Below are 72089 nucleotides of genomic sequence, written 5' to 3'. Positions count from 1 at the left end.
ATTGAATCTCCTTGATTATCCATGAGGAATAATGGGAAATAAATGCTAGGACGCTTGCTATCTATCTGCTGATTTCCCAAACAGGGAAATGAGTGAAAAAGATGTCAGACTGGGAAACTATAGGGTGTAAAATTTAAGAGCTGTCATAGAATAGGAAATGGTGCATGCAGTCGCCTCCCGGGAAAAACAATCAGTTCTGATGCAGATATTATAGAAATAAAGCAATCTCCAGCATGACCTCCGGTAAGTGTTTTTTCAAGCAGAACGTGATTTGGTCAGACTGGAAAAGCTAATGGATTCCATCAACCTTTAGTCCAGCCACGTACAGACCTTGATTTACACTGTGAAATGGAGAGAAATGCCTTGGTGTCCCAGACTGGAATTGGGTTGTTATGAGATCCTCAACGCCAAAAGCAAAGACAAACAGCCATTTAAAAGTCCCTCGCTTGGGAATATTAAACCAATCATAATGAAATTGATTCCGCTACTCTGAGCAAATGATTTTAGTTTGCTGGCCTTGGGATACTGCCCATTATAGCACTATGGGATGGAACACACTATCCTGCTGCTCTCACTCTCCTATACAAAAGGGGAAGCAGTAGATGGAAATCTCTAGAATGTGTCAGGACTTTCTAGTTACTCTAGAACATGTCTTAAGGAGCATAATACATCCTCACAAATATATCTCATTATGTGACCAACTGCTATAGATAACATGTATAGTCAGTAATCTGTGTCATATTTATGATCGGTAGATCTGTGCTTGCAGATTGCTGTCCCAAAAAGTTTTTTGGGTTTTACACCTTCAGATCCCTTGACAAGTCAACTATTGGCTAAAGCAGTCAATGTAGATCTGCCACAGGGCTCTAACATTTCACCCCCTGCTTTCCAAAGCAGGAGACCCAAACTCAAGTGCCCAGAACTCTCCACTGGAATCCCATTCAGTACTTAATCTTTCTTTTTCACAGATGTTACTGTGATATTATACTTAAATCTCAAGAGTGGATCAATGGTTCTGTTAGATAGAAAAACAGGGGACATCCCTACTCATTAAAATGTTGATCTCCCTACATATATATATATTTATATCATATCATCATATAAATCATCATATAATCAATTAAAGCTTGATGGTATCCGACGTCCCGCAGCCACAGAAATGCATTCTTTAAGCAACAGTGCACAGTAAAAAAACACGTTTTTATGGTCGAAACTCTCAAATTCGAATTATCCAAACTTTTAATTTGAATTAGAATTTTGAGATTAATCACACTCTGTCCCTTTAACAACTCAAATCTGACTATTTGAGACCTAAAAACTTCAGAGTTCATGTATAAGTCAATGGTCCAGGGATCAATTTGGACATGTTAGTTGCCTTCCTGACATTTGAGTTTTTTTCAGAGAAAAATCTCGAATCGAGTTTAGTCTAATTAGATTCCAGTTTTTGAGTTGGTAAAATTCATCCATGTTTTAGATATTTAATTTTTTGTATAAATAACCCCACAGTCGAATTTCGAGTATATTCAAATTTAATAGATTTTTAAAAAGCTCACATGAATTAGAAATTCGACCTTTTGTAAATGTGCCTCCCCGAGGAGAATAGCAGATGAACACAACAGTTATCTTCTCCAAATGCAGTTGTTTGTTCAGGTACTAGAGATATTATCATTAAAACAAAACATGGATTACCAGGTCTCTTGGTTCTCTCCTGCTTTCAACCTTCATCCCAATCATCTTCAGGTCAGGGGCTCTGTCACAAAAGGCATCCTCTAAAGTAGGGGTCCCCAACATTTTTTACCCATGAACAACATTCAGATGTAAAAGGAATTGGGGAGCAACACAAGCTTGAAAACTGTTCCTGGGAGTGCTGAATAAGATATATTCTTATGAATGATGTGAGCCTTTCATTATTTTAGTACTATGTGGTTCACCTTCAGAGAAAGGCACCGCCAGACCTTCAAACTTTCACAATTCTTAGATAGGACTCTGGAGAACCAGTTGCTGATTCAGTGATTCATTTATTCAAAATTGCACTGCACTGAATCAGCAACTGGTTCTCCAGAGTGCTGAATAAGGCCTGTGATTGGACATTTGGTAACCCTTATATGGACTGTCAGCCGACAGGAGGCTTATTTCGGTAGTGCACCTGTTTTTTATGCAACCAAACCTTGCCTACAAGTCAGTAATTAAAAAATAAGCACCTGCTTTTAGGCCACGGGGAGCAACATCCAAGGGGTCTGAGAGCAATGTGTTGCTCATGAGCCACTGGTTGGGGACACCTGCTCTAAAAGGTTACAAGACCTATTTAGTCCGAGTTCCCTATGCAATGGGTCCCTGTGTCATGGAGTACCACTGGGGCACTGGTTCCATCTTTACTTGTTTTTTGGAGGCTAACAACTAATTGGCCCACTCCTATCTCTCACCACCTACAGTGAGCTCCATAGGTCTGACCTATCCTCTCCTATAAACTAGTTAGGGAATTCTAGAATAACAGTTTCCATGATACATATCTATTAGAAACTTTCTACCCCTTACACTCAGTGGGTACATTGGCTCCTTGTGAACAAGATGGAGAACTAAACCCCCTACAGCTAAAAGCCCCTATTCGCCAACCCTCCTCTGGCCCTCTCCCTGCTTCCTCCCTGCATATTGTTCTACTAGAATATAGTTCCCCGACCTACAGTATATATATATATATATATATATATATATATATATATATATATATATATATATATATATATATATATATATATACAGAGTAGCTCAGTAGAGGTCAGGGGTGCCATGTTTGGTATCTTCAGTATCTTCCAGATACTCTTCTTTATTTTCCATAATTTATGGAGCTTTCCATCTCCAACTGAACATGCGACAAAAGCTAAAGTGTTGGTGCTCACTTCAGGAAGATACCAAAGCTACCGAACATGGTGCTCCTGTGCTCTGCTGTGCTATTTTGTGTGTGTTTAGATAGATAGATAGATAGATAGATAGATAGATAGATAGATAGATAGATAGATAGATAGATAGATAGATAGATAGATAGATAGATAGATAGATAGATAGATAGATGATAGGTTAGTGTTGCTGGAAACTCTGTTTGATTTTTCATTAAAATTTTAATTCAATTATGGACAAAATTTGTGAGTTTATCACCTCAAAAAGCTTGATTTTGTGAGTTTACAAACTCAATTGTATGAGTATACAAGCACAGAAAATCTAAAAACAAATGACTTGAACTTTGCCTAGGACAACTCCCATTGACATCTATATGAACTTGCAAGCTTTTAGATGCTGAAGTTTTACATACGAGTTTTCCAAATTTTTTTGCTTAATAAATACCAAACATTCGAGTTTTTGAAAATATAACTCAAATTTGTGTGGTTTTGTGCCAAGAAATTTGAATTGTGGCAAAAAATTCTAATTTGAACTTTGATAAGGTTCTTGTATCTGTAATTAAGGGGTTTTAAACCCTCCATAAAACTTGGACTTTGTGTTTCTTTCTTCATCCTGATTTATGAATAACAGCATCTGCTGTGTGCCCTACTGATTGTGACTTCTGCTGTGTAATTGCTAATGAACTTAGATGTTCTTCAAAATTTTGTTCCCATATATCCATCCTCCTTGTAACTTACGTGTATCGCCAATGTGCACATCCACATATGGACTGAAGGGGCCCCTGAAATTAACACTTGCATTAGGAAGGTGTTACCTCCAATGATGCTGTATTGTTTGCAAAAAAAAACATGAAGAAGGTCTGAGTTTGAGCCCTTCTATCTTTCCACAGCCTTTGGGGCACCCTAACTCCTAATGCATCAAACAATTGAACGGCTACAAAATATTGGTTTGTGAATGTTAAGGGTGTAGCAAATATAGCAACCCAAAGCAACCAATGAGAAATCTTCTAAATAGTATGCCAGTAAATACTACTAATTGGATGTTACACGTTACTAGAACTGAATAAAGCATCATCCCCTAAGAATAAATTGATTTAGCACCCAGAATATCCACTACATTTTCAGCCTATCCACAATATAAGATACACTGATCTGTAGTTATACTTAATAAGGTGCAGCATTATACACATGTTCATTTCCTTTCCCTTTATGTATCAGATATCAATTCAGAACCATAAATGAGATAGAAATTATTTTCTAATTATTCCCTGTCCCTCGGAGGTCAAAGATAAAGGTAGTTCTTTGAGTACAGATATATGAAATGAAGACCTTAGTTCTACTTACTGAGTTTTGTCTGACCTCTAGCGTGAGAATGTGAGGCCCTGTCTGACTGTCAGTGGGATGCCAGAATTATTTTTAGAGCAAAATATGAGCAATTCATTTGAAAAACCTCTAGCACCATCTGGTGGATAAAAGTATGAAGTGAAATTTAATTTCCTTGGATTGCAACAGATGATAAAAATGACCCTTAGGGTAGGACTACATGGTCGTTTTCGTCGCAATCCGACAAAAATAAGGTAAGTGAATGCATTGTCACATGGTGTCGCAGCGTTGATCCGACGCAACACGACTGTAGAAATCATGGTGCAAAGTGCAAAAAAACAGGTGCAATCCACAATTTTTTCCCCTTCCCCTGCAAGATAAATGAATTGCTGCAGGTCTCTTATATCCATTTCTTAGCATAGAGACCTGCCGCCACCTCTATATTTACATAATATATTTACAGGAGGTTGGAGCAGCGATGGCTGCACCTGCTGCTGCTGTTCTCTGTACTACAATTTTTTTATCCACAGGGAGGTGCAGAGCACAGCCAGCCTATGATTAAGGGTGAAAACACCCAAAATGCGTCAGGTGTAACAGGCTGCATGTTTTTTAATGCCGATAAATAAAGATACATGCATTTAAACATTCAACTGATGTTGCGGAGCTCTGTTCTCATCTCTCCCCCTGGCAGAAATGCTACATGAGCACTAAGGGGCACATTACTGCTCCTTCTATCATTGGTGTGAGCAGGGCTGGATTTACATAGCTGGCACCCGTATTCCCCCGTCCCCTCGCTTTTATTCGCTCAAATTTTCATCTGGACCAGAGCAAAAAGAATTGAAGCACGGGACATTTAAAAAACTATTGTATCTCCTGCACATCCCCAGTGTTTCTGAACAATTGTGGGTGTGGTTGGGCAGCTTGCCGCCCCCTAAAATCCTAGGTCTGGGCCTTGGTGGCCTCTCCACAAATCCGGCCCTGGTTGTGAGTACATATAGTATAGTATTAAGAAGGCTGTATAACAATCATGTCAGGTAAGAAAAAGCTCCAATGAAATCTTGTTGGTTAAAGGATCAGTAACATCAATTTTTTTTATTAAAAAATTCGTTATTGTAGAACAAAAAAAACACAGACATATTAAACTTTTAAATCACTAAGTCTTTATTAAGAAATAACTTACCGAAAGTCTGCTTGTGCTCCTCTTCAGAAAAGGTGACGCAGCGATGATCCATCATGCGGTGCTCGATTTCTTCTCCCTGGCTATCTTCTATAAGGAAAGCAGGGAGGAGAAACCGAGCACCGCACGATGGATTGCCGCCGTGTTGCCTTTTCTGAAGAGGAGCGGAATTTCGGTAAGTTATTTCTTAATAAAGACTTAGCGATTTAAAAGTTTATTGTTCTACAATAATGGATTTTTTAATAAAAAAAATTGAAGTTACTGGTCCTTTAACATTTCAGTATAAACAACTGAATACTTTTATTATGGGGTGTTCTGCAGAATCCAGTCCACGTTCAGCAGGGACCTCAATACTATGAATTTTTCATACTCGAGTTGTAGCGGTACCCAGGATCGAGCTGGGGGCCTGAACTACAGGGCAGACTGCTGAGCTGCAGGGAGACTGCTGGCCTGGTGACGTGGGGCGCCCCGTGGCAGACTGTGGGCCTAGTGTGGCGGCACCACAGCTGGCAGCGACTAACTGTGCTCCAGCGAATACAGTAGAAAAACTGTTTATTTTTATTTATTTATTTATTTAATTTTTTTTTTTTATTTGTACGTTTGTCTGGTTTGTTTTTGTGTTACTATTAGTCACCATGCGTACTCCCTATGACAGACACACTCTGCTTGAAATCGGGAAGAAATGCACAACTTCTACGCCAAATCTGCTGATAGAGATTCTGCAGAGTCTGGGCTTGCTAGCAGCACCGGAGCTCAGAACAAAGACTGGGACTGCGAGATGCTGCTGGCCGAGACGCAAGCGCTGCGCTCGTAAACAAAAGCGAGAAAAGCACGCGGGCGTTAGCATCAGGCTAAAGGCTAACCATCGCTACCGTCAATCCTGCTCTCGAACGTTAGCTCCTTGGACAACAAGATGGATCATCTGTGGCTCCAGCATTCAAGCCAGCGAGAAATAAAGGACTGTTGCATCTTTATTTTCACGGAAACATGGCTAAACACAAACATCGCTGACTCGGTTATCCAGCTAGCCGAGCTAGCCTGCTACCGAGCCGACAGAAAGGCGGTGGCGAGGTGTCGGTTTGTGCATCTATATCAGCAAACTCTAGTGCACGAACTCTGCTGAAGTGACTCGCCACTGCTCACCACAGTTTTTAATCGTCGGCCTTTCTATCTGCCGAGGAAATTTACCACAGTACTAGTGGTATCTGTGTACTTGCTGCCTAGCTCAAATGTTAACCTGGCACTAGGAGAGCTGTACGAGGCTACCAACAAGCTTCAAACAACACACCCGGACGGATTTATCGTTGCTGCTGACGATTTCAACCACGCGAACCTGAAGTCAGTGCTTCCCAAATTCTTTCAACATGTGAATTTTGCTATAAGGGGAGAGAACTGTTTGGACAAAGTCTATACAAACATGCGCGGCTCCTACAAAGCCTGCGTGCATGCCCACATAGGTTCCTCCGACCACCGGACATTGATGTTATCACCCACATACACATCGCTGCTCAAACGCACAAAACCAGACAGAAAAACCATCACAGTCTGGCCGAGTGGAGCTGTGGGAGCACTTCAGGACTGTTTCGACTGCACAGATTGGAACATGTTCAGGGAGGCTGCTACCCACAAAGGCTCCATCAAGTTAGAGGAGTACACAGACTCTGTGACCTGCCACATCAACAAATGTATAGAGGATGTTACCGTCTCCAAAACTGTCACCACGAGAGCCAACAAAAAACCCTGGTTTACAGCAAAGGTTCGTGCATGGCTAAGAGAGAGAGATGCCGCTTTCCGATCAGGGGACAGAGTTGCTCTTAAAATAGCCAGGGCCAACCTCTCTCGAACCATCCGACAAGCAAAGCAGGAATACACACTGAAAATTCAAAATCATTTTGACAACTCAAAAGACTCACGCAACTTATGGCAAGGCATTCAGTACAAGCCTGCGCGGAGCAGCAGCGACGAAGAGGCCACACTCCCAGAGGAACTGAACAAGTTCTACAAACGGTTGAAAAAACGCTGAAAAAAAAGCCTGTGAGGAAAGCCACGACTCCTCTCACCGACCAAGTCATCTGTCTACCCACAGCTAGGGATGTAGCGAACCGCCGATAATGTGTTCGCGAACGCCGTTCGCGAACACCGGCAAAAAATGCGAACAGTTCGCGAACAGTTCGCGAACTTCGAACATCCGAAAATCGTTCGATTCGAACGATCGAAGGATTTTAATCGTTCGATCGAACGATTTTCGTTCGAATCGAATGATTGAAGCCATTCGATCGAATGATTTCATTCAATCCAATGGCTTCGATCGTTCGATTCGAACGAAAATCCTTCGATTTTAGCGATCGAATGGTCGAATGGTCGAACGATTTTGACGCGAACGCCTATTGGCGAACGTCGCGCGACGTTCGCGAACTTGCGGCGGACGCGAACAGCCGATGTTCGCGCGAACAAGTTCGCCGGCGAACAGTCCGCGACATCCCTACCCACAGCCGACGTGAGGCGAACCTTAACCAAGGTCAATCCACGAAAGGCTGTCGGACCAGACAACATTCCTGGTCATGTGCTCAGAGACTGTGCTGATCAGCTGGCTGACGTCTTCACTGACATTTTCAACATATCGCTAAGATAGATGATCACCCCCACATGCTTCAAGTCCACCACCACCATTCCAGTGCCAAATAAATCTTCAGTAACCTGCCTGAATGACTACCGCCCTGTTGCACTAACCCCCGTCATCATGAAATGCTTTGAGAGACTTGTGATGGCACACATCAAGAGCACCCTCCCCCGCTCACTGAACCCACTACAATTTGCATATCAGCCAAACAGGTCAACTGAGGATGCCATATCTTCTGTACTCCACCTCTCACTAACTCATCTGGACAAGAAAGACAGTTATGTGAGAATGCTGTTTATAGACTTTAGCTCAGCATTCAATACCAACATCGCTCAAATCTGAGCGGGAAACTAAGCGAGCTCCCACCCTCCCACAGTGATCTACAGGGGCACCATAGAGAGTGTCCTGACGAGCTGCATCTCCATCTGGTACAGTAGTGCCAGCTCTGCTGACCGGAAAAGTCTACAGCGGACTGTCAGAGGAGCTCACCCATCACTGCAGGACATCTTCCACAAGCGCTGTGCAAGAAAGGCCTGGACTCCACACTCTGCTCCCATCCGGCAGACGCTTTCGCAGCATTAAAGCCCGAACAACCAGGTTGTGCCAAAGCTTTTTTCTCGCGATCAGACTCCTCAACTCACTGCCTGTCCTCCCGCTACATTCCAGACACACCTGAACTGTGAACTTAACTTTGTGAACTGAAAAGATCTGGTTCATGTAGTGCAGTGAAATTGTGGCCACACCCATTTTGCAGTCAGACCCCTAAATACCATGTCCATTTTATAAAATGTGGCAGGTAATGGAAAGTCTGAACACATTTCTGGGAGTTTTAGAGCCATGTTTTGCTAATGAAGGTAAATTGCCCTTTAAGCTGTAAGTCTCATTTCTCCCCTTATATATAAGGAGACGTAGCGTCGGGCCTGGTCGGGTGTGGAGTGTACAGTGTTGGGTTACGGTCGGGTGCAGGTCAATCATTTATCGACCCGCATATTACTACTGAGTATTCTGGGCTCTCTGCCAAAAGCCTCCAATTGAATTACATTTCAGAAACATTGTATCTTTTTCTGGCGTCAGTGCAGGAGATCAAGGAGAAACGTGGGGCTTGGGCTTGTGGGCTGAGCTGTCTAAATCGAGACTGTCCCCCACAAAACTGGGACAGATGGGAAGTATGCACCCCATGCAGCAGAATGGCTAGAACTCGCCCTGATGATAACTTACATAAGAATTGTAAATCAAAGTGATTTTTTTTCAATATTATGTATTGTTGTTTAGGTACAAATAAAAAATTGTTGTATCATATCATTTGTGATACTTATGAGGCTCAATGGAGATTGCAGTGGGGATGGCAAGGGTCCAGTTAAAAAAAATCACAGACTGCGATAAAGAAGAAGAGGTACAGAGTGGTGCACAGAGGCAAAGAGGTAAGTCAGAGGCTTCAACCTAGATCCAGTACTGCAGAGAGGAATGTACAATAGAAAGATGTTACAGTTGTAAGGCAGAGACAGAGGCCTCATTTGCAATACTGGCAAGAGGCCGAATTAAATAGACATGGGGTAGATTGAAGAGGCAGAATATACTTTGGAAAAGCAAAGGCCACAGTGCAAAAGGGAAAGAGGGGTTCAGAGAGAAGGCAGAAATCAGTGAGGAGGCAGGGGATAAAATGAAGGGGAAGTGAATAGAGAAGAAACAGTATGGTATGGGGGTAGTTTGTACAGGGGAAAGCATTATATGTGGGAGACAGGGTAAAATTTAAAAAGAGAAGACACAGTGGGATCTGTGATTGCCTGCTGCTTATTTTCTTGGTCTGATAACTCCACCTCGAGCTGTAGGTCTGGCTCATGTGCACCCAGACCCCATGTGTAAATTGGTGAGATAATGATTCTCACCAATTTGGCCATGCACCAAGAATTTCTTCATTGTATCATATTAATTCCACCAAGTCATTGTACTGATTGATACATTAGATAGATGCAATAAAGAATTTGATGCCTTATTTACAAGTCAGAATCTGTAACTAAAACTGAAACTGGTCTGATAATTATCTTGTAGTCAGGAAGGCATGATACCTTCCTGCATCAAGTAGTAGTTTCACTTGGGCTTAAGGTGGCCATAGACATTACAATTACCATCTCTCTTGCAAAAGTATCTTTCCAGGAAAGATTGTTTATTTTGATACACCTGTGTAGAACTGAATTGTCAGATATACAGATGGAAACAATAGAATTCTACCTGTATCTGACGATTCAGCCCTAACAATGGCTAATGTTTTGATGGACTTCACACAATGAAAATTTTCCAGCCAGCCCGATAGACAAGCCGACCTATATCCAAGACTTCTGCCGATATCGGTCTACTCGTCTACCACCATACACTTACCTAATATCGCACAAAAATTAGTTTTGTACAATATTATCGGTGTGTCTATGACCACCTTTAGGCTAGGGCCAGACAAGACAGAAATCATGGGAGACAGAGGCAAGAGTGAGAAAAAAAGAGGGTACAGTGGGGGAGACACAATGAATAATACGGAGACCACATGTAGGTAGTATAATGCAGAACAAATAGTACAGTGGAGATACAGACGGCAATATGGTGTGTCAGAAGGAATAGCAGGGAAGAGAAAGAGGTAACACAGGGCACAGCTAGATCTGAGCAAGCACAGTGGAGGTCAGGGGCACAGGGAAAGATGAGGGAGATATGACTGAGGGTACAGGGGAGAGGGTAAAAAAGGGAAAGAGTTGAGCCTGAGCATAGTGAGGAATGTGACAGAACAGTAAAGGTCAGAGAGCACAGTGGAAAAGCTAATGGAGATGTTGCATGATGTATAAGACACTGACGTTGAGAAGACAGATCATATAAAAAGCTATTGATGGTCAGGACCCCCTTATCAGTTAAAAAAAACTGTGGTGACGAGGGCCCCGAATAAGTTAAAAACAAATTGGGGCCCCAAAGAATATTTTTTATAAAAACATTGGTGCCAGGGCCCCCCTTACAAGTTAAAAAAAATTGGGGCCCTAAAGAACATCTTTTAAAAAAAAATTGGTGGCAGGGGCCTCCTTTCGTGACTTTGGGTCTTTTCGCCACTTCAGGACTTCAATTTTGGCTGTTTTTGTGACTTCGCTGCTTCTGAAGTTCGGCTCCAGCTATTTTCGTGGCTTTGGGTCTTTGATAAATATACCCCAGAGAGTACAGCTGAGCCTAAATGGCAGATTCATGGGGATAAATTTCTAAGAGCAAAAATTCGCCTGGCAGTAGAGTGCAAATCACTGCTAGCGTCTATCTCCTTCACTAGCAAAGTGATGCCTGGCGGAGTCCCTGAAAACGGTAACGCTGGCGAATCATCGAACAGACTGTTTTGCATCACTGGCTGAACGTCTTGCGCTACTCCAAACTGAGCTTCATGTGAAATAACCTGTACAGCCCAAATATATACATACCCCCCTGCCAATAGCACATTTTCCCAAAAATGAATTTACTATGAATTAAATGTATTTTTATTTTTTTATTCATTCTCACAGGTATAACATCACTATGACGTGGGTTTGGCACTAAAACCTTATTTCCTTGGTGGTCAGGGTTAGATGTGTTCTCATGATAAAGGTCTGTGTTGGGACTGAAACATTGACCATATACAAAATGATTGCTTTATTGTTATAAGTGCTGGATTCTGCTTGAAGGTTTAAATTAAATAATAAATATACCGGTTTATAAGTGTAACATTTCAGTGTTTAGAATGTTGGCTTATTAAATAATATAAACCCTTTTTCCCCATATTTTCATGACCTTTTTATTTAAAAAGTAAATTTACAGTGGAAATGAAAATGCATCAAGTTACCCTTTTTTGAATAATTTACTACTATGGAGTCATGATACTCATATTATTACTGCTATTTTTTTTTCAGGGGAAGGAAGGAATAGTCAGGGAGGAAATCTTCTTCATCCTAAAAAAAATGAGTGTTTGGATCACTTTAGCTGTTAGTTCAGTGTCACCTTTATCACATGGTGTAGGAAGAATGAAGATCTTTTTTATGATTCTTCTCCCTTTGCCAAGGGTATGCAGTGCTTATTAGCTCAGACAGTAGTTTTTATTGCTATTTAGTAGCTGCTTTTTAAAGAAATTATGTGAGAACTGACAAAGGGAACATAAATATTCGCAGAAAATGAACCGCCACCCAAATTTAAGGGGAATGGAAAGGACATCCTCCACAATACACTGAAGTCAGAATTTATCAGTCCTTTTGGCTGAAACCAAGTCCACTCTGAATTGAACCATTTTAACAAATCTTAACAAATCTTAGTTGGAAAAAAGGAAGAATCACCATTGTTTTTCTGTACAGGAAGGAACAACTGGAAAACTGTGCTTCTTTTTTAGAAAGACAGTACAGGTATGGGCGTGAGACTCCAGAAGGCTCCAAATTATTGAGAGGTTGTCTCGTAACGGCTCCAAATAACCCAATTTATTTTTAAATTACTACACTTTTTTCTGTAATAACAAAACAGTACCTTGTACTTGATCCAAACTAAGTTATAATTAATCCTTATTGGAAGCAAATCCAGCCTATTGGATTTATTTAATGTTTACATTATTTTAGGTCCTGTGCATTCTGCATTACAGGTTTCATACCTGTACAATCTGACTTGTTCTCAATCTAATGTGCTCTTTAAAATACCTATGTACCTTTAAAAAAGAGCCGTGTAGCCTGTGCCATGTTTGGTGGAGCCTTTGCTGGCATGTAGTAGACAAGGCTACTGTAAGACGTGCTGGGAGATCTTCCGGCATCCTTATCTCCCGGCGCGTCTCTGCCAGGTTGATGGCCCGCAGTCGCGTCTGGCGCTGTCACCTTCTTCGTAGTGACGCTGACTTCACTTCACCGGTTTCAACGCTGAGCGTCATGACGTCATCATTTGATGTGGGATTTTGAATTCAAATTCCCTTTGAAAAGCCAATTCTCCATTTTGACAGAGCCCAAGCTGGCTTCTGTTTACAAACACCGAAGCGTTTGTATAATTTGGAATTTCCTGTTTTTTTGACTCCAGCCCGTTTTGACTCCGATTCTAGCCGCCTGCATCGATTCTTATTGCCTGTTGCCTGACTAAATCTCTCCCAATTATTGGCGGCACCTCGTTTACAGACTTGTACGTTTTCACTCACTAACTCCGAGTTGGTTCCGCAGCAGAAAGCCCGGACCCCAAAAGGGCATCGGTGAACACCAGAATCCACAGGGGTTCCCTGTGCATCCCACTACTTCCAAGGTTCCTTACAGACTAGTATGTTGCAGTTATAATATTTATAGGACTGTGTCTCCAGTTGAAGGTTCCTAACTTCCTGGTCTGTCTATCCTTTAAATCTGACATTTGCACCAGGACAGTAAGAATTGAGGTGAGTGTTTTACCCATAGCTTCAGTAAGAACAGACATTTCCTAAACATGTTTGGCCAGTATCGGAGGAGAGCAGCTGCCAGTGATATTCTTGTTGTCCCATGAGATTGTACCACATATTTTTGCTATGTCAAGCACTATAAACCACAATGTCTGTCATTAAACTGACATCTCATTACCAATACCTGACTATACATTACTCTTAATTAAAGGCGCAGTCATTTGGGTGACAGCTGGGAATACTGAGAGGTCTCACAGCCAAAGCAGGTGGCCTGGATGACAGCAAATTTAACCTCTTTGTTTCTTTTTGGCATATGAGGTAGTAAGCTGTGGTATTTAATGTGAAAAATATGAATATGGCCCATGTTCTCTATTCAGGCAACACGGATTTACTATCCCAGGGCTGAAATGAGTAAGAGAATTTGTGTAATGTTTATGGGGTGGCTTATCAATTTTATGATCATAATTTTGTAACTAAAAACCCATGTTTTTCTAAATACATGAATATATTCTAAATTTGCAGGGAATGCGCATTGATTAATTTGCCAAATAAGTAGCACTTCCACTGTATTTAACACAGTTTTACTTAGCCTTGGAGTGCACCCACAACCCTCCTCTTTTGTATTAATGTTTATGGGGAAATTGTGTTCCATGGCGTTAATGAACTGCACCTGCACAAAGTGTGTTTTCATTCCATAATTACAATTAAACACAGACTTATTGAACAGAGAGAACACAGGCTTTTTGGTACATAATAACCTCATATTACAATGTGAATTTAAGAGGGCAGGCAAAAGTGCAGGTTATGTGACCCACCAACTGTTCACACTTTTGTTGAAAAGATAAGGGGCAGAACTGCCGCAACTGAAGTAGTGGGCATCAGAACTCTGGGGATTGTTTACATTGTAGTGCTTATTAAAAATAAATAACAATACAAATAAACAGCAGTCAATATACCCAGTTTCTGGGTAATACTCAAGCAAATATAATTGGAATTCTTAGCTTGTGGGTCTGGACAACATAACACCTGCCAGTGCTGTTCTTCAGTATTCCTTTAATACACTGAAATTTGTTCCAGCAACACAATCAGAAAACATGACCACTTTTTTTACGAATGTATGATAGTTCCTTGAGTTGGAAAAGAAATGCTTTACAGAAATATTATGCTGAGTACCTGAAAAGGATACAGGTTGCATCAACAGAAGGACTGAGTCCAGTTGTAATCCATTCTAGGGATGCACCAAAGATATTCAAATTACATAATCTTAGGTGTGTCTAGTTTCCAGTGCTGTAAGTGTCTGTAGGAAAAACGAACAACAGATGCGGCTGATTGGCATGCTGCCCTGAAAAATGTGGCACCCTGAAAAATGTTCCACCCTAGGCCTAGGTCTTTGTGGCCTTTCCACAACTCCGGCCTTGGTTATACAGACTTGAAAATGTTGTTTCATGGTACTTCTTTTTCATTAACTAATGTTGCTTGAATCTAAAAATAAAAATTGTATTTTGTAGCAGGGAGGGAAAATGTTTTAACCTTATCCTAAATAACTCCCAACTCCTGTCCTCCAGCCTTGAATGTACTTCCTACCATCCTGCCCTCATCGATGTGTTCTCAAAAAAATGGAAAATTCATGGAGGTTTGGCAAGCATGAACACAAGTAACAATAACGAACCATTAAAGAATGATTTGAGATTCCAGTGGCCCTCATTAAACATTTCCTATTGTTCAGAGTGAGACATCTACTTACTCTTTGGAAACATCTTCATTCCTCCTCTGTCATTCCCTGCTAATTAAGATCATAAAGCATTTTGCAAGTAGAGGGCTAGCCAGGAAGACAAGGTTCTTAATCATGTGCTAATGACACGCTCCTGGCAATAATTACAAGATAACAGTGTTTGCAGTCCGTAATCAGAACAATTCAGCTAATTAAATGAGGCAAACATTATACTTCCTGCAGCCATACAGCAATAGGGACATTACACCTTCATGCTCACCTTCTTATGTCAACCTAGGGGTGTGGAATATAAAGTCAAAATGTTCAACCTTGTTTTACAATTCCTACTGAAAGTGAGAGTGCCATATTGCATGCCTGGTGTAGTGCCAGGACTGCACATGCTGTTACACATTCACAAAGTGCCTGTGCAATATCCATTGGGTTTCGGCGTTTGTATTATGTTGAGAAGTAGATCGACAAGAACAAAAAGATGTGGAGGTAGAGTAAAGCCCTAATTAAATATTTATGAATCAGGGAGATGGCACTGCAATCTTCACAGAGGGTAAATGAAAAACAATAAAATAAAAATTGAATACTTAAAGGCATAGTTCACCTTTAAGTTAGAATTTAGTATGTTACAGAATGCAGATTCTTTCCATTTTTTCAATGTCTTCATTTTTCTTGTAGTTTTTGAATTATTTGCTTTCTTATTCTTACTATTTCTAGCTTTCAGTAGGGGATCTCTGACCCCAGTAGTCAAAAACGATTGCTCTGTGAGGCTACAATTTTATTTCATTGCTTTTTCTAGGGGCTGGAACTAAGGGTAGGCAGAAGAGGCATGTGCCTAGGTTGCAGTGGCAGGGGGACACAAGGCACATACCTCTTTTGCTGCCTGCCCGTACTCCAGGCCTTGTTCCTCCTCCATTCGCAGGTTATTCTTTGCACTACCAAACACCACTAGGTCATCAGCACGAGTTCTTAATCACGTGCGCATGCACAGTGGACTGGTCACTGGCATGTGTATGGCAGGGGCTGGCCCGCCTCTGCTTTTTCTTATTAATTATCTTTCAACTCAGCCCTATTTTTATTCCAGTCTCTCATTCAACCACTGCCTGGTTCCTATGGTAATCTGGACTTGAAATTTCCAAACTGGAGAGCTGCTGAATAAAATACTTAAATATTCAAAAATAGACAATAGAGTTAAGACAGAACAGCAATCTCTGTATCATACTAGACGTTAATTTTAAGGTGAACAACCCCTTAAAAAAAATAAACAGGATTGGTGTAAAAAATTGGGAGTACAGGATTTCAGAAAAGGCTGAAAGTCAGGAAGTGTATATATGTCACGTTCAGAAAGCAAACATTCAAATCCAGAATGCCACTTATTTGGTTTGGTTGTGGAATTTCTAATCTTTAAGGGCATGAGTTCTACTAATTGACTTGGTGGTGTGTCTATTAACCTAGCCTGGTAACCAGTCAGCAGATAACTTTAATTGATCTGTATTCTAAAAGGAAACATCAACAATGAGACCAGAAGAATTGTGAGAAGATTTTGGTTCACATTCTTCTAGGATTTCAAGCTCAGCAAGGCCCCCTATTTTATAATCATTGGGAAAGAGGTATCAGTTGAACATTCTTTTTTTACTTTTTTTGGTGAGAAGCCTGGAGGCCTTTGTTAACCTTACTCTGATACTGGATTACTATTTGTAAAAACCTTACAAACTGGTGTTTACATTTTACATTGACTATACAACTATTGAACGCAGAAGATGATAGCTTTATATTATTATAAAAATGCCCCATAAAGAAAAGAAACTCTCAAAAATGCCTCATGCCCAGAAGAAAGTCTTGCCCACAGTGATCAGTTTTGTCTATATTACATACATTGATCCAAGAGTTTACACAATGTTATCAATATCTTCAGTAGAGAGTCTGCCTTTAATAAATAAAAAACTCAAACAAGTGTCTATTTCAATCTACTGATATCATACAGTACATTTAACAGAGCAGCTATTTCTGGCTAAAGTACAAACCAAGACTCCGATATACAGTCTCCAACCCCAACTTAATTGGTGTCAAACTAAAGCAATGCTTCCTGTTCCTAATAATGTACAAGTGTTTATTGTTGGAGCACGAAGTGTGATGAGAAAGTTTGGAAAAAGGAAAGATGAATTTTGTGTATTTTTGCTTTAATTGGGTAGTTAATGTACTTACACACACACAAGCGTTATTTCCCTGCCATTCAAATGAAAACACATGAATGCCAAAAAAACGACACCTCAACTCTTCTTTATTATTCCAATTTACTCAAAAAGTCTTTTTTTCGTACTTATTTAAAAAATAAAATAATCATTTACACAGTTTTACATGGGGAGGAAGATGAACTGGTTCTGCAGGAAGTTCTTGGCACTGCTGTTGGACATGATCACAAATATGGAAATAGTAAGCATTTTAGCTTGCAAAAAAAATACAAACATACTTAAATTACAATTTAACAAACCAAAAATATTGCCAGAAATGTCTAAATTGCAATTTATTTAAATTAGTGAGTAGAGACTAAATTGAGGTAAATTTGCATAATGTGCATTTTTGTCATTATAACTGTTACTAGTGAAAAAGATCACTCACCACTTGCCTTCTCCTAATGCACCAATACCAAGGGCGTGAATTAGCTTTAATGTTCCTCTTACCTTCCTGTACACATCTATCAATCACACCTCTTAACTCCTTCCAAGAGTGACAACACGGCATATACCCATATATATCATAACTACATGATGTTTATCTGCAGCAACAAAAAACAACCTATAACACAAACAATACCTAGCATCTCTCCAGAAGGGGTAACAAGCTTAGACACAAAGAACTGACATACTTCTCAGTGTTAAAACAGTGATGTGAAGAGCAATGGACCCAAACATATACACAGACACAAGTTATATATTTAGCACCATTTGGCAAAACCCAAAGTAGACACCTTGTACATAAACATTAAGGAAACATACAGTACTAACTTGCATATTAAGTTGACCATATGTGTTCAGGTTTGATCATAGAGGTTGGTGGATTTTAAGTTGACCATATGTGTTCAAGTTTGATCATAGAGGTTGGTGGATTTTAATCATTCATTGATCAGTTTTGACCAGCCATCCTATCACATGAAACCTCCTCATCAGCCCAAATGAACAGAACAATAAAATGTGGCCAACCCCATGTATGGTGACACCACGTAATATCTGGATGTTCTGTCCAAGGGATGATGAGATGGATACCTTTAAAGGAGAACCATGCATAAAAAAATTAGTCTAGAAATGCAACACATTAAAATTTTGACTTCTGTACCAGCTCAAGGCAACCACAGCCCTTTAGCAGTAAAGACTGGTGCCTCCAATGATGCCACGGTAGCTCATCATTCTCTTTTCTTTGGGCAGCTGTCAGTTGCCTAAGCTTAGGGACTGACTACCAATACACAGTATAAATATATAATACAAAATTCACAATAGATGGCTAATTAGTAATTAATTTTGAGGCATCTCAAAAACCACATGCATCAGAATGTAATAATCAGCCCTGTAGCATTACTTTTATGACAAAACAAAAAAAAACTATTTTCTGCTTGATAATTTCAGACAACGCCTAAGCTTAGCTTCTCAGCAACTGCTCAGACCACACTGAACATGTGCAGTGCCTTTAACACTCAGAAAATGGTCTAATACAATCCAAGATGGAAAGCTGCTGTAAGTAACTGAACACCTATATTGGTACAGAAAGCTCAGTATGATAAATACAGTATGTTTAGCCCTGTCCATTTTTAGGCTTTAGTTCTCCTTCAAGGTTGTCCTGTGTATAGGTATATACAATATTTAAATAAAAAAGAGGTTAATTTGCTTCCTATGAGAAAATAAGCCCCCGAAATTGTATAATTTTAACGAAAATGCAGCCTGTCTGGACAATTAATTCACTGGCTGGTTGGCTGGATTAATACAAGGAAGTGCAGGCCTTTGTAGTCCTGGGTTTGTCAATAACCATATATAGCCCATATATATATATATATATATATATATTATCACTGAATGGCGCCATTGCCGTTGCTGTTTTTCTGCTTTAGCTGAATAGACAGTTTGATTAGCCAAGGCGCCTAAGTTTGAACCAAAGCATGCACCAAATGACCACAGACGTTGATTAGAAACTGATGAAATTGTCTCATTCATTGTTGTGTGATTGTAACCAAGGTAAACTCGGCACCCATTGGTGCTTTTCATGGAATGGCATAAAATGTTGCTTTTTGGACCCCTAGATGAATGATAATTGTAGTACCCCATTATCTACTTGATATCTGCCCTATACACACACAAGAAATGAGGCCACATGCAGTTTCCACATTTATAAACACAAAGGACAATAGCTAGCCAGAAAGAAAGACACTTACTTGAGAGAGAAACACAACATTACACAAACATGAAATTGTCATCTTTCATATTGATAATGCTACACGGAACACACAGACAATAGATACCTGCTTTTTGTTATTATGCCTTTCACAGTTACAAGCTGCATCTAACAATGGCAAACATACCATGATAGTGACAAGTGAAATTTTTCGCCAAGTTTCATCGAGAAAATCCCACTCATAGACTGTGACGGGTGAAAAAATTTGCTGCGTGTCAAATGCACTTCAATGCATTTCGTGAATTTTCAGCGAAGCAAAACAGGTCAGATTCGCCCATCACTAACATGAACATACGGACAGGTAATATAGAGACATAAAAGGACGACACTTTTCTCTCACACTTACACACAGTAGACACGTATTACTGTTTACACAGAGAAAAATGTACCTTAAAGGGGACCCGTCACCCAAACAAAATTTTTCCAAATCCTATTTTATCATGATAGTCAAGCAAAATGAACTTTAATTACACTGTATACATTATTTAAATATTTTTTCCATCAGTCTGGGAACTCATAATTATAGTAACCAGAAAGAAGCCATTTTGTGGACACTGTTATTAAGGCAAGCCTTGTATCATCTCAGAATCTTGTTTGTGCACCAGGGGACAGGGACCCAATGTCCATCCCCATGCCCTGGTTACACAATTAAATCGTTAAGAGAGCTGGGGGAATGTGGAGAGAGCAGTGACATCTAGGAAGTGCTGAATGGAAAGTGAAAGTAATTGTTTGCCCTGCCTCTATGCCACGGGCATAGAGGCGGGGAAGGCAATATTTGATTGACAGCTGATATTTTTAAATGAGTTTACAACAGCTATGAATGCTTTAATAAAAAAAAAGAAATTGACTTTCATGTTTAATTTAAAAAGGACTTTTATTATACAGATTTTTATGTCTGGGTGACGGGTCCACTTTAAACAGGCCTCATTTATCTGTGATCGGCTTTTGTCCAAATTCAGGTGAGCAAAGAAAGAATGTTTATACTTATCTTTCTGCTTATAAACATTATATATTTAACATTATATATTTATATATCACTCCCGCCATCACAGTAATCCTGCGGTATTAAACTGAACGTTTATCAAGTAGATGTTTTAATGTTGGAAATGTAGGGACCTTTTAGATGTAATGGAATTCATTTAGAAATACACTTTTTGATTGTAATATAAATAGAGGCCTTTAATGCCAACACTTTGTACAAAAAGACACAAAATGCCATTAACAGTATTTACTATTTATATTTTGGTCTGTACTGGACTATTTTGGAATTTGGAATATTTCTGCCCGGATGTGTCCAGTAGGAAAGGTAAAAGGAGTATATGAATATTATACATGACAACAAACACATTACTATTCATTTCTTTCTGTTTCTTCAAGTGAAGGAAGAAGCCATAAATGCTGGAGAGCTTCGTTAATACATTTCCTGCTCTTCGGGAAAACACACAGTATTGCTTGATATCAGACATGAAAGTTGGTGTCGCTTGTTAGTTTACACCACCTGCTTTGCAGGCAGCCAGTAGGTGATCCCCTGTTGTCTCTAATCTGGGTACATCTTCTTAATGGAAATAGAATTAAAGAGGTGGGCCTTGATAACCAATAATGTAGAGAAGGGTAAAATGGCATTTGGTGACTGAGAATGTTTCACTGGAAACCTCAGAACCTCCTGTTCTTGCTTCCTCCCATGGTCGTGCCAGAGCTTTTTTATTTTTTAGGTCCTGCAAACCCCCTTTGTATATGAAAGGACCATGTTGGGGAAGCATGGTGTATTTGGAGAACTAGTCCCTGCAATAAGTACAGGTTTATTCCCATGATATTCTCAGTTTGTCTCCAGGGTCCTTTAAGAGAATTTGATGGGGAAAGTGGGTTCCTTAACCTTTGATGGTGCCTGGTTCAGTCAGAGATGCTGGAGCATAAGCAGAGGCTGCCAAACATGCTGCTGCCTCACAGAACCCTGGGAGACCAGCTGGTCCAGGGAGCCCAGGTCTTCCCGGCTCTCCTGATGCCCCTTGTGAGCCTCTATCTCCATCCTTTCCATCAACAGCATGACCGGGAATACCAGGGAGACCTGAAGGAGAAGAATTTGAATGAATAGTCTGTGAGCTAAGAGGAGAGGTCCTCCAAACAGCGGAAGGCCAGGTTAACATGACTGAAAAACGTACATGTAACCCATTCCCTGGATCTGTCAAAGGAAAAAGTTTACCCTAGATTAAAAGCTAACATGCATAATAGTTTGCCATCTATATTTTGATATGGGGCCACTGGTTCAAGTCCAAACCATTTTTTTACTAAATATCATGTATAATAAATTATTTGCACTGGGAGTCTGCTGCCCTTGAATAACCCCTTTATCATGTTATCTTTTTATTAGTTAAGAAAAGTTCAAAGAAAATCTTACCTGGAATTCCAGGAGGTCCAGGTAAACCTTGGTGCCCACGTCCTGTCTCTCCTCGGTCACCTTTTTCTCCTCTCTTGCCTACAATGAGAGAGGAATGTTACTGACCTTGATCTTGGAGTAACATTATACATTAACAATATGTAGGCAAAATAAGCTTCAATTAATAAATATATATATATATCTTCATAGGGATCATTCATGTCTGCAAGTGCAATAAGAAAAGTGCAATTTTGAGCAGAATTCAGGCACAATGTTGCAGGCATTTTGTTGTAATTCAGACACACCATCCACAGAAGTCCATTTGGATTGAGTGCGTGGAAATTTGCTGGACTGCAGCTGCTCTTACGGTCTTAAATTACCCCTCATGTCTTGAGGTGCTTAGGAAAAAGTATAAACAAATGGCTACTACCAGCATTAGTAGTATTTAATAGTATGTTATTGCAATGCCTTGGATTCCAGTTTGGAAATTATGAACTCTAATTCTGTAATAAATGACCCTGGTGGTCTAGTGGGAGGAGGTCTGCAGGGACTGCCGCTCCTCTAAAAGTCTGGTTCCTTAGGGCGCGCGGCTTCCTTATTTATTGGCGCATGCACACTGGCTTGTTGACTCCAGTGCGCAGTGGCGTGAAAAGTATTTAAGAGACATTTTGGATTTTTGCATTGCCCGTTATAGGAGCTTTCCTCGTGAGTTTCCTGGTGCCTCTGTGCTGTATAGCTTCTGTGATCTGATTTCTGTTGTGACCCCTGCCTGTTTTTGGACGATTCTGACTTTTGTATCCTGACCCTGCCTGGTAACTGACTCTTCTATTCCGTATCCCTCCTGATTGATCTTCTGGTTTGACCCGTGCCTGTCTGATTCTGCTTGTACTCTGCCTGCCCCGACCCAGCCTGATTTGACTTTGCTTTCTGTCTACGCCTTGTACTGCGACCTTCTGCCCAAAAGGCTTCTGCTTTACCGTCGTGCCCCTTTGCTTGTTCAGAACCCTTCGCTTGGCACCTCTCTGGCGGCATCTGATTAGCCGAGGGCTCCTTCTGAGGTGAAAGGCGGCTGTGAAAGGCGGAAGCAAGAGCCGAGAACAGGGTGCTTAGCATTGGTTCTGAATTTAGGGTGCCGACCGTGACAAATTCCTTTTGTGGAGATTGCATTTAAAAGACCTGTAATGCTTTAAAGTAATTTATGCATTTGTAAAAAATGCCCTACTTTATTTGGGACAGGTTTTTATTCTGTAGTTCTGTAGAGAACCATGAAGACATGTTTATCTTCCCATGTAAGGTCAGTGCCACACAGGACAGGTGAATTTACCAGACCAGAAATGAAGAAAATTGTGCCCCTTTAGTGCTCACTCACCAAACACTTGTGTCATTGCTGCGCTTTGTACCTTGTGGTGGATTCAAAATGTAGCTCAAGGTGCACAGTTCATGTTGGCTGTCCTTAGTGCTTACAATTTAATAATATTAGTAGTGGAGACAGGCTGCCTCTGTTCTTTCACCAACTTATTAACTAGCACCATTGGAACTACGTATATGCTATGTAAATATGGGTCCTACCCTAAAGCTGACCCCCATGGCTACAAAAGCAGCTTATTGATATAAACTGTATCAGTGCTTCTCAAGCAAATACACAATTTTTTTCCAGTGCATGGTAAGGCTATGGTCAGACCAGGTGGTTTCACGGCTTGCAGATAAAAGCAGCCTGACCTACTGATGCTAAAGACTGCATTTTATCCTTATGTGTCTGCACCCGGACCAACAACATGCCTGCAGATGCAGAAACAACACAGAGTGGAGGTGTGTGGTCAAGCAGTTTCTAGGCCTGTGCTAATCCTCAGGCTAAAAAACAGCCTGGTCTAAACAGAGCCTTACATCACTATATATTTAGTGGAATGCAAAGAACCTTTCCATTTTTTTGTGATACTGGTTCTCTAGTCTGGGTATTAGAGCTTTTGTGAGATATGTTCAAAATGTAAGTACTAAATGGGCATGTGGTTTACCTTGAAATATATATTAGATGGATGAATAAAAATATGTAACCCTTTTATTTGCTATGGTGTGAAGGGCTTAACGTGAATCACAGTTTAACAGAGGACAATATAATGAGAGACATACTAGTTGCTCACTGTAAATGATGTTGACTATGTATATACAGAACATATGTGTGGCTATGAGGCTGCAGTATGGAACCTGTGAATTTGTGAGATTTGCACATACACTATTTTAGAGGTCCCCATGCTTAAATATTTATAATAACTGACTAGAATATATCTGCAGTGATCTCTTTATATTACATTTTAATCGTGGCAATAAATATATAATTCTAATAGCGTAGCGATAAAATACTTGTTTGATGTTTGTAGTTGTATAATAATATTTGATCATCTAAAGCAGTGTACAACTTGAAAAATGCACCTGATTTTAAGCACCAAAGCCTTTCATGCAGCGGTGTGGTTTATTTGATTACTGGGGGTTTTTTTTCAACACAGCTTCATAAATATCTCCTTAATATGTTATAGATGGTCCTATTCTAAACAGCATTTATATTTTTAATGGATATAGAATTATTAGCCTTGCAATTATGCCTTATTCCAGCATGCACTTTAAAAGTTCTGGTGGTTCCTGGGGTCACTGACCCTGGTAATCAAAAGCAGATTGGCTGTGAGGCTACACTTGTTATTGTTATTACTGTGGTATTGCTTATCTTTCTGTTTTTTCTGTTACTGTTTCCTCCACCTAATTATCTTTCTGACTTCCAATTTACTGCTTGGTTCTCATGGTAATTATGTGTTAGCAACCAGAAAGCAGCCTTTGTACAATAATGCTTTATCTGAACTTACCCCTCTAATAAGTCTGTTTGGGTCTAAAGAAAAAAGCATAACTACAAAGTCCACATTTTGTACCTGAATGTGCCAAATGGTGTAGCCAATTAGAGACAACACAACACACCTAGAGACACATTAATCAAAGGTCGACTTTTGAATTCATGTGAGTTTTTTAAAACTACCATAAATTCGAAATTCAACCAAGCAAAATTCATTAATAAAATCAAATTTTCTCAGCTCGGATGAATTGAATCGACCCGAAAACTCGAATCGAAATTCGATTCAAATTAGAAAAAACAAATTTAATAAACTTGTCGAATGTCCGAAAGGCTGCAAACGTCACCAAATTGCTCCCTAAACCTCTCCCATTCACTTATACAGTAATTCAGCAGGTTTTAGGTGACGAATAGTCGAATTCGAGCTCTTAAAGGGCCAGAGTATGATAAATCTAGAAATTCGAATTTGAATTAAAACTCGAATGGAGTTTAGATAATTCACAATTCGAATTGAGAGTTTTGACCAGAAACAAAATTGGAAATCGAATTTTCACTTCGACCCTTAATAAATCTGCCCCCTAGATTTTAGGAGTACTTCATTTAGGTGACTATAATATCATTATAGCAGCATTCTCCTCAAGCTTACACTTACCTTTGGGCCCAGTGTTTCCAACTTGACCCATTACACCCACAATGCCTGGAATACCACGTGGACCAACGTGTCCATGTGGACCTTGTTCTCCTGGTGGTCCGGGTGGGCCAGGTGGTCCAGGGGGTCCCATGACACCAGCTCCACCAATGGCTGCACGCTTAGCACTGACAGCAACAGCTGCAAGATTTTCTGTGAGGCCAAAATGGAGCTTGAGTTAAGCAAGTGTTGGAGCTATAGCACTGAAGATGCTCAAGGCAGTGTTTACTAATTAAATCAAATCTAAAACTATCCAAACTAATGCAACTTAATCTGTAAAATACAGCTATATGCTGTTAAAAAATCACTGCACTGTATTACAAACACAACATATCTTGGATTTTTTCAATACCTATTACTATGGAATAAAATAATCACAGCTCTGTGCATCTTCCTGAAGAAGTATTCTATACACAGCAATGCATTACATAACTGACTACACCTCACTACTCCCAGAAATGCAGCTGGTCAGTCTTTTGCCGCAATCTAATGTTATTCATGACTTCAGTAGTTAATGTGTTTCTTCATACTGCACAATGTTATCTTCTCCATATTACCCAGCAGGCAATTCATGCCTGAATAAGCACAATATCCCACTGCTTTATTATTCATTATATCTTACCTTGCAACATTTTCATAACCACTTCGACAATGTGCTGGTCACTAGGATCCCGACCCTGAAGATGGAAAAAGTGTTCACAAGCAAAGGATCAGTGGTAAAATGATACTTGTGGGCCCTAGAGCATAACTATACTTATGTATATTCCATGGAATAACCACTCCCAACCACACACACACAAAAACATACTGATCCCCTTAAGTGTCTTAGCTTTGCTCTTTGAGAAGATGGCACTATAGGGATATTAAAAAAAATATATGCTTTGTATGGCTTCCACTGTAAAACAAGGAAACTCCCAAACTGTATCTGAGTTACAAGTCATTGCTTGGTAAACTTGAACAATTATTTCAATACACTTTCACTGGTATGTATAAAGATCACAGATTCCTCACTGCCTTGCAATAACCTTATAAATTATGGTAGGGGCTATATTATCTTTTATAATCTACAAGAGCAATTAAGGGCACACTGAGAGAACAAAACTGATAGAATAACCGATATAGGTATAAGAGCAGCAACAATATACTGTATATTGTCAATGGGAAACCATATGCATTGCTTTGCATTTCCAAAGTGGCCCAAAGTTTCCTTGCAACTTGTATGTTTTTCCACCAGCAATGTACATTATACAATGTACATTATAGTCATTGTTGAGTGGGCTGTTGGGGTACTGGTTGGGCCTCTATGTACTTGAAATTGATTAATGGGAAAAAGTATATTGCTATACTGTATATAACAAACATCTATTCTTATGTAACCTTAAGGGTGAAGACACACAGAGCTTCTTGTAGCAGCTACTTGTTGTGACTACAAAATGCTGAAAAAATACCCTGCCATAGACACTACTGAGAATTGCCTCTGCTAAAACACATGAAATGGCTTAGCAAAGCCAATTATCCCTATTGTCTATTTTGTAGCCATCACAAGTAGCTGCTACTAGTAGCTCTTTGCGTCTTTCCCCATACATAATAATTATCTGAATGAAAAGCATGAAACAGGAGGGTGATTTAGACAAGCTGTTTGTTGACAATGTCTTCAGATCTACTGATCACCAGCTAAAGGTCTACTGGTAGATCTACTTTTTGGGCACCCTTGCCTTAAAGTAACAATGCCCATGTGGAGGTTAGGTATCAACTTCACTGTACTCTCTTATCTAAAAATAGAGACTTACCGGCACTCCTTGACTTCCTGGCATCCCAGGAACACCTCTCTCTCCATTGTGTCCTCTTCTCCCTGGTGAACCAGGAAGGCCTTGTATTCCAGGCATACCTGGATCTCCAGTTGGTCCAGTGTAACCCAGTTCTCCAGGCACACCTTGCTAGGGGTAGATATAGAGAAGGTTAAAGCTGCAGTGTTTTTTAATTAGTGGAGAAAAGGGTTACTGCATATTTATTTTAAAACAATATCATGATAACAAATACTACATCTTATTGCAAAACCTAAACCTAGCCCTAATAACACAGAGAAACTGATCAGCCAGACACCCAATGCATGATTTTAGTATCCTTTCCTGACTTGTTCTCAGCTACGTTTGAACCTGTAACCTGGTACTGCAGCCTTCTGCCTTTACCTCAATCCTGCATTGGCTTTCTTTGTATTAAAGTCTGCCTATTCTATGTTTAAACTCCAGTTTCTTCCTGATATTATTTTGTATTTGTAAACCTACATAAAGGATCAATAAATAAGTGTACAATCAATAGTAATAAGCTTACCTGTCCCTTTGGTCCTGGTTCCCCAGATTCACCCTAAACATAAAAAGGAAAAACTTTGTTTTAGTTAGTGCTTCCATTTAAAAAACAGAGGAGCATAGGGACACAAAAAATTGTACCACTTTCCAGTTAAATAGATATTATTTTAAAAAATATTTCAGGTACACATTTCCCACAATGCACTCATTTTTTTAGTAGCATGTTTGCATGAAGTGTAAAAAGTATTTCCCATAATTCATAATCTTCTCACCTTCTCTCCCTTGTCACCGGCCAATCCTTCAACTCCTGGATCTCCCTATAATAAAGCATTTGATTATAAGACGAATATACAGTGGTATAATGTGGTAGCCCCATTTTACAAGTACATGCACATCTTTATAGCTGGATAAAGTATGTACTTACATCTGGTGTGTACTTACATCTGGCAGTATGTTATTTTATATTCTTCACTTCTGTGGTGTACCTAACTCCAAGATGCAAAGCTTTGTTCCAGCCAGAGTAACCCATATCAACCCATCGACAGGTACCATTTATGGGTTTGCTGTTGCCGTGGGTTACTAGAACTGGAGAAATCTTTGCATCTTTCATTACAAATCACCGCAGTGCTAACAAGATGCAGTATACTTACCACGTCTCCTTTTCCTCCAACTTTGCCAGGGAAACCCTAAAAACATCAGAGAAAACATTTAGTTGATTGGCAGTTCACAATCTTGTTTATTGGTAGATAAGTGAATTAAACAGGTTAGTGTTGTTCATTGTAACCCTCTTCTACCTTGATGCAAGAGGTATATTTATATAATGGCAGCCACTCAGTGGCAACCCTACTAGTATCAGGGTGCATATGAATTTTATTTCCCAAAAATGTATGGATGTAATGAATGCATCCTCTGCACTCAATGCACCAGCCAGGTTGAGGGTGACAGTTCTGCAATATTTGGAAGGCTGTAAGTTCCTCTACCTACAAATAAAGCACTATTCAAACAATGTGATGCATGTAGGGATAGTTAACTTTTATCATGATGTAGAGAGTGATATTCTGAGACAATTTCCAATTGGTTTTCATTTTTTTGCATTTGTGGTTTTTTAGTTGTTTTGTGTTTTATTTAGCAGCATTCCAGTTTGCAATTTTCTGGTTGCTAGGGACCAAATTATCCTAGAAACCATGCACTGATGTAAATAAGAGACTGGAATGTGAATAGGAGAGGCTAAGCATAGAAAGATGAGCAATAAAAAGTAGCAAATTTGTCGCCTTATAGAGCATTTGTTTTACAGATGGGATCAATGACCCTCATTTTAAAGCTGGAAAGAGTCAGAAGAAAAGGGGAAATAATGAAAAAACAATAAAAAAAATAAATTGTGAAAACCAATTGGATATATGCTTAGAATTAGCCATTCTATAGCATACTAAAAGTTAACTTAAAGGTAAAACACCCCTTTAACATCTGCTCCAGTCAAAAACATGCTAGAGGAAGTGATTCTGCCTCATCCACATGATGTCTGGGAGCATGGGTGTAACAACTTTTCTGCATTGTAATGCTTGCCATTTCTTTTAAAAAAAACATCAGCTCTCGTATTTTATTAATTTCTGCTTATGTCACTGGTTATTTAGCAACATATTTCTTCAGTGAATAGGAGAAGTGAACTGATTCACAATAAACAGAACATTTTCAGAACACACCATCCTACACTGAATACAGCAACATGATGCTGGCCTGAATGGCTTGGATTGGCTCAAACACTTCAATATCACAACCCTTTGAAACTAAACTGGATAATATCAGAGATGTTGACTTTACACACTGGTGCTCAGACATGGTCTTCAAACCAATCCTAAATAGGAAAATTGTATGCATACTCAAATACAGGTGAGCTGTACAAGTCTGGGAGTTCTAGCACAATATGTGTATAGCAGGTCAAGTTTATTATTTTTGTCTTTGTGGGGACAGGAATGGAAACTTTCTTCTACAGTTCAAAAATATTTCTACATGAGAAACTAATTATCAAGGATTACATTCATTTAAAGAAGTCTCTGTTCTTACCTTGCTTCCTTTTACTCCGGGAAGCCCCTGAGGGCCTGGGATACCTGGAGGGCCCTGTTCACCCTTTGTACCCTGGAAAATAAAAACTAAATTATTTATTCTATGTTTTTTTTTAGAGTAAATGAAAGTCAGACAAAGCTCAAATGTTGCACTACTACCCGAGAACAGGAAAAATTTCCCTCCCTTCCCCTAATTATCTTATACAAATTAGGATTCGGTTCCACCGGGCAGAAGGATTCAGTGCATCCCTAATATATATATATATATATATATATATATATATATATATATATATATATATATATATATATATATATATATATATATATATATATATATATATATATATATATATATATATATATATATATAATGAAAATGTTCTTAAACTCTTAGAGAGCAGAGCTGGTTTTAAGGTGCATTGATGATACTTTTAACTACAAATTATAGATTATCCTTATCCAACACTTATCATAGCACAGAAGAGCATCAAAATATACTGAGTCTTTAGAGGAATTTCCCAGGCATGTAGCTACTTTCTGGTCAGACCAAAAATTCAAAAATATTACATACCTAAGCAAAACAATTCAACACATTGGGGAGTGGATTACCACTAGATTTTTAATGTGAAATCTTAAGAATATTCTAAAATCATGACAGTTCCTCTGGTTCAAAGTGTGTGCTTTTTTTACCCATTGAGTCTACTTTAACTCTTGGTACTGGACCAAATATTATCATACTCCAAATTTTGTCATAACTACATTTATTCTCTAATGTTACAATTCAGACTTTATGACTTCCAGGCATCAGCCAAATGTATCTTGGTAAATCTGGGCCTATATGTATAAGTAAGAGTCAGTCTGTGTACTCCATATATTATGTACTGTGCACATACAAGATATACGAAATTAACCTCAATTTGCATCTATGCATATAGCTTGTGTTCAGCTACATTCCCATTTACCTACACAAGTGACTAAAGTCACTAAAGTAATTATTTAGATTCATAAACTGTTAATACATGCACACACAGTATGGATCAAACAATGAAGATATTTGCACACAAAGTAGACAGTTTACTTACAACTTTCCCTTGAAGTCCAACTGGTCCAACTGGTCCTCTCTCACCACGATCTCCCTGCAAGTAGCATACTTTTAGTATCATTAACTACATCTTCAAGGATACAAAAAGTCAAAAACACTTAAAAGCATGCCCCAAATAAACTGTAATTTAGATCCTGTCACAAGAGTATTTATCTAATATGAACAGGTGATACAGCAATTTAAGGGGGACAGCTCAAGAATGTTAGAGTATTATTTTTTAATAATTAATAATATTTTCATTAAAAAATAAGCTTTGGTAGCATAGCTTTACAACAGAGATCTGAGATACAGTATAGTGGTACCTGACAGCAACAGCAATGCCCAGTATATAGTCAGAGGAACCAAGAGCCTAAGGCCTACAGATAAATCAGTTGTGCTTTTAACAGTCATTTACCTTGGCGCCTGCAATACCTCGGGGGCCAACTTCTCCAGGGGGTCCTCTCTCTCCCTGAAACACAGAATAGACTTTTCCCAATTAGAAAAAGTTTAAAAACATCCCACAACAGAGTTAGACTTTAAAATATGGGAAAGAAAGCGATATTGCAAAATAGTTAAAAAACAGGATATTACTAACCTGCTTTCCAGGTGAACCTGTAAATCCTGGTTCTCCTCGAGAGCCTGGCTCACCCTACAGGAAAGTTACCCAAAGATTAAAACATTCTTGTGATAATATTTATTGCATATTCAGGTCAGTACAGCCTATTATGTTGCATTCCACTACAGATGATCTCTGGTGGCAAAATATGATTAACTCGTCTTTTATTCTTCTATGGGTTGACAAACAATTTTGTGGACGGAGACAGTTTTCATTGCAAAACAATACATTGTAGTAAACATACCTTTTCACCAACAGCACCTTTAGTTCCAGGTTGGCCAGGCAAACCCTTAAAAAGTAGAAAATATATTGATGATCAATATTTAATCGTGCAAGAACTATAATTACATTTTCAAGGTATTAAAAGGGTTTGCCAGATGCAGAGACAAATAAAATACTTACAGCTAATCCTTGGTGACCGGGACCACCAGGTGTTCCATTTTGGCCAGGACTACCCTAATGTCAGAAAGAAGATGCAAAATGACAAACATTTCACAGAACTTTAAACTATGGAAATATTTAGAAAATCAACAGCTACAACAAGATGGTATTATGATGCAGATTTAAAGAAGGAGAGTCCAAAAGGTGATGACAGACTAAGACCCTAAAAATGACATTGCATAGAGTCAGTTACCTTCAGTCCAGCAAGGCCTGGGGTACCATCTTTGCCATCAATTCCAGGAAGGCCCTGCAGACAAATTCACAGGTTCACAGTTCATTTTATTTTGCATTTAATTATACATACCCTAGCTCTACTTTCCACTTTCAGTCATATTCATCCAGTTATGAAATAGTTTCATTTAAACACATCTGGGAAACTTACATTGTTGCCTTTTGGTCCAATGGCTCCAATCTGTCCAATGACTCCACGAGCTCCCTAAAATATAGATGGCGTATTTATTGAGGGAAAGGAGATGTGGGTTAATGATTCATATACAGTATAAATATATATTAATATAATATATATTAATATATATATAAATATATCTTAATTTATGGCTCTTGAATTACATTCATATAACTTCCATCATCCTTTTGAAAGCAAGCAAAACTACACCAGACTCCTATGATCTTGAATGATAGTCCCACAGGGACACTGGGATACAGGTAGGAGATTTTGCGTATTATACATAATGCACTGGATCTCTAAAGCTGAATTTTTTTATATAGACAACCCCAAGAAAGATATGAGTACATAGTTTAATTTATTTTGTAGTTTTGACTAGATGCTACTTTTGCAGAGCTCAGACTAAATTACGCAACATTTTTAAATACATAGTAGACAGTGAAAGATAAGCATTGACGTGACACATGATATTACATATTTACATATAAGTATGGTACTAGCACCTAATTTTTTTGTAAAATCTATTTGTAACATACAGTAGGTTTAAATCGAATGCTGGCAATTAGAAATATGTTATTTATATATACATTTATAACTGTGATGCCCACACAACAGCATTATGAATGACATTGTAGCCTTTCACATAATTTGGTCCCCATGGACATGGAATCTTAATGTCCTTTTATAGACCTTTTATAGACCAGGGATCAGCTAAAAGACCTTGAACTGGCACAACAGAAAGTGGAGAGACTGTTACTGTAACTTGCTCTGGGACTGAAGAGACCCCCAAGGGCACAAATAATAAGAGCTTTTACCATTGGTTAAAAGAAATGTAACAGGATAGAGCCAAGTCTCAAGTTAACATGCAGTGATAAAGGGTTAGCTAATGGGTAGAATTAAGAAATTTGTGGTGACTGGAGACATAGGAGTTTATAGGGCATGAGGAGGATTATCTCCACCTAACTTTTCAACACTGATTATGAACCTCTAGCTAATGTCCCCGGTTGGTGGACACTTTATGATAAATCAGTTATTTGGTTGTAAAATGATTTGGTTTGCTTATAACAAAAATATAAGGTTGTTAAAAAAGAGCAGCCACTCTGCACAGCTGCACTAAATACGTTACTAGTACATCACCAAGTGTTTCTTACTGAGAGACACAGAAAGCAATGACTTGTAGAATGTGGAGTGAGGACAAACATAATTTTAGCAACTGTAAATAGGAAAACATATGGGATGATTCAATAATCAAATATTTTACAGACAAAGAAATGCCAGCTAAAAATGGCAGATCATGAAAGTGGCTTCATAATAAGACACAAAATACTGTGGCATATTTAAATTTGGTGGTTAACAGCTTTTTTCTTAATATTTGTTGGGTTTATTAATTGTATTCAGCTGTATAAAGCCATGACTTTTTTATAGTCTTGTTATTTCACTCTTTTAATCTTAGCAGGACATCTAGTGATCAGAAATGGCTTTGCAGAGTCCTAGAGGATTCTCGATGTGCGGAAGAATTAATGTCTAAAAGGGTTCCCAGATTAAAAACCACACAAGCACATTTGCCACTGCATCCTTTAGTTGTAAAGAAAATATGCTTGGCAATGTCAGTAATAATCAGTGCTAACATTGTTGTTGCAGAATGGGTTTTCATTATATGAGACAAATTGTTTCTGCCACAGCAGGTGCCACACAGTGGGAAAAGTTCCCCTAGAGAAAAATACTGGTAAAAGGAGCAAATTAAGGTTACAGTGTACGAATCAGTTTGATGATCAGAGTAAAGTAACAAAAATAAGCAGGGCAGCCAGGGGGCTATATGTAAGGGCAGGATTTCTCACATAAAGCCTCATATGAAGTAGGTCATATCAAATCATATATAAAATAATTCAAAATCTTAAAAACGAAATAGAAGTTGTAAAAGTTAATTATTTGGGGCCTGCTTTTATGTCCTCATAAAACTTTTATAACTGCAGGTATGGGACCTTTTATACAGAATGCTTCATACCTTAGGTGTCCTAGAAGATCATGTAAACATTAAATAAAACCAATAGGTTGGTTTTGCTTCCAATAAGGATTACTTATATCTTAGTCTGGATCAAGTACAAGGTACTGTTTTATTATCACAGAGAAAATGTCAAAAATGTTGATTACTTGGCTAAAATGGGGGTCTATGGGAGCCATCGTGTAATTCTGGATAATGGGTTTCTGGATAAAGGGTCCTATTTACTTTTTGAAAGGCTTGTAATATTTTTTCATTTGACCTACTGATAAAAGGACACAAAATGAGGACACAAAAAAGTCTCTGTTGCTTGTGCCTTACATTTATATGGCAGACTGATTATTATATACACAAACCTAAGCGATAAGCGATAATCAATAAGAACATTTAACTAAGCAGGCATTGACCCAAACTACATAATTTGTGATGCAAATATAACAGGTTTATAGCAGTGTCGGACTGGGACACCAGGGGCCAATCCAAAAAATTTTACACCAGGGGCCCACTCAATACTATTATTCTTCCTCTCCTCAGTCCTCACTCAGCCTCTATAGTCTCTTTTCTTTACACACTATAATACTATAATCGATTATTCCATCAATTTAGCCTTTTTGTTCTCATAGAAATAGGGAATGGCCATGAAATAGGCCAAATGTTTAGCAGCATGAGGGCCCACTGACACCTGGGCCCACCGCGAGTTTTACTGGTATCCTGGTGGGCCAGTCCAACACTGGTTTATAGCATACCAAAGAAGGAAAGCTTGGATTATATTGTGATAAAGTGTATCATCCTTTAGGGTAGCTGTAAATGGGATGTAGAAACTTATTGGGTGTGTACTATACTCACTTTCAAATAGCTGATATCATATTATGTGCAATATTGCTTGACATGAGAAATGTGTAGCCTCTGATTGTTCACTCTTCTTTCTCACTATTCTCTACACACTATACATATTTTAAAATAAAATGCGGATGTCCCATTTAGTCACTAGATTCTTAATTGCAATTGTTCTATGGGTTCCCTTTCAAATACTAAATAATGGTAGCTGCACCTAAACCCAGTTAAATGCATATGTAGGCATCTAGTAAACTCAATCTTTATATGTAGGCATCTAGTATAATCAATCTTTATAGTGAGTGGGTATTAGGAATTAGGTTTAGCAGCTTCAGTGACTTAACAACTTACATGAGATACACTGCATCCATCAAAATGCTGAAACCAATGGGTTTTTCATACACTTTTACAGGATCATGATATACTTTCAGTTACACACTATAAGCACTGGGCACAAGTTCATATGTGTTAAATATACTGACCCGGTCTCCTTTTTCACCTGGAGGTCCAGGAGGCCCTTTAGGACCCTCTTCACCCTGAAAAAAGATATAAAGAGTTGAGAGGTGAAATGTTAAGCAGGTTTATCCTCATTAGTCCATACTTATAAGCACCAAAACTTTAGTATACCTGTCTAATTAAAGCTAAACTAGTGGGGACACATTAATGAGGATTCAGGAATCTGTATGTGAAACCTACAATTGTAACACAGAAATAACACTGCCCCTTGTCTTTTTCTATAGTGCATCTGTGTCACAGGCTTTAAAAGCCTTTTAGAATCTATAAGGTAATATAATACAGGTCTTAGAGATAAAGTAGTTCAAATCTACTCTTATTATAGTTAAATTTAACCTATACTTACCGGCTTTCCTGCGGCTCCAACTGATCCAATCATTCCTTTGTATCCAACAGGGCCCTAAGAAATGAATAGAGAAAGAGTAACACACTGTAAAATAATATTAATAAATGATATTTTTTCTACAAGATTTATGTTCCTACAGTGTGGAAATGAGAGATGCTCTATGGTTCCTATTATTTTAAAGAATCAGTTGAATGTTGTGTCAGCTCAAAGTTAGCAATATAAATATGCTTGGAGGTTGGTAATGAAACCCAATTATTTGGCACCAGATTATCAAAAGGCTATTTTGGCTAAAGAGGAAGCATCGCACACCTGATTTTACAGATTTAAACTGTACTTCATCCTATCCCTGCAGCTGTTCCCATGGTGAGCTCTAACACCCCTCCACAAGCTTTGGCTGAAGGGGAGCACCAAAACTGTAAAACATTAAGCTGATTTATCAACAGAATGTACACTCCACCCCCCATGCATTTGACTTTCCTTGTTCAGGTACAGGTTTGGGACCTGTTATCCAGATTTCTTGGGACCTGGGTTTTTCCACATAATGGATCTCTTCATAATTTGCATCTCCATACCTTCTAAATCTAAACATTAATTAAACCCAAATAGGCTGGTTTTGCTTTCAATAAGGATCAATTATATCTTAGTTTGTTCAAGGTTCAAGGTACTGTCTTTTTATTACAGAGAAAAAAGCAAATCATTTTTAAAAATGTGGATTATTTGTATAATATGAAGTCTATGGGAGATGGGCTTTCTGCATTTTGGAGCTTTCTGGATAACAGGTTTCCGGATAATGGATCCCATTCCTGTATTGCATTTGGGTGCATCACCTACCGAATTTTTCTCTCCACCTTCAAAATTTTTTTTACACCACCCTATATTTCTAGTAGTATATTTTGTGTCTGTATTCATGTTAGTTTCAGCGATGGGTGCACCAATGAAATGTGGCCCCATTTAAATGAAATGTTGCATTGTTCTCTTGCTATGTAAGGAAAAAAATACTATAGTCCAGAAAGCATAGTGCTACTTCCATCCAGCGCCTACTGTTTTCATTGGGGATCAATACAAGTGTAACATTTTGGGGACCGTGTGCCATACTAGACAATATTATTATTTCTTTGTCAAGCAATGACTGTTTCCATGACAGCTGTACCTACTAAAATGTCTGCTCTGACTGCCATTGAAATACCAAAGCAAGCGTATCTCTCAGATCATTTGTATTATTAAATACCTGAGTTCTATAGAATATCTTAAGCTGAATAAAATGATTTTTTTCTGAAAGATATTCAAATCATGTTACAGCCCTTTAGCATCTGGCACATACAGTGCTTTACAATGGCATTTTTCTTAATTTTTCTTTTAATATAAGTTTTATTTAGAATATTTTCCAGCTTACATGGACAGCAACTATGTGCCAATGAAATGCAGAACTTAAAATAACTGGTATAGAGCATTATAGTTCAAGCTGCTTCTGTTTTTTTCATTCCCTCTCTGGTGCTCTAGTGTGCAAGAGGATATACAATGGGTGCTGTCATATACAGGTTCATTTACAGTGGGTGTGCAAGCTGCAAACAACTTGTGCATTATATGTGCTCCTGCCTTGCACATGATGAACTACACGTCAGGTATGGGTACATCTGGGGACACCCCATATAAAGCTATAGTATGCAGTGCTTGGAGGTACTCTTTTGTTGTTTACCTAAAAATTAACTTTTTTTTCCTTCAAATTTGCACATTGCACCCCCATTGTAAATGACACCAGACATAAGGAAGCACAGTATTTAAAATCTGCCCAAAGCAGGTGTTAAATTGGTTCGAAAAACACCTTAATTTCAGTTGCGTTGTCTTCAGATTGTTCACCAGAAATAAATACTTTTTTTCAATTTCTTTTAAAGTTTTAACTTTTACTTTTCCAGAGTTTAATTTTATTCTCAGGTGTTTCAGTCAGGCAGCTCAGTGATCCAGGTGCAGATACTGAACTGTTACAATTTAGTACATTTAGTTGATACATTTCTCATCTGTGGCATATTAGCAACTATTGTATCAGTTATAACAGATACCTTTAATGAAACTCAGAATCAGGGATTCTTCTTAGCAGGTCCAGTCCAATGTATCAACTAATGTATCAAGTAGTAATAATTTAGAACAGTTTGCAGAGTTGGTGACCCCTCCCCAAACTGCTTAAGAAAGGCATTATAAGCATGTGAAAGATTCAACTTTAGACTTCAATGTTAGAAAAATGGTCACAAAAACAAAATAGAGAGTATGTCTTTATTTCTGGTGATCTGAAAAACTGAACTGAAAAAAATGTTGGAAGGTAAACAACCCCTCTGGTATACAGCTCCCTTGCGCAATACAGGTTAGGAATTGCTCTGCCGTGGTTACAAGTCCCATTACATAAATATAAATATACAAGGTACTCAAATAAGTGAGATATATTAAAATATAAATAAATATATTTTTAAATTTTAACACCTGCTAAATTGTTATTGACATTATGGGTACTGAGGCACAGTTAGTACTCTGTGAATATTCATTATTCATATTGTCCCAAAAGCATGCATAGTATTTTTCATTTCAATCTATAGAAACTGCACCCTCTTTACTTGGGTAATTCTGCACTTAAAGAGCCCAATTTCTGGTTGGCCATCCCAGGTAACTTCCAGGGCGCAGATAGGTTCTCACCATGTCTCATGACACTCCAACAAGTAGTATAGGGCCAATAAGTCATATTATATTATGCCATTATATTGTGGCAAACAGATTTTCATGATTAATGATGATTCAGCCAGGTAAATTTACAATGCCCTATCTGTTGGATGGCTGCAAATGCTAAGAATTTCAGTTTGAACTCAGTTTTAGCTGCTGAGGTGGAAAGTGACTCTCATAAAACTTTATGAAATACCGTTACAATACTTCTAATGCCATTTACTTACAGTTTCACCCTTAGGTCCTTCCAATCCTGGGAAGCCACGGATTCCTTGAGGGCCCTGTATGGTAGAAGAGAGCAAATTTACATTCTGCAACCTCTGAAATTGCCATTTTCCCAAAGTCACCTGAGACTGGCTAATAAATATTCATAAACTTGCTTTCAAAATTGCATTATCAGGATCATTTTTTAAATAAATATAGTATTTCAGTGATCATTTAGAATTATTGTCTGAAATTTGAATCGCATGCAAAACCAGCTCTTTCTGTGTCTTTTAACACGTTTTCTATCATAAGTTATCAGGGTCATTTTTATGTATGTGAGGTTCTGTTGCTTGAAATTAAGAATCTAAATGGAAACAGGGTAGCAGTGAAACATACAGTAAGGTTTCCTCTAGTGACATCCAGTTTACTACAGGAGACTTACCAGCTAAAAATAACATATTTGTGGTTTATCAACTTTAATATGAGAAATAAAAATGGGACATCATTAGTATCTAATGCTATAAAATGTTACACACTCTGTGCAAAGCAGGAAGTCTACTGATAACTGCAGAGTTCACAATAAATGTTTATACGTAAATATAATGAGGATTTTTGTGTGGATTTATCTGTGTATTATGTGGATTTATCTGTACTTTACCGGTGGTCCTGGAATTCCTTGCTCTCCAGAAATCCCAACATCTCCCTTTTGACCCTGAAGACAAGGAATACAAAACACAGCTTAATGAGCTTGTTGTTCACTTATTTTTTACTAATTGAAAACTGCAAATAATAAATGAGACTAAATTCATAATTACTATTTTTAATAAAGTATTGCCACTTCTGAAATATCAGGGGCTTAGCACAGGCAAAGCAATAAAGAACAGTTGGCTTTAGGGTGTATATTATACTGAAAATAATTATGGATGCACTGAATTTACTATTTTGGATTCCGCAGAACCCCTGAATCCTTCGCGAAAGATTCAGCCAAATACCGAAACTAATCCGAATCCAAATTTGCATATGCAAATTAGGCGTGGAAAGGGGAAACATTTTTTACTTCCTTGTTTTGTGACAAAAAGTCACGCAAATTCCCTCTCTGCCCCTAATTTGCATATGCAAATTAAGATTCGGATTCGGTTCTGCCAGGCAGAAGGATTCGACCGAATCCGAATCCTGCCGAAAAAGGCCGAATCTTGGCCGAATCCCGAATTCGGTGCATCCCTAAAAATAATTCAGTTATTTAGGTTTGCAGTTGATCACCTTTAGCAGTGTAGTTGATCTGGAGCTCAGACATCCATTTTCTATCTTGATATAAAATGTATCACCCAATATATATCATTATCCACAAAATCATAAGCATTCTTGTGGCATTCAGTCATATCAGAGGCCATATATTTAACATGCAGAGAAAACCTGGCACTGGGAAAAGGTTCTGGTCCAGTATTATAGCATATGTTTTATCCGGTGACATAAATCATTATTACTGGACCCCACAGCAAAAATAATTTGAGGGGCCCCCAAACTCTCCGGAGCTTGTCCTGTTTTACCAATATATATTAAAATTACTCATTAATTAGGGCCTCATGGGGGCCCCTATACCTCATGGCCCCCCCAGCAGCCACAGGGTCTGCTTCCTCTGTAGTTACGCCCCTGGTTTCATCCTACCGAAACATTCTTTATTACTTAAAATGTTTTAACATTTTATACTTTCAAAAAGCAATTGAAAATATTTTCATATCTCTGGTCAAATGTCAGTTTGCACAACGATGTTAATATAATCCAAAAGCACTGTCTTAAAGAGACAATTATGGGAAAACAATCAAAAATTAAGAATACAGGCAGTCCCAGGGTTACGTACGAGATAGGGTCTGTAGGTTTGTTCTTAAGTAGAATTTGTATGTAAGTTGAAACATATACTGTACATTACTTATTAAATGCAACAAGACAGATGTTTGTCTTAACATAGTATTTATTTTTACCTTTTTGTGCTCTGCAGTAGACAACACATGTCAGAGGGGATTGGGAAAGGTGGTTTATTAAAGCTAAATTCTAATAAAGGCCAAGCAAACCACAGTAAGTTACTGTAATAGCCTCTGTTTGTAAGTATTAGTTGTATGTAAGTCGGGTGTATGTAACTCAAGGACTCCCTGTATAATGAAACCCCATTTTATAACACATGATGTCACATGATGTATCAGCTGATAGTTGTGTAAATTCAGCATCCCATATTATTCCTACCGTGGTCCCCTGTACTCCTGATTCTCCCAAAGGACCTGGACGACCCTTATGTCCCTGGAATCAAAAATAAATTTATTAGAAACATCTCTTAATTATTTGATTTTATTGTTCTTTTTCCTTACTTTTCTTACACTGGATGGCAAAAAGTAGGAGCCACAAAGAAAATTCCACTACACCAGCAATTATTTTAGCAAAGGCAAAGCTTTTCCTGTTTTACTGAAACAAATCTTTAAATATTGTTTATAAAAAATCTTTAATATGATCAATATGAATGTGTTGTATTCGAATACTAGCCAGGCTCACCTTCACCCCCTGTAATCCTTGTGGTCCTTTAGGTCCTGCTGGGCAATTTGTTGGACACTAAAGCACAAAGAGAAATAGTAAGAGTAGATTATTATGGATTATTAGCATAGAGAACAATATTTTACTCTACTTAAAACTGAACAGCCTGCTAAACAAATATAAAATTCAGCCCTTAAAGATACCATTGGGTGCATTTCTGCCTGAGGCAAGGCTATTACTGTGCCTCATTGCAGAAGTACTCCTGATAGGATATGTGCATATATTTGTAAATAAAGATAAATTAAATAAAGAAAGCACTTTGCCTCATAGCAGAACTCCTTATATGTTTAATGTATATACTGTATCTGTTAAGACAGATAGATTCAATAATAATAATAATTATAATAATAATACACCCCATACTGTGAAAGGATATTAGAAGTCACCAAACAATTCCGTCACCATATACTATTCCCCACACACTGATTGCCTTCAAGGGACTCTGATATGGGTATATTAGAACCAGTGTTCGCAGGTCAAAAAGTTATAGTAAAAATATCAGTCATGATAAATTCTCACAATTGATGCCTATGGGAGAAGTTTCCTTGATCTTTTTTTATGGGACAAATTGCCAGCATAATAGTAAATGGCAGGAAAATGTACATTATAGTTGTCACATGTAAAAAAAGAAACTGCAAAAGAAATGAAAAAGATAGAAGTGTTTTACAGATCTTTGATTGATCTGCCCTATACTGTGTAGAATTGTCCCAAAAGTGTACTTAGAGGCTTTATGGTTGGATATTTGCTTGTGTCAAGCCAGAATGTCCATTTATTCACTATAAATGGTGAATAATTGTAATGCTTGTACATTAATCTTGACTGTAAAATTAAAACTTGCATAGGGTATAACCAACCAACTTACTTGGCTGCACTTTCCATTTTACAAGCTCTAAAATATGGTTACAATAATATATCTATACATATAAATATATCTTTAAAGAGCTTTTTCTCTAACTTTTGCCTTTTTTTCTTTCCCTTTTATACTCATCTCAACCATTTCTTTTTCTATCTTCCTTTCTTCCTTCAGCTCTTCACTTCTCTCTCCTTCACCTTCTCTCTTTTCTTTCGTGTTTTCTTCCCCTTTCTCTTGTTTCTCCCATCTCCCCTTTTTCATAGCTTTGTCCTTCTCTTCCCTTCTCTTCCCTTTACTTTTCTCTCCATTTTACTGCTCTTTTGTGATTTTTTTGGTCTTTTTTGTGCTTTTAACTTCTTTCTGCTCAGTATCTTTAAGTGCTTTCTTACCATTTTATCTCTGCTTTCACTTTCTTACAGTGTCATCTTTTTGGGACCTTGCTTTCTTATTGTCTCACTTCAATATTTTAAACTATTAACTAATATATAACCCTATACCTGGCCAAACACTGTAACATTTTCTAAATGGAGATGTGCAATCATTTGACTCAATGATTGGATCATTGGCCTGGGAAAACCCATCAGGACAGGCAGACCATTTGGATGGCCCCATATATGCACCAATAAGCTGCTAATTTGATTTGAAGGGGGCCAAGTTTTTATTTTATTTTATGACCACCTCTACTGGATTGGAGGTAGGAGTGGGGGAAGAAGCAACATGTAGGCATAGCTACCTCACAGTGGGGAGAAGGAGTGGGCAGAATGATTATTGTGGATGATAATTGGATAGGCATGGCTACCAGGCCCACAGCAAATGTTGCAGCATCTTTTTTTTAGCAGTAAGTTGGAAATTGCTAGCTACATGTATATGTGTGTGGTGTGTCTGTAATTGGAATTTTGAGTTGGTGGAAGAATTCTAACTGTGCAGAGGCGTAAATCTGAGGAGTATAAATTTCGATTTATTTAATGTGCTGATGAGCTTTTGTTGGGGAGCTAAAGCAAATAACACTTGTTGTCTCCCAGTTCCAGCATTGTGTCCCTGTTTAGCTGGCTCTCCTAGTAAGCTCTATCACCAGCTGATTAAAACCAAAATGGTCGATGAATTACACATGTGAATCTTAATAAAAATGCAAAAACATATGTGAGGGCTCAAACAACTGAACAAAGCATTGTTAATAAGAAAATATGTCTGAGTTGTATCCATAAAACCTGATACGATACAGGCCCAAAGTAAAAATAAAAATGGAATTGTCCTAGACTAGTGATTGGGAAGAAGATCCTCTGTGCTCTGGTAGGCCTGTCTGACCCTCTATGATATGCACAAGGGGTTATATAAAATTTAGCAGACCTAACTTTATATTGAGTTGATGTAACAAGAAAGGCTGATGTATTTTACATTAGAAAATTACTGCATGTCTTGTAATTACCTTTTTGGTAGTTTCCAAAAACCATCACATATTTTTGGTGATGCTGCTTGCTAGATTTGACCTCAGTTTCCACCTTACAGCTTTGGCCTTCCAAATTATCAGCTGATTAATTATTTTAATTACTGCAAATAGGATTCTAATGTGTAGGACTGCAATCAGCATAAATAAAACACAGCCTTTTGTAAAAGGTTATTAGAGGAGCTGGCCCCGAAAATCCACTGTGCTTGTGGGCCAGATCTGCTCTGGTTTAGAGTTAATTAGTGCCTGTGTAATGCTGTGCAGTGTACTCACCAGGAAATCTGCGCTGCCTTCCAAGCCCTGGATGTTTCCTGAAGGTCCCTGAAATTCAAATTAAAAATTAGACCTTGCACAGCATCCCAATTACTGACTTTGCTGGAAGAATCCCTTGCTGTGCTCACTAAGCATCTTATTACTTCTCTCCGCTCTGTGCTCAACAATAAATTCCCCTAATTACAAAGCATCAGCATTTACTGCTAATTCTAGGATTTAGGAACTATGCAGATGCAGTGTTACAGAGCATTGCAGGGTTTACAGCAGAGAATATAGAGAGGGGGAGATATCACAGAAACTGAAATTACATTACAGTAATGCTAAAAGTTCTCTCTCATGAATATTTATATATTTATATATATATATATATATATATATATATATATATTACATATTTAGCAACAAAAAACGCACTCGAGGACTTGTCAAGTGGAAAAATTAAATTGCTGTTATTTTTTCAACGTTTCGGCAACATCACTTGGGCCGTCTTCAGGAAGTGATGGAAGATTCTTTTTCCTGCTAAAAAGTCTTAATTTAGGTAGTTTTTCCCCTTTTCCCACTTTACTAAACTAGTAAGTTCTGAGGATATAAAATGACTGTGTATATCTAATTATTGGTTTGCAGATAGAAGTAGTAGAGTCAAATTAATCATTATGTAAGCTGGGGCACCATTGTTGCAAAATGAAGATGTTTTTTTAAACAGACAGAATTGGGAATGTACAGTGTCCATGTTTGGAAATTCTCCTGTGTCAGGATCAGACGTCAATCATCACTCACTAATTGGTTACCAGATCAAAAAAAATACAGGGCCAAATATAATGATAGCATTGATAACATTTAATATAAAACAAAAAAATTGTGGCCAATACAGCATAAGAAAGCTTTTTTTTAATCACAATAGAACCCCCATTTTATATTTTTCAGGGGACCAGGAAAAAATTATTTATAATCTGGGAAAATGTAAAATCAGCGAAATGTGTTAATGTAACTTTTACTGAAAGGATATAAGCACAGGAGTTGGTTTTACTTTGAGATACAATATTTACTGTGTTAACAAGGGTTAAACATTGCAGTGTTAATGTTACACTATGGGGGCATGTGCAAGGCACATATGCATAAGCAATAAGTGATTGGTGCAGGACTGTATAAGGGGCAGACTAATTGGAATTGACCATTTACAGGCAGAACCATGGCAAAATATACATCTGGTTAGTATTCTAAACCTCTTTATTTCACAAATAAAAACATTCATAGAGGGAAAAAAAAATTTAGGTAAAATTCGGGAAAACATTACTTAAAATCAGGGAAATGCATCCAAATGAAATGTATTATAAATTGGTGGGACCACAAATAAACAATGTAAAATGTGGGAAAACTTAAAATCAGGGCACTTTAAATCAAGGTTTCACTGTATCTTGGTAATGCTGTGGTGCTGTGCTGTTTTACTGTAAATTCTTCTAACTGCAGTCTGTGTCTGATTAAACTATATATATATATATATATATATATATATATATATATATATATATATATATATTTATATATATTTTTAATTTATAATTTTAAAGAAATAAATTGGAAACCCAAAGTAAGCACTGTTGCCTTCTAGCACTTCGGTCCTAGGTTCAACTCCAGCCAATCTGCACAACGTTTGCATGCACACCCCAAGTCTATGTGCATTTCTTCTGCTACCATTTTCATCAGAAACATACAAGCAGGTTAACTGGTTCCAGATAAAATGATACACAGTGATTTAACTGGGACAGGGACTGGTGTAATCTCAACAAAGTGCTATGCAAATGAATACATAAAGAATATTATTCAGCATAGGAAATGGGTCTGCATTTTTTTTTTCAGATAATGTTAGTATATCACTATATTTACCAGTTAACCTGACACAGACTGCAATTTAAATATTTTAGTTATGTATGAGTTGAAATGAAAATCTGACCATGCAGAAGACCACAAGAACTAAACTTGGACACTATAGTTAGTAACATATAGGAAATAAAACAATTTACACAATTTAATTTTGAAATAAATCATGCCATGGCATATTGGACTGATATTTATACAGATGGAATGATCAGTCAAATCACTCTGCAGAAGTGCTTGTAGAATAGATTGTGCCATTTCAAGTACTGACCCCATTCAAACACTTTGGTGCACTAACACTGGAGGCTGATTTGCATTATTAATCATGTTAGGTGTCAACTCACGCACAGGTGTTTGACAACTAAGTTAGGAACAGAACAAATATCTGTGCAATTGTTTTAAAATGTAAAAAAAGTACATCTAAGTGTATTTAGCATAACCCAGTTTAGAAGAAGATCTCTTACCAATTGTATTTTATACTTACTGGTTTACCAGGTGGTCCTGGGGGCCCAGCAGCTCCAGCTTGTCCACGTATACCCTGTAAAAACAAACAAAAAAAATTTAAAAAAGACAGCAGAGCTTTTTTCCTAGGTTACTAAGACTAAGAAAGAGTTTAATACTTGATCATATACCATGATCAGAAATGAGTTACATATTCCATAATTATATTTCACTATCACTATTTGGAACTTGAAACAACAGCATTAGTGATAGGTAGTTTATTACGATGCATACGGACTAATGTACAATTTGGGCCACATTCGCCTTATGACTTTACCAGAGGATATATGTTTGAAGTTGTGTATCACTGTAAGTGAACATTGGAGTTGAAGGCCAGCAGGATAAATTTATTAGGGTTGGCTCTATGCTCTGGTGTCATCTTTGTTGCTGGCATGTGAATGGAGGCCCACCAAAACAAACACTTGTTATTATGCAGTATTTCGATGAATATACTTTCATGTTAATCTATATTAATCTAAGGGTACTGCTTTGTACTTTTACGTATTAGGATGCAAGAGTTGCTCATCTGAGCGATTACAAAGAACTCTCATTTACCACATTTTTCATGAAAGCATAATGGAGACCCTAAGTTCCAGTGTTCAATAACTGTATTTGCATCCCCCATATCAGCATCTTTATTGTTTGGTGTGTGCGTGAATTACTTTTATGCCTAATGAGGTCTGGTTTGTTTCATTTTAGATTCTCTGTAGGACTGCATACTTATTTTCATCTTGGCCAGAAGGAGATTTATTACTAAGGGGATTATTTATCAAAACTTTGGTTGATGTTTTTTCCTGATTCAAAAAACATGAACGCATATTGTGTTTTTACTATATATTGTTCGCTTGGAAAAGGATAGTGCTGGTATTAATGCATTTTTCTCTGCAACTGTTCTGTTCGCATTTGTAATGTAGCAATCACCCAGGTTTTCATCCTGTATGCTTTCCAGCTTGTGTAAATTATTATTTATAATTTCTCCCCATATAACTGATAATAACCAATTGTATCCATCATTAAATACCCCACCACCTTGTTGCCCTTTATGTTTATTTGTCAGCCTCCACCCCCTTTATACATGTGGATATGGCATGTCTGCACAAGTAAGTAGGTCACACTTCAGGGGTGGTGGTTTGCCAGACAGGAAGGCTTTGGCACCAATGCTCCCAGCTAAGTAATATTTGAATGTTTACTCATTAATACAAGTGGGTATATTCCTATGTAAAATGATCATTATAAGTTCATGAGAACTGGGCATAATTTTTATACTACTGATGAACAGCTGTTAGAGAGAGGCTTTGCATGCAAATGTGTAATTATGCTAACATGAGCTGATTACTATTCTTTTAAAGCGTATTTAAATGCACTTGAGCAAAAAAAAAGTTAGATTACTATTAATATGATAGTATAATCCTACAGTAGCTTAGTGTGCAGCACAAAAAGTGTTACCTTTTCCCTTAATAAAACATGTTTCATCTGAATACTGTATCCACTGCATCTGTGGACTTGCTAACAACTTTATTGTCCAGTGAGGGCTTTTATTATTATGGGATTGCACAAAACAGCCACTATAGAACACAAACCTTCAGTATTCCTAACTTAAGTCACCCGCCTATGTCTCTGTCCTCTGAGTTTAAACAAATGTATTCCTTATAATTTTGTAAGTTTTGTGACAATAGGTATAGTCTCATGTAGCACATGGATTGCATACCTTGGGACCTGTAGCTCCTATTTCTCCAGGAAGACCAACTGGTCCACTGTTACCCTGAAGGTTAAAAAAGTGCAATGAATTTTCAAGCAATCAGAAGTTAGACTGTGAATAAATAGTAGAATCTTAGTACAAATATTTTTTTCCACTTACTGGGAGTCCAGCAATTCCAGGACCCTGTAAGAATGACAATTTGCATTATGATGTGATGATAACATGCAGATATACAGTACAAAGGTTGGAGAGTAATGCAAAGGAGTGGGGCAAGTTTGAAGACAGAGGAGGCATGGAAAAACATTTTCTTCAAAACAATTCCACGAACTAGTACCAGAAAGTTGGTTTCTGGTCTCTTGTATCCCTAAGTACACTATTAAAAAAAATATAAAATATAAGTATACTTACTTGTTTTCCCTGTGGTCCAGGCAGCCCAGGCTGTCCCTGTGTAATAAAGGTTTCACTGATTTATTAATATGATCAGTTATACAAAACATATATTACATGAGCCTTTATTTGTTTGAGCACATGAATTGTTATTTCAATTTACAAATGCCAAATGTCACAAGAGAAACTGCTGCCATGACAACAAGGCCATCTCGTCTAGGGGTGTAAAATATAGGCTTATGTATTTAACCTTAGATAAAAGAAAATGACATTGGCAAAACACACAGGGGTAGATTTATCAAAGAGTGAAGTTAGAGATCTCCACAGTCTGCAGAGTGAAATACCGCCTCTCTACATTCATTTCTATGGGATTTTTAAAGGCATATTTATCAAAGGGTGATAGTGAAAGTGTGTCCAACTTGGGGGCAGATTTACTCAGGGGCAGATTAACTCAGTGGCAAACATTCGCCAGTGTCTGCTTCGCACCCATCGAAACACTTCGCCAGGTGAAAATTCTCTCAGACAATGCTAATTCACTGGAATGCGGAGTTGCGTTATGGCCGTCGAATGCTGGCGACGTTTCGCTGGCATAACTTTGGCAATGCAAGCAATTGAAAGCAAAGATGGGCTAGCGTTCATTTCTGCCTAGCGCAACAGAAGATTGAGGAAGATCTATGCACTCCAGTGGACTTTGCCTGGTCTGAGCTGGCGAAGGCAAGTCTGGCGAAAGAGGTAATGTTCAGTAAAATCCGCATTTCACTGAATTTGCGGAGTAACGTCCATTCGCCAGAGCAAATTGTTGCCTGGCGATAGATGCTGAATGACTGCTAGTGTCTATCTCTTTCGCTCGCGAAGTGACGCCTGCGCCTGTTAGTAAATTGGCAATGTCCCTGTGGGCTGTGACGCTAGCGAATTGACGCTAGCGAATTGACGCTAGCGTTAACCACTTCGCCCTCGAGTAAATCTGCCCCGTGGAAGCAGTGGAATGGTGACTTAAGGGTAATGGGAATGCAATGAATTTAAAAGACTAGGTAAGATGAGGAAACAAAGGAGTAAGCAAAATGATAGACCTGAAGGTCTTCGCTGACAAAAACAATTTCTTTAACATAGCAGCACTTACTTTTGTGCCTGGACGCCCTGCAGGGCCTGGGTCTCCTTTAGCTCCTATCAGACCCTTTAAGAAAAGGAGCTTCCATTAGTTTTGTTTGTGAACATTGAGTATGTTTTATCAACTAAAGGTCAGTACAGCATAACATACAATACCAAACATATACTAAACTTCTTGTACTTTTAAAGGCATCCCATCGATTAATTTTGCTTTTGTGCATCACAGATAAGAACTATTATTATGTATTAGGCTTTTACAAAATAATTATTTCATACTTCAAGCACCGAGTTAATAGCTAAAATATCCAATAAAATGTGGGCAATGACAATATCTTGCATTTATTGTCTATTTATTTTTATTTAACACATTTTACATGCCCAGTAATGATACGTAACGTGCATGTTAATGGGAATGGACAAGCATATCATTGGTGTGCAATGTTTCCACTCTCCTCTTGAATAATAACAGGTGTATGCAGCCACATTAGCATTTTAATAAAGTCAACAGCATGTTTCACAAAAATCATTTTCATAATATATTGTTATTTTTATACATAACTCTTGCCTAATTCAAGTAGGTAAAAACCAGGAGTTAATGACTTTATAATTATTTTTGTAATTTTGCTGGTGTTAACTTGAAAGATCAGCTGAAAATAAAATTTTTAGCCATTAAATTGTAATTACTGTTTAATGCATTTTTGTGAGTATACTTCAAGTGCAAAGCAAGGGATAAGATATTTTGCTCTCACACATACCTAAATGAAGCTTAAGTAAAGGAAGAGGAAACATCATTTTTATGGAGTAGTTCACCTTAAAATTAACAGCCTTATTCTATAACAATTATTAATGAGTCTTCATTTTTTTGTGTGGGTTTTTTGGAACATTTACTTTTTTGCTCTGAAGCTCAGGCTTGGAAGTAAAACTGCTATCTGGTTTACCGTAGCAACCAGCCAGCAGTTTGGAAGCTACAATGTAATATTATTATGTAAGACTAGAAAATAATGATAATCATTTAATATAAGCAATAAAACAGAACCCTCAAAGTGGATTCGTTTTTGGTTGCCTGGGTCAGTGACCCAGATGTTCAACAACTTTCATAGTGAAAATAATAGGCAATTTTTCAAACACTCACATCAATACCAGCTTCACCAGGAGGTCCGTCTGGTCCAGGAAGGCCAGGATCACCTTTAGCACCCTGAAATTGGGAAGAAAATGTTGAGGTGTAGAGTGGAAGGATAATAGGGAGTGACAGGGAAGGTGAAGTATATTAAAGTATTCTTAAAATGCATTGCGAATGGAGTTGTAAGATGGATATATTGAGAGGGAACCAAGATTAACAATAGGCAAGCAAAAATTGATGATTGGATAGAATGAGAAGGAATGGTCAGAATATGAAATATATCTCTCATTAAGCTATTCCTTTTGTTGACAGCAAAAATAATGGCTACGCCTAACAAGTCCTAGAACAATAATTTATGGAAACACAATAAAAGCACAGTTTCAGTTTAGATATCTAAATCTAAATTATATACTATCTAATACATAGCAAAATAGTTCACTGACTAACTTTACCTTTTTTTAATTAAAACAATGAATGAGCGATGCAGAGGGGTTAAACTTTATATTAGTTGCTACTTACCGCTGGTCCAATGCCTGGAGGCCCTCGATCACCCTGCAGAGAAGAATATCAAATTTAACAATTCTCTTAATTGTTCCTGATTTGCTTTCAGAATAGCAGTACACTTCATTTCCTCAATAGCAATTAATAAAGGTTGCAGGGCAAAAAAATGTGATTATTTAAGACAAACTTAGAGCAAGAGTAGTAAGAGCAATGCTTAGTACTTGATGGAACAAAGAAGTGAGCAGCTGAGCACACAGTACCCAATGTATTTGTAGGGCTCACTGCAGGAAGGCTTAGTTTATTGTTTTTCTTTGCAAATGTGCACTTTTACATATGAAAATGGCATAGCAATTGTTGCATTCTGTGGAATACATATAGCTGAATAGCTGAGCATGTCTCTTGGCAAGATCATTGATTCCTAAAGCTCATTTGCACTTACAACTCAGCTGATTGAAGACACGGGGGTTATGTAATAAAATGCACTAAGTTTGCCCAGGAGCAAACATCTTATTGGTTGCTATAGGTTACTGCTCCTGAGCAAACATAGTGCCTTTTATTACATATGGGGGTTGTAGACTGCCTTTTATCTGGCTAATTTGCGCTTTACCATAAATGTCACCTCCCATGTGTTTGGATGGGGAATATTTGTCTGTCAGGATTTTCCCAGTAATAACATTACTGATCATTAACTGATCAATAGCTGATTACTGATCAGATTACAGCGAGCATCTTAATGGTATGGCACTACCCGTGATAGCATACAGCAAGTATCTATGCTTTCTTGTTATACTCATTACTAGGGATGCACCGAATACACTATTTTGGATTCAGCCGAATCCCCGAATCCTTCTTGGAAGGTTCGGCCGAATACCGAACCGAATCCGAATCCTAATTTGCATATGCAAAAAAAGTCACGCAATTTCTCTCCCCGACCCTAATTTGCATATGCAAATTAGGATTCGGATTCGGTTCGGCCTGGCACAAGGATTCGACCGAATCCGAATCCTGCTGAACAAGGCCGAATCCTGGACGAATCCCGAACCAAATCCTGGATTCGGTGCATCCCTACACATTACAGTGATAAAAAAGCTGCACAAATTGTCAGGTATTTTGATCTAGCATGTTCAACAATTTGTAGTTGCACCTCCACCCAATTAACACTGCTGCAATTGTTGTGCAGACTGCATAGATGTCATTCAATGTAAGCATAAGAGTCAAAGAAAAATTAAAAGACATACACAAAATTAAAACGACCAACAGTGGTGATAGCTTTCCTATTCTGACAAGGATAGGGTTAACCCCCTGGAAGTGTTGATGCACTGGTGGTTATAATAAAGGGAGTAAATGTCCTACTTGAATAAAGGCTCTTACAGATGAACGTTTTTGCTGCATTTTCCAGAGGTGGATTTTTCATGTTTCACCACAGGGGAATGCAGTAGTTTAACACAAACTGTTCATTGCATGGAAAATACCACATCAAGGTTACTACTTTAAATAAAGATCATATAAAAACCCATATGCAATATGGTTGATGACTAAACAGCACAAATGTATTCTGTAGTCTCGTGCAGTATCATATGGCCTTCAGATTTTATGTATGTTTCTTTAAAGGATGAGTTGGTAACAATTACATTTTTCTTCCCTTTGGCTAAAACATTCCCAGAACACCAACAACAACCCAACCAATAAACCCTCATACGTTTAATAAGTACATTATAAATATAAAGAGAAGGAATATTATATGTAAACAAGCTATTCTAATTTTAGGTTTCTTTATGGACAAACAACATAGTTTGCAATCTTTTTTAGCATCTAACTTTTACCCATTAATAAGTCAATAGACTTATTTATATACAGTATAACTATAAAATGGACTGCCTGTTACAACATGCAACTCATTCATTAACATCTGGTAGACCACACAGCCTATTTTGTTTTGTCTTGCATAAATACCATGGAGCCATAAACTCTAAACCAGCCAAATTCTGAATTTGGTACCATCAAATGTATATAATATTTAAACAAAGATACAAAGCTAGTTTTGTTTCTATATATATATATATATATATATATATATATATATATATATATATATATATATATATATAGCCGTATACACTGAGCTCATGAATAAAAAGGGTTTATACTGCCAGTTTAAATGGTGTATACTGTCACCTTAATAGTGCATCAACAACTTGAATTCACTTGCGGAATATGTATACAGGGGAGACATCACAAGTGATCCATTTTGTAGTTTCTCTTGATGACATTTAAGGAATAGTTCAGTGTGAAATTAAAAACTGTGTAAATAGATAGGCTGTGCAAAATAAAAAAATGTGTCTAATATAGTTAGTTAGACAAAAATTTAATATATAAAGGCTGGAGTGAACAGATGTCTAATAAAACAACCAGAATCTGAACATTTCTGTTCAGTGAGTTTCCAATTGATCCTCAGCATTCAGCTCAGATTCAAAAGCAACAGATATGACCCATGTGGTCCCCCTTCAAGTCTCTGATTGGTTACTGCCTGGTAGCCAGTCAGTGTAAACCAAGAGAGCTGAAAAGCAGGAAGTAGTGTTCAGACTGACATGTTATACATCAAATCACTCCAGCCTTTATACATTACATTTTTGGCTAACTAACTTTATTAGAAACATTTTATATTTTGCACAGCCTACCCATTTACCCAGTTTTTATTTTTACACTGAACAATTCCTTTAAGGGAATGTTGGGTGTTTCAGCAATATGACCATTGTTCCTTGAAGCTGGAAATCAAAATATATTGATGCAGTATTCCGACTTTGAATGGTAAGTAAGTAATACATAATAGATATTCCGGGTTATCTTTATAAAGATGTTCAAAAATGTTTCTTAGTTACAATCACTGTTCAGTGAGCTACATCTAATACTACTCAGGATTATGAATTAAAAGCTACAAGGCCATCAGCTTTGGCTACTAACTAGCAGGTAGTATTATGGTCACCTGTTTAATAACTGGTAGCAATGGGTTACTGCACCAGGGAGAAAGGTTGATGGTATCCCTGTTCCAGGTAGAGGTATTTGTAATATTGGGGCTCATTGATATAGGTCTCCTTGTGCTAAATAACTGCTCCTAAAATTCGCTGATTTAATTACTATATACAGTACTTTATATACTTCATTAGTCTCTTAGACTTCACTCTCCTTTATCTGTATTTGGTTGCACAACAAATCCTACTCATTATTGCTTGTTAATTGCTTTTCATGTAAAGCAATGTAACAATACTAACATTATAATTTACAGATGTTTTATGGGGGAACGCAAATGAACTCAGTTTATTATGGGTCTCCACTAAATTCTCTTAAACCAGTAGTCCTCCTGTTAGCTTTCTTGAAATGCTCATCCACAGTTTCAATTTACACTATAGTCAATTATAAATGAAAAGAATTAGCAAAATTATTTTGGTGTATCTGGAGGATTTCAGGAGGGTTAAAGGGGTGGTTCAACTTTAAGGTAACTTTTATTATGTTATAAAATGGCCAATGCTAAGCAAATTTCAATTTGTTTTATTTTTTTTATAGTTTTATAGTTTTTCTTTTTTTTCTGACTCTTTGCAGCTTTCAAATGGGCGTCGCTGACTAGCTTCTAAAAAACAAATGCTCTGTAAGGCTACAAATGTATTGTTATGGTTACTTTTTTTACCGATCCTTTTATTCAGGCCCTCTCCTGTTAGTCCAGTCTCTTATTCAAATCAATGCATGGTTGCCAGGGTAATTTGGAAAATTACCCTGGCCAGAGTTAAACAAGTTAGGGAACACCATATGGGGTTTACCTTGACTTGGTATGGTGGCTTATCAACTTTATGATCATAACTTTGTAACTAAAAACCCATGTTTTGTGAACACATGCAATTGCATTTATACTGAATTGCTTATGAGACAGGGGACCAGGGAATGTGCATTAAGTAGCACTTCCATCATACTCAAATATACTTTAACTTAGCCTTTTGAGTGCTCCCACAACCCCCCCCCCTTTTTGTATATTGTAGGGTAATTTGGACCCTAGTTACCAGATCGGTTAAGATGCAAATTGAAGAGCTGCTGAATAAAAAGCTAAATAACTCAAAAAAAACCCCACAAATAATAAAAAATGAAAACCAATCGCAAATTGTCTCAGAATCTCACTCTCTACATCATTCTAAAAGTTAACTTATAGGTGAACAACTCCTTATAATAGGAGGACATTATTTACTGTATTGAAACAATATATTTTAGAGAAGAGGACTTTCACCAGAGAGAAAACTCTATCTAGAAATTCCGTACAATACGATCTGTGGGCAGATTAATCCGGAGCATGACCTAGCAGCTTTCACCGATAAAAATTCTATAAAAATAACATTAATATATGTATATTCCATCTAGTATAACTATACATTAATTTATTGATTCATTCGTCTGCAATATTAATGCAGTATGTAGTAATTCATTATAAAAATGTTTGCTTTCTTTTAAAGAAAGACTTTTTAAGGTGATTTACTTTAAAAAAAAATATACATGCTTTAAACAAAGCAGGGCACTTATACAAAACATTGCAGCTTCTGTAGATACACTTGTAAACCAGGAAAGATGTCTTAATGCTTGCTGTATATTGGGTTTGTTTGAAAGTAAGCTACATGACCAAAGAATATATTTTATGGAAATAAACAATTTGATTATTTACTTTTCTATTCTACGTAGTGCACAATTCTGCAAAGCATGTTGGGACCAGTGATAGAATGTAAGTACTGTATATCAGTGGGTGTCTGACATTTTCAGTTCAGGCCCATCCTGGAGTTCCAATATTTGGTCTATGACCCCCTCACAACAAGGTTACATATATAAAAATATTGGAGCATCATTCTGGCATAGTTTTGAAAATGTCTATGGCAGCAAATAATATTCAAATTAGCATCCTCCCCAATTTTCACCCTAAATTGCTCAACAGAGCTTCCAGTCCCCCACAAAAGTGGCCACCTGACAGTACAGGAACCTGAAAATGAACATGATATGAAAATCTAAATGAAGGCAAATGCATCATACGTGCGTCTGCTTCCAATATTAATATATATGGGAAACAATGCACATAAAGCACCTATAACAGTTGATTCCAATTTTTCTATGAAGGGACTTAGATAAGGAGGATGAAGTTTAGGCAGAGACTGAGATAAAACTGCCAAAGAAAAGATGATGGGGACATAAATGGAATAGTAGGAATAGTAGGAAATACTTATACATAACAGGAGGGGAACCAGTGACATCACACATCCTGAATAAGTAAAAAAAAAATAGAACATGTTTCTAAACAGCTAGTGACACAATATGCAATATAATTATTCCACCAGTGTTCCATAACCTTTTTGACATGATAAAATAAAGTTGTGGATTCAGTATTGATTTGATTAGTATTATACTATATTAGTGTTTTAATTGTAGGTCTTTTTTTTCTTGTGTCCTCAAGCAAACACTGGTTTTCACTTTGTTTTGCAATTCCATGTTTTGCCTTTTTATTAAAAAAAATCTTGCCACCTAAACCATACTAAAATTTTACATTTCCTTTAAGAACACAATAGCAATATACAAATCGATAAGACCTATAATTGCATTCTTACACAGCGGACCATAATTATCAAGAGCATATGGTACCACTATATTGAACACAGTACCATAATATGGATATAAAGTTGACAACAATGTTAAGCAACAAGGATGGGATGATATTACACAATATAAAGCACAGATCAACTAAAAATATAGATCATAAAGTAAATTTTTTGCAGCTGTTATAATTAAGGGGGTTATTTATCAAAGGTCGAATTTTAGCGCTATGAGAGCTTTTTTAAACCTTGAATGAACTCACAAAGCTTAAATAGAAAACACTCGAATCAGCAAGTTAGGGGTTAACAACCCAAAAACTTGAATTGATCAAGTTTTCTGTGAAAAAAAAACTTTAATCGATCGGATTCATCGAAACACACCAGAGAAAACTCGAACATCGTCAAGGCTATTAACATCTTCATATGGTGCACGGGACCTCTGCCAATGACTCCTACAAGACATCAACAGGTTTTAGATGCTGTATTTTTTCATTTCAGTTGGTTTCAGATACTTCACCAGAAATAAAAACGTTTTCCAATTACCTTCTATTTTATCTGTGTGACCGTTTTTCTAGTATTGAAGTGTAAAGTTTTATTTTCCACATTCTAAAGCAGCTCTGGGAGGGAGGGTCAACGACCTTGTAAACTGTTCTAAATTGATATATTTAGTTGATACATTTCTTATCTTTGTTGCTGTTGAGCAGAATCCTTGAATTTCATTACAGGCAGCTGTTAAAATTGATACAACAGTTGCTAATACTCCAGAGATGCTGCTGAAAAATGCATCAACTAATGTAGCGAATTGTAACAGTTCAGAATCTGCACTTGAATTACTGAGCTATCAGACTCAAACAACAGAGACATGGACATTAAACTTTAAACACAGATTTTGAAAAAACTGTAAAAAATAAAAAATGGAAAGTAATTGAAAAAAGTCTTTATTTCTCAGGAACAATCTGAAATCAATGTAACTGAGAAAAAAGTGTTTGGAAGGTGAACAACCCCTTTAAACCCAGGAAATTGATTTTTGACTCAAAAATACCCTTAAAAACTCTTACATGGAAAACACAACTCTTTGATAAATAACCCCCTAAGTGAGCAGACACGGATACTAATTATTTTGGCAGACGCTGGCTTCCTGCTCACATAAGGGCAAATTCACTAAGCAGCAAAAAATGCACTAGCAACGCTTTCGCCGCACTTCGCCGCACTTCGTCAGGCGAATTTTCACCAGGGTGCCGCTAATTCACTAAAATCCGTAGTTGCGCTCAGGGAGGCAAACGGTAGCGAATTTGCACAATCGTTAATTCGTCAAGCAAAGCGAAGTTACGCTAGCGATGCCTAATTTGCATACGGCGTCAAGTTAAAGTTGAATGGACATATATGTCAGCAAATACATTACACTACACAAGCCTGGGAAACCTTCATAAAATAAAAAGGAGTTGTTATTTTGCCCTACACATGTGCCCACTGTATAGTTTAGGTGCCATATGTTAGGAAATGTAGGGGGGAAGGAGGGTACCCCCAAAAAATTTACAATCTTTTTCAGCCTATCACCCTTAAAAAAGGAAAAAACGCCAGTGTTTTTTGGGACTTAGAAAAAATTTCAACTATTTTTGAAGCAATCCCTATCTACTCTATTGCACTTCGCCTGGTTTGAGGTGGCGAAGGCAAGTCTGGCGCAAGAGGTAACATTCAGTAAAATGCGCAAGTTAGTGAATTAGCGTAGTTACGTCCCATTCGCCATAGCGCAACTTCGTCTGGCGTAAGGGTGCGAAGTAGCGCTAGAGTAGGTCTACTTCGCCAGCGAATTTACGCCAGCGCCCGTTAGTGAATTGGCGAAGTTATGAAATGACGTCACGCTGGCGAATTTGCGCCAGCGTTAGTCACTTCGCCCTTTAGTGAATCTGCCCCATAGAGTTCATTTTAAACAAATGTTTAAAATTTCAAAGAATTATTTACTTTTTCTGTGTTATAATTACACAGTAGCTTGTACTTGATCCCAACTAACATATAATTAATGCTTATTGTAAAAACAATCCTATTGGGTTCATTTAATGTTTCAATTATTTTTAGTAGACTTATGGCTGGAGATCCAAGTGACAGAATGATCCCTTATTTAGAAAACCCAAGGTTCCAAGAATTCTGTATAACAAGTCCCATACCTATCTGCTTGCATCCTGCAACATATACCTGTACCTGGTAAGACTGATTACAGTACTGTTTTTTAATCAATTATAAGAAAGGTATTAGTAGTATAAAAGCACTCCTTATTAAAAAAATTATTCTGATAAATGACACAGGCATCACTTTAGCTATATCTGCCAATTGTGCATGGTTGCTAGGGTAATGTGAACCATAGCAACCAGACTGCTGAAATTGCAAACTAGAGAGCTGCTGTAAAAAAAGCAAAATAATGAAAAAAAACTGCAAATAATAAAAAATAAAAAAACAATTGCAAATTATCTCAGAATATCACTCTCTATATCATATTAAACGTGCACAGGTACACAACCCCTTTGAATACCTTGATGATTGTCAAGGAAATGGGCCTGACAGACAGGAAACATTTGATAAATAGGGAAATATAAAATTGCCCCTTTATCTTCTGTACAGTACAATTGCAGAGCTAACAGCATAAAGTCATGTATTTATAAAAATGGCATCCAATAATCAAATCAGTTAAACTTCAGTTATCTATAATGCAGATTTTGGGAGAATTTTATTATTTTGCCATTAGAAAAAAAGACACTCATTCCATTGTTAACAACTGGGTACAGGTGCAACAAATGCCTACAAATATTAATAGGTATGGGACCTATTATCAAGATTGCTCGGGACCAGGGGTTTTCCGGATCAGAGATCTTTCTGTAACTTGGATCTCCAAAGCTTAAGTTTGCTAAAAAAGTACTGTTTCACAGATGGCATGTTCCTGCAAGATCTATAATAACCTATGGCTGTTATCCGCAGGCCAATAAACATATATATGCACAAAGAGTGGCTTGGGCTTTTAGTTTAAGGCAGAGCAAATTTCACTTTAGAAACTTCTAGTCCTCTAGTTATTTTGGCTGATTAGTCAACATTCCTGTATTTTGAATAATTGGACAATTAGGCCAAACAACCAGATCTTGTGTGATTTGATCACAATGCATGGATCAGTTTATCTGGCCTTGGGGCTGAACAATTGGACCGAAAAGGAGACAGAAGTCGCGATTCTGCCACTGCTAAGTTAGTCAAGCATCCAAGAAAATTCACTGGCACCCAGGTGATGCTAGCAGGATAAACCTTGCTAATTTATTATGGGGCACATTTACTAAGCGTCGAATATCGAGGGTTAAATAACCCTTGATATTCGACCCTCGAAGTAAAATCCTTCGACTTCGAATATCGAAGTCGAAGGATTTACCGCAAATACTTTGATGAAACGATTTAAGGAAAAATCATTCAAATCAAACGATTCAAAGGATTTTAATCCATCGATCGAAGGATTTTCCTTCGATCAAAAAAAGCTTAGAAAACTTATGGGGAAGGTCCCCATAGGCTACCATTGTAGCTCGGTAGGTTTTAGATGGCGAAGTAGGTAGTCGAAGTTTTTATAAAGAGACAGTACCCAAAAAAAAACTTCGAATCCTTCACTCGATCTTAGTAAATGTGCCCCCAAGTGTATTGCAGCATGCAACGTTTCGTGGGTTACCCCCTATATCAAGCATCGCTTGAATAAGGAGACATATTGCACTAGTTGTCTCCTTTGCATTTTAGAGCTGGAGGTAAGAAATTGCATCCTTCCAGTGCATCACAGATTTTTAAGCATTCTATTTAAAGGAACAATTCAGTGTGAAAATAAAAATGGGGTAAATAAATAGCTTGTGCAAAACTTAGGCAAAAATTTCATGTATAAAGGCTGGAGTGACTGGATGTCTAACATAATAGGACATAACTGTTCAGTGAGTTTGCAATTGATGCTTAACATGCAGGTCATATTCAAAAGCAAATGGTTATGACCCATGTGGCCCCCCTCAGATAACCGAATGGTTACTGCCTGGTAACCAATCAGTGGAAACCAAGAGAATTATAAAAGAGAATTAAAGAAAAGTTGATTGCACACATTTTGATTAAAGGGGAACTATAATGAATCATGAGATTTTCTAAATATGATCAATTAAAAATTTTGTACCGTAACTGAAATAATCAAGTTTATCTTCCCTATCCCTCTCTCACAGTGCCGGGCCATGCTGGCCGGGCGCCCCAGGCAACCCAGCCAGCCGTGACGTGGTAGGGATGGGCAAATTTTTTCACCTTGTTTTGCCGCAGAAATGACGGCCATAGACTTGTATAGCATCTCGTGTCAAAAAAAAAGATGTGCGTCAAATTAATTTCGCCGCAAGATACAATTTTTGCCGCCCATAGATTTGGGCGTCAGCAACATTTTGCCGGTGGCGAAGCACGCATTCGCACTGACCGCACACATAGGAAGTGCGCGCGCACTGACTGCACACATAGGAGGCACGCACATGCGTACTAACCGGTTGACCTCTGCAGGTACGCTCTCCCCCTCATGTTCGAGCGCATGCGCACAAACAGGAGCATGGACTGGAGAAGAGCAGCACACACTCAGCTGGACTAGGGGTAGGTAGCAGTGAAAGGTACGTGCCTGGCTCCCCGCAAGCTTTGCGCCCTAGGCACTTGCCGACTCTGCCTACCCCTAGTTCCGGCTCTGCTCTCTCAGCATCTGTTTCTCTTCATTCTGTCTTCATGCAGAAGTTGGGTGTTAGATATGTATTAGAGCTCACTCTAATCACCATCCCTTAAAATCACCAGAAATCCTATCTCTCTACATGCAGCATATGTGCAAAAGGCAGTTATTTTGTTAGATTTTGTTTGTACTGAAATTCATTATTTGAGTGAGCTCTAATTCATCTACTAGGAAAGGAAGCCCCCCTATAAAATATATTGGATCTAACTGTCAATGAATATCTGACACCCAACTGCTGTATGAAGACAGAATGAAGAGAAACAGATGCTGAGAGAGAAATAATGAAGATAAACTTGATTATTTCAGAAACTATGCAGAATTGATTGTATTTACAATTTTTTTAATTTCAATATGATGAAGCTTATATTAAATTTTCATTTTCAAAATAGTTCCCCTTTAAGTCAAAATTCAAAACCAATATGTACTGTCCTGTTACAAACTACTTGTTAATTAAGTGAGCTTTGTTCAGAAATGCTTCTTTCCACTTTTCATGTGCTGACTTTCACATTCTCACATTAATAGGGGATGACAGTATCCGGCTTTACTATAGACATGGCTAGTGAAAAAGGGTCAGAGAAAAAGAATACTCCACAGCAGGGGAAATTATAAACAATGGTTCTGCAATAGTTTTCTCTTAAGATCAAACCAACAATTTTTTTCTTAAACTATTATAATAGTTTCATATATAGTGTAATAAATCCTATATTCAAGTTACTTACAAGGCAACTTAATTTAAAATTATAATACTTTGATTAAAATATCAGTGAGATTGAAACCTTAAAGGGGTGGTTCACTTTTATGTTAACTTTTAGTATGTCAAAGAATGGCTAATTTGAAGCAACTTTTCAACTGATTTTGCAGTTCCCAGCTTTCAAATGGGGGTCACTGACCCCAGTTAAAAGCAAATACTCTGTAAACGCTACAAATGTATTATTATTGCATCTTTTTATTCAGATCCTCTCCTATTCATATCCCAGTCTCTTATTCAATCTCAGTGCATAGTTGCTAGGATAATTTAGACCCTAGCAACTATATTACTAAAATTGCAAACTGGGGAGCTGCTGAATAAAAAGCTAAATAACTAAAACACCATTAATAATAAAAAAATTAAAACTAATTACAAATTGTCTCAGAATATCACTCTCTACATCAGATTAAAAGTTAAATTACAGATGAACAACCCCTTTAATCTAAGGCTTGCTAAAAAAAAAACTAAAGTGAAATGTGGGCAAGCTATCAATGAAAGACTTTAGTAAGGAGTATTTATGTTTTTTACTTTCCAAATTAAGACATTATTCCCTGTTTTTACCTTATTACTGTGTCATACTAGTTACACTGTTCTGTAGCTTTCCAACAACTGCCTTATACCATAGTTGCATGGAATATTCTAAAATGAAGACAAAAAAATGTGCAGTATCTATAGGGAACATTGTTATATATTACATTAGACTTAATATACATGTAAAGTGTATTCGCATTCAACCATAAAGGTACATGGCCATTCACAATCCGTTCCTTCTCCCTCCTTCACCCTTATGCCTCAACTCCAGTGTGTGTGTGTGATTAGGACCTCATCACTGGGTTACAGCGGATACTGAAGTCAGGAATTATGTGGCACAAGGGGGCCCAAAGAAATGTAAAAGTGTGATTCTTGGTTGGGAGGGTCTTTCAGCAGAGTGGGTGTGGTTTGGGCAGGTCATGAGCAAGGTTTCTGCAGAATGGGGGTGTGGCTAGGATGGATTTGGGGCATTGCAGTGCATGCACAAGCCTTTTTATATTGCAGCCCTATTTTACTTGTTGGCATTGCCAAGGTGACCAATGGGTTAATAATTAATAAGTACAGGTAAAATATATATAAAAATATATATTTACTTATTGTGCATTTAGAGAGAGGGAAAAAAATAATTTTATCATTTAAGGTATAGTCCATTTCAGACTGTATAGCAAAGTAAGGGAAGCCAGCTGCTGTTGGCCATCTAGTGGTAGAATGGAGGAAAAGCATTTCATTAACTTCAGTACACAGAAGCTCTTTGTTCCTGGATTGTGTACTCACATCAATGCCATCTGATCCTGGAATTCCTGATGGGCCTGGAGGGCCACGAGGACCTGGCTCTCCTGGTGGACCAGTCTAAAGCAAAGAAAAAAAAATAGATCAGGAAAAAAAATATGACATACTTTATCTAACATTAAATCTGACTAATACATTTTCTGTCAAATAGAGAGAAGCAAAGATATATTACATTTTTAATGTATACAAAGTGAATTTGTCTGAGCACTGAGCTGAATTTATGTGAGCTTGCAGGAGTTTGTATTCTTCCATGCACTTTAGCAACAGGATTTTCTACAAAAAAAATTACATGTATAAGAAGTATGAGAAATAATAAGCAGGGAAACATCCAATGGGGCAACATTTGCAGATTTACATTGAAATAGACAAATGTAGGAATGTACAACATTGCTTCCAATGATGAAGCAGTACCTATGTGTTTTAGCATTATAAACTATTTTATTATTGATGCCAAAATATAGTTTGTATGGGGATTTTGGGAGTTGTAGTTCAACAAAAACAAGGTCACTAGAACATTCCTAATATAGCTCTTACCCTTTTTTTTAAAGAAAACTAAAATAGGCAGTGGTAATAATAAAGGGAAGTTTTATGGATAAACACTCTGTGGCTAGTCTTGCTTGTTTATATGTTACTCCCCGAATCCTGTACCAAAATGCTTAGTATATGGGATTGTTGGTCAGCATTTAACGAACTCATGAACTATACCAATGAGCAGAAGACTTTCTTGGTGGCCAAAAACTTTGTTGACGCAATGGCAATATTTGCAAGGTAAAGGTTTGGTGTGAAATACCACATTTGTTCATGTTTGTTTAGATGGAGGTGGTATTGTTAGTATGGTATTGCTTGCATTTTACCCCTATCTAGCTGCATTTCTAGTATAGCAGTATAGGGCAAATTTACGAGCATACAGTCTTTAGTCTTTAGACTAGAAGAAAAGAACTTTCATTTGAAGCAACGTAGAGGGTTCTTCACAGTCAGGACAGTGAGGTTGTGGAATGCACTGCCGGGTGATGTTGTGATGGCTGATTCAGTTAATGCCTTTAAGAATGGCTTGGATGATTTTTTGGACAGACATAATATTAAAGGCTATTGTGATACTAAACTCTATAGTTAATATAGGTATGGGTATATAGAATTTTAATTAAAAGTAGGGAGGGGTGTGTGTAGGGATGCTGGGTTTTCATTTGGAGGGGTTGAACTTGATGGACTTTGTCTTTTTTCAACCCAATTTAACTATGTAACTATGTAACTATGTGTTAAATTGAACCAGTGCAAATGGCCATAGCATCCAATCAGATGTGTAATGTCGCACCATTAATGATCACATAATGACCACAAGATTACATACACATTCCCAGAGACATGGACTACAATTCTCATGATATGAGAGTTTCCTAGTGGCTGGCCTAGAATGACAGTTCTAAAAATGTCACCCATCAATCTGCAATCATGCACAACATACAATGGAATGCACTCTCAAAACATGGCTACTGCACCCCTACAGGTAATGGCTGTAAATGACGCAAAATGCCATATAGCTATTAAGCGAGCCACACAGTTATTTCAGTCACAGAGCTGGATACATAACCAGATGAATAATTTTCAATTTCCAAACTGTGTGATTCTCTGTGTTTGTAAGATTCCACAGAATACACAATGTAGAAACCTGGGCCACAGCTGGGTGACTAGTGTTATTGGTTGGCCCTTCCTCCCTTGTTATCTAAAAGAAAGGCCCTTGGGCCAGGACACTGGGTTCAATTTAGCCATCTAAATGTTGCCAACTGCAAAAAATGGCAGTTCAGGTATCTTGTGGCTTTTTCTGTGGACAATTTAATTTGCCAACTGTCAGATGTATGTTCTAAGAAATCAAATATGAATGCCTTAGTGTAAGTTCAATGTAAATACAGCTAGGAAAATTCATTAAGTACAGAAAAGTACCGAAGTATTCCTATAAGGGTAGTTTGTAAGCTCTTTGGACATACCTCATTTGCCAATTTCAATCATGTTGTTAACTAATTTAAAATCCTTTTAATCTTACTGTTTAGAATCAGACATACACTGCTAGCACACTATTAATAATATCATCAACTTTAGTTGTTCTAAGCTCACTAGGACACAGACTGGCTCACACAGTAATGGAAGCAGACCACAGGCAATCTTTCGTTGGTTTGTTTGTATTCGGGGGCTCTGTGTGTGTGAGGGGAACAGGAGCAGACTCTAGACTGCTGAATGAAGAACTTTGTTCTCACATATGAATGCCAAATGTCTTAGGCCCCTGCATTCCAACCTAAAGGCACCTTTTACACAGTCCCCCTTCTCCACAGAGCTCCCTTCTCCTAAATCTCCTGTTGTACATCAACAGAAAGAAATTCTATTCACTGTATGAACTCTTAATCATAACAGCTATTAAAACAATTTGGCTTTAGGTGTCAATATCTGAAAATATCGGTTTGTTTTACAATCATTCTTGATGACTGCTACTTATTCAGCATATAGGTATCAGCTCTGCAAGCCCCCTCCACCTACTATAAAGGATAACATCTTCCTGCCATATATCTGATGTAGTCTGGCATTATGTGTTGCTGGCAATACCCTGGAATTAATGAGAAAGTAAATCCAAGTATAAAGGATGAGGTTTCACCCAGAATTGCTATTGAGGTGTTGGGGAGGTGGGCATCTCCCTTTTAACCACATCTGTACTATAGCGTGATATTGTAGCTCAGCTATCATGGGCATAAAGCTAACAATAGCATACAACTACACTAAATTCCTATCTGTATGTTAAAATCCGGTTCTCTGGGCCTCACTTGTATGTCAATACATATTTCTAATGAAGGCCTCAAAAAAGGCATATATAGGTGCCAAGTAAGCCTGAGTAGACTAATAACAACTCATAGTAACATGTACAACTTTTATAATCGCAAAGCTCCAAAGGTCATAAGACCAAGCAGAATTTGTTCCAGAGTTGTGTGAGTTCTAAGAATGTAGAAGATATAAGACAGGGCCTTATTAAACATCTCCCTGTAATCTACCATCTTATTCGTGTCTACCAGGTTTAGATCTCCCATTTATACATTAAGTACCCTGACTTTACCCTCCTTTAACATATCTGCTTTAAAAGGTTAACTTTTACTATAACATGGAAAAGACAACAACTTGCACTATCAACAAGAACAACCACACAATAAACGTGTGTACAAGCATGGGATTAAATAAAAGGGTAACTTATTAAGCAGAAATCGAGAAAAGTTAAAAACTTACAAACTGTGCCAGAGACAGGCAGACGAGGTGAAGTATCACAGAGATTCGGAGGCTGACCCAGGAGCTGACCATGATTTTAGATTTGTCTTACCAAAGGACCTTACAGAAGGGAGAAAAAGCCAAACTTTGGCTGCAGTAAAATCCTGCAGCCAAGCAGGAGCACCAGCAATCCCTGTGTTACCAGACCTCAAATACAGGAGAGTGTTGGAAGCAACTCTTTGAGACAGACTGAAGGGGCTAAGATCAGGGAGAGGAGGAGAGATCATGAATATGTAATGACATGAATAGTAAATGAGAAAGGGGATTGGCTGAGAAAAAGCACCCCCCCCCCGATTATATCCCATCATTACCACAGCCAGTTTCCATGCATCCAATATAGCCAATACTTTTTGTGCAGACTGACACTAAAATATATCTCTTCCAATAAGATGGAGTTTATTCCTAAAATATGATGTCCAGCAAAGGCAGTATAAACTAATATAAAGAGCTCTTAATATCTGTCAGGTTTCATTTTACAGTGAAAAGCCACTAACTACAACTCCCAGCATCACTTCAAAGCCAAATGGTAACAATTATAGTTTAGCATCTGGAAAGCCACAAGATGAAAATTCTGAGGATAAAGATTAATTGCCTTTAATAGCATTTTTTCATATTCATAAAATTCAGCTGTTATTTTACCCTATTTTCTCACCCCTTTATCATAAGAAACATTGCCTTAGCAATGACATTGTTGGCTTTCAGCTGTAAAAGTCAGGAATGTGCCCAGTTAATAGACAGAGTGGAATGAATAGAGTGTTGTGCAGCGCAGACAGCTATCCTTCTCTACAAGGGTTCTCCCCTATTCTGCTCTGAGATTTCCTGAAGCTGAGACTTATAATAAGGGCTTTGTGTGCTCACCTTATACTGGACTAGGAATGAATAACATATATTTAACCCAGTAGATGCTGAATGAAAACTGCTATTCTGGGCAAGCTCATTTTCCTTCACACATTAGACACCTAGAACATAATGCTGAACTCATTGTTTGGTCTGCTGCATTACACTTTCTCATTTTTAATTACTGTGCATTCATGGGAGGAGCAAGTACATTCAGGACCTCAGTATCTGGATTGCTGCTAAAAGCAAATATTGACACTGAGCATTTTGTGCAATCATCACCATTTCAGGACACCCGTGAACCACAGCATTTCTTTCTATTCTATGTTATATTTAAACCATGTATATCTTTATTTATACAGTGACACTTGCATACACATTGAACAAAGAGGAACAAAGGGGAACAAACATCATTATAAATAAAGATACAGTTACAACCATGAAGTACCACAAGAGACAAGAGAGGAAGAGGCTTCTTGGCCTATAGACTACTTTACAATCTAAGTACATATACAACAACTCTGTCTCTCAAACTTTAGGAGATTTGCATAACTTTCACATCCCTAATCACCAAGGCAGTGTTCTTTTTCACCCAGGCTACACCCGGCCTGTCAGACCTTGCCCCTGTTGTTGGCAGGAAACTAATTTCCATAAACTGTAATTGATTAGAAAACTTCTAAGGTGTAAAATGAAGTGACATTTGGAAATGTTTGGCAGTATTGGGTGACTCTTTATTTTTATTTTGCAAAAACACTTACACAAAAAATCATACTGAAACCACTGAAATACAAATAAACGTATAGAAAGTAGATGACTATAACTACTAAGCTTTAAATGTTTTTTCATTAATTTTTTTTGAAGGGCCATGGCACATGTGGAGATTTGTCACCTGCAGTTTAATCTTTGTTGCTGTGGAGGGGACAAATTTCCCAAAAAAGACTTGCCATTGAATAATATTACAATCAATTTTTACTTGTGGTGATCCAAATTAATAACGGGAAAATGCAAAGGGAGCGATTTTCCCACAATTTCCTGCAATTTAATTGCTGCGATAGTAATGTTATTCAATGCAAAGTCTTTTTTTGTCATATTTGTTGGGGGTGACAAAACTCCTTATCACCTTTAGGGGTATATGTATTATTTGGTGTAAAAAAACTGTGGAATAATTCGCCACACATCGATGTTTTAAAAACTGCATAAATATATCATAATTTTTTTGGTGTAAAATAACACACAGCTTGATAAATTTGCCATTTATTTTACACAGCTTTTTACACAGTTTTTCCAGTGAATTTTCGTTTTACACATTATTATAAATATGCCCCTTTGAGTACTGGCACAAGAGGAATTTAGTTGCCAAGATAATTCTTGGCTACTGTAGGCAACTAATCTCTTGTAAATGCTTTTCCACTAGCAATAATATAAATTGCTGGTCGGAAAACATATACAGATCTTTGTTTTCCCAAAATTGCCTCGCAAGGAAACTTCGGAAAAACGAAGCGCTGCATGTTTTCCCACCAGCTATTTACATTATTTTTGCTGGTGATAAAGCATTTGCAGGAAATGAGTTGCCTGTGGTAGAGAACATTTATCACAGGCGACTAATCTCCTCATGTGCCAGTACCCTAGGTGTTTGAACGTAGGCCTGCTGTGCCAGTCTCCAAATCCAGCAGCCTTTTGCAAATTAAATTAGATCCTTGTCAGCACGTGTGCAATAACCTGACTTCAAAAGCATCCTAACTTGACTGTTTGATGTGCTAGATAGCCCCTACCTGCCTTACTTTAATGCATTGAAGAATAAACAGCTGATACCTGTAAATATCTGACTCCTGAAACTGCAGCAGCAATTGATCAGCTCACAAGACAGAAGATTTGTTCAGCAGATGAAGGAGAGACAGTCTCTGCAAACAGCTTTCAAACACAACAAACGTAAACCAAAGTTACTATATGGAAGGTTCAAGGAGGTGAGTAATTACCCTGATAGAATAAGAGGCAACAGAAAAATAATGTTCTTGAAAGCAGAAAAAATACAGAAACAGGTCATAAATCAATCAAAGTTTCATGCCTGACACCTGCATGCCTGACACCTGCAAGCTGGCCAAAGAACTAAAGGAATACATGTCCAAAGCAAAAAGGTAACAGAGCTTGAAGCCTTCATGAGCTATTTTGTTATTGTGACTTTTATTGTGAATTTTATATATATATATATATATATATATATATATATATATATATATATATATATATATATATATATATATATATATATATATATATATATTTATATATATATATATATATATATATACTGAAATCTGAAGCAAAGCATTTGCCTAAAAGTCCCCATAGACGCAAAAATCTTTCGTCGGTGAACGATGGATTTCAGTGCAATCCGACCAATTTGTCAAATTATCGCAAAGTTAGTGGGAATCGAACGATCGTACAGCTTACGATTTTTTGTCCGACATCTGTCAGAAAATTGATCGGCCAGGTTAAAAAATCTTTATCGGTCCCAGTGCAATCTATGTTTGCAGGGCCAAGCAGGCAGCTCCCCTTCAGTTTTGCTGGCAATATCGCCTGAAATGGTCTTTTTAGTTGATGGACAAATCGATCGTTTCGAGATAATCGTGGTCTCACGATAACGAAAAGATCTTTTAAAGATCTTTACATCTATGGCCAACTTTAGTTAGGTTCATAGATTGCACTTTGTACCCCAATTTTAACGACCATTTTCCTCTGTATGTAATTCTATTCTCTAAGGATACAACAAGCCACGGTTTCTGGTCTCAAGAGATTGGAATGTGTGGATGAAATTCTAGTCAAAAAAATTAGCATCGCGAATGGGTTGCCATATTTTCACGAATTCTGATTATTGTAATTTTTGGGTATACTATTTCACTGTGTGAACTTTTTGAAATAATTTACGTTTTCAGATTTAAACAACATTTACAAAATTGCATCATTCATTACAAGTTATCCAGCATTTCAGCTTACATTACAATAATTCCTCCGAATCTGAATCAACCAAAAAGTGCTGGGATATGTCTGAATCCCGAACCCTGGATTCAGGTCTGGACTGGGAGTCAAAATAGGCCCTGCCATTCCAAGTACACAATAACCCAAACAGCCCCCTACCAGCCCAAACAGCCTCCTTCCAGCCCACTATATGGTAACTTTCTATGGAACCATACCTCTGGTATTTGCCAGAACCCACAGATTGCCAGTCTGGGCCTGCCTGGATTTGATAACCTATTTCAGAGTAATCTTACCCAGTTCCTGTTTTTCTTCAGGTTCGTAGAACAGTACAATGGGTTAAGGTTTATGACTGCATCCCTATTCTGTAATGCCAGACCTTTGGGGCTATTTTGGTATATTTTGTGCAATACACACAGACCACACCAAAATCCTGGACAGCACACTCTTCGGATCACATCAAGGAATGGATGGAATGGAGGTCTCTGATGAAGTGCAGTGACACGAAACGCGTCAGACCTCATACTATAGACTATACAGTTTGTTAAAATGTTGAATATTTAATAAAATCAAGTTTTTTACCAATGATTTGATGACCAAGCGATTCCTTGATGTGATCCGAAGAGTGCGCTGTCCAGGATTTTGGTGTGTGCAGTATTTTGTTTTCCCTTAGCGACGGACTCAGGGCGGCTGCACCTGGGTCACAACGAAGTCCGGGTAAGACATTATATCCTTATTTACTTGGGAAGCTGAATCCGGTAATTTCACGAGGGGTCTGGGGCTTTGTGCACCCGGACCAGCAAACCTCAAGGGTGAGCTTAAAACCGGTATTAAGCGTATTATAAAAATAGATTAAACAAATTAATGTACAACAAACAAAGGAACAGTATATCGCAGGACTCGTAGGAAATTATTATTTTTTGAATCCCAATAAGCAACGCTGAGAATTCTTTTTGTGATATAATACACATAGACCACACATTGTTATGTTCAAAACATAGAGTAGCAATTCTGGGGTTGCTACTGTCTAAAGCAGTTACCACTATCTGAATTTTCCTCTTAGGAAAAGGGAGCGATATCAGTTGCAATATCATCATTCTCAGTGGTAACTAGATATTACTGGGCCCTGCAGCAAATTCACTTTAGGGACCCCAACATATACAGAGTTTGTCCTGTTTCACAAATATATTTTGAAATTGCTAATTAATTAGTGCATCAAGGGGCCCCTTATACCCCCCCACA

The 72089-nt window shown here is 37.7% G+C and overlaps 1 protein-coding gene across 2 annotated transcripts; it reads right to left on the bottom strand.

Annotated features, from left to right (window-relative positions):
• Positions 1–17378: 17378 nt before the first annotated feature.
• On the bottom strand, positions 17379–67234 carry col9a2.L (collagen, type IX, alpha 2 L homeolog). 2 transcript variants are annotated; one of them, XM_018245292.2, is made up of 33 exons: positions 66999–67234; positions 63723–63797; positions 51323–51355; positions 50816–50878; positions 49697–49750; positions 48598–48633; positions 48349–48372; positions 48199–48252; positions 46474–46527; positions 44115–44162; positions 41506–41562; positions 41203–41256; positions 39623–39676; positions 38988–39041; positions 36055–36108; positions 35678–35731; positions 32339–32392; positions 32150–32203; positions 31918–31971; positions 31760–31804; positions 31495–31548; positions 31315–31368; positions 30901–30954; positions 29817–29888; positions 28406–28441; positions 28028–28072; positions 27781–27813; positions 27240–27386; positions 26072–26126; positions 25414–25602; positions 21950–22027; positions 20467–21619; positions 17379–19943 (listed from the first exon to the last, which is right to left on the bottom strand). In XM_018245292.2, the coding sequence occupies exons 1-32, from the start codon at positions 67068–67070 to the stop codon at positions 21423–21425; spliced, it is 2061 nt and encodes a 686-aa protein (XP_018100781.1). In that variant the 5' UTR covers positions 67071–67234; the 3' UTR covers positions 17379–19943; positions 20467–21422.
• Between the last annotated feature and the right edge of the window lie 4855 nt (positions 67235–72089).

The sequence above is a fragment of the Xenopus laevis genome, chromosome 2L (genome assembly GCF_017654675.1).
Source record: "Xenopus laevis strain J_2021 chromosome 2L, Xenopus_laevis_v10.1, whole genome shotgun sequence".
In the NCBI taxonomy this organism is placed as follows: Eukaryota; Metazoa; Chordata; class Amphibia; order Anura; family Pipidae; genus Xenopus; species Xenopus laevis.
Note: the sequence above shows the minus strand (reverse complement) of the source record. Positions and strands in the feature narration are given on the sequence as shown.

Bases quoted from the DNA above. Each gene is read 5' to 3' on its own strand.
- col9a2.L (XM_018245292.2), bottom strand. From the start codon at position 67,070: ATGGTCAGCTCCTGGGTCAGCCTCCGAATCTCTGTGATACTTCACCTC. The intron at 48,253-48,348 runs GTAAGTGGAAAA...TTTAACCTTCAG, and splicing joins CTGGAATTGCTGGACTCCCA to GGTAACAGTGGACCAGTTGG. The intron at 25,603-26,071 runs GTAAGATATAAT...TTGGCCTCACAG, and splicing joins GGTTATGAAAATGTTGCAAG to AAAATCTTGCAGCTGTTGCT.